Here is a 72,089-nt window from a genome sequence, read left to right as displayed (position 1 = left end):
CTGCCTCTTCCCTCTTCCTGGATTCAGTCAGAGGTTTTTGAAAACTCACACCCTGTGCACACGTACAGACTTCCTGCCCCTGTGCCTCTTCCCTCTTCCTGGATTCAGTCAGACGTTTTTGAAACTCACAGCCTGTGCACAGGGACACACTTACAACCCTCTGCCTCTTCCCTCTTCCTGGATTCACTCAGAGGTTTTTAAAACTCACAGCCTCTGCACAGGGACACACTTCCAGACCCTCTGCCTCTTCCCTCTTCCTGGATTCACTCAGAGGTTTTTGAAAACTGACAGCCTGTGCACACACACACACTTCCAGCCCCTGTGCCTCTTCCCTCTTCCTGGATTCACTCAGAGGTTTTTAAAACTCAAAACCGGTGCACACACAGACACTTCCAGCCCCTCTGCCTCTTCCCTCTTCCTGGATTCACACAGATGTTTTTAAACCTCAAAGCCTGTGTACAGGCACATACTTCCAGCCCCTCTGCCTCTTCCTGGATTCACTCAGAGGTTTTTAAAACTGACAGCCTGTGCACACACAAACACTTCCAGCCCTTGTTCCTCTTCCCTCTTCCTGGATTCACTCAGACGTTTTTAAAACGCACAGCCTGTGCTCAGGCACACACTTCCAGCGCCTGTACCTCTTCCCTCTTCCTGGATTCACTCAGACGTTTTTAAAACTCACAGCCTGTGCACAGGCACACACTTACAACCCTCTGCCTCGTCCCTCTTCCTGGATTCACTCAGATGTTTTAATACACACAGCCTGTGCACACACAGACACTTCCAGACCCTCTGCCTCTTACCGCTTCCTGGATTCACTCAGAGGTTCTTAAAACTCAAAGCGTCTGCACAGGGACACACTTAAAACCCTATGCCTCTTCCTTCTTCCTGGATTCACTCAGAGCTTTTTAAAACTTACAGCCTCTGCACAGGGACTCACTTCCAGACCCTCTGCCTCTTCCCTCTTCCTGGATTTACTCAGATGTTCTTAAAACTCACAGCTTGTGCACACAAACAGACTTCCAGCCCCTGTGCCTCTTTCCTCTTCCTGGATTCACTCAGACGTTTTTAAAACTCACAGCCTATGCACAGGGACACACTTCCAGACCCTGTACCACTTCCCTGTTCCTGTATTAACTCAGATGTTTTAAAACTCACAGCCTGTGCACACAGACACACTACCAGCCCCTATGCCTCTTCCCACTTCTTGGATTCACTCAGACATTTTTAAAACTCACAGCCTGTGCACACAAACACACTTCCAGTCTCTGTGCCTCTTCCCTCTTCCTGGATTCACTCAGACGTTTTTAAAACTCAACGCCTCTGCACAGGGACACACTTACAACCCTCTGCCTCGTCCCTCTTCCTGGATTCACTCAGATGTTCTTTAGACTCACATCTTGTGCACAGGGACACACTTCCAGCCCCTGTACCACTTCCCTCTTCCTGAATTCACTCAGACGTTTTTAAAACTCACAGCCTCTGCACATGGACACACTTACAACCCTCTGCCTCTTCCCTCTTCCTGGATTCACTCAGAGGTTTTTAAAACTCACAGCCTGTGCACACACACATACTTCCAGCCCCTATGCCTCTTCCCTCTTCCTGGATTCACTCAGAGGTTTTTAAAACTCAAAGCCCCTGCACAGGGACTCACTTACAAGCCTCTGCCTCTTCCCTCTTCCTGGATTCACTCAGAGGTTCTTAAAACTAACAGCCTCTGCACAGGGACACACTTACAACCCTATGCCTCTTCCCTCTTCCTGGATTCACTCAGACGTTTTTAAAACTCACAGCCTGTGCACACAAACACACTTCCAGTCTTTGTGCCTCTTCCCTCTTCCTGGATTCACTCAGACGTTTTTAAAACTCACATCCTATGCACACAAACACACTTCCAGCCCCTCTACCACTTCCCTGTTCCTGGATTAACTCAGATGTTTTTAAAACTCACAGCCTGTGCACACACACACACACTTCCAGACCCTCTGCCTCTTCCCTCTTCCTGGATTCACTCAGAGGTTTTTAAAACTCAAACCCTCTGCACAGGGACACACTTACAACCCTCTGCCTCTTCCCTCTTCCTGGATTCACTCAGAGGTTTTTAAAACTAACAGCCTGTGCACGCACACACATACTTCCAGCCCCTGTGCCTCTTCCCTCTTCCTGGATTCACTCAGACATTTTTAAAACTCACAGCCGGTGCACAGGCAGACACTTACAACCCTCTGCCTCTTCCCTCTTCCTGGATTAACTCAGATGTTTTTAAAACTCACAGCCTGTGCACACACACACACTTCCAGCCCCTGTGCCTCTTACCTCTTCCTGGATTCACTCAGAGGTTTTTAAAACTCAAAACCGGTGCACACACAGACACTTCCAGCCCCTCTGCCTCTTCCCTCTTCCTGGATTCACTCAGACGTTTTTAAACCTCAAAGCCTCTGCACAGGAACATACTTCCAGCCCCTCTGCCTCTTCCTGGATTCACTCAGACGTTTTTAAAACTCACAGCCTGTGCTCAGGCACACACTTCCAGCGCCTGTACCTCTTCCCTCTTCCTGGATTCACTCAGACGTTTTTAAAACTCACAGCCTGTGCACAGGGACACACTTACAACCCTCTGCCTCGTCCCTCTTCCTGGATTCACTCAGATGTTTTAATACACACAGCCTGTGCACACACACACACTTCCAGACCCTCTGCCTCTTACCGCTTCCTGGATTCACTCAGAGGTTCTTAAAACTCAAAGCGTCTGCACAGGGACACACTTAAAACCCTATGCCTCCTCCTTCTTCCTGGATTCACTCAGAGGTTTTTAAAACTCACAGCCTCTGCACAGGGACTCACTTCCAGACCCTCTGCCTCTTCCCTCTTCCTGGATTAACTCAGACATTTTTAAAACTCACAGCCTGTGCACACAAACACACTTCCAGTCTCTGTGCCTCTTCCCTCTTCATGGATTCACTCAGACGTTTTTAAAACTCACAGCCTGTGCACACACAAACACTTCCAGCCCCTCTAACACTTCCCTATTCCTGGATTAACTCAGATGTTTTTAAAACTCACAGCCTGTGCACACACACATACTTCCAGCCCCTATGCCTCTTCCCTCTTCCTGGATTCACTCAGAGGTTTTTAAAACTCAAAGCCTCTGCACAGGGACTCACTTACAACCCTCTGCCTCTTCCCTCTTCCTGGATTCACTCAGATGTTCTTAAAACTCACAGCTTGTTCACACAAACAGACTTCCAGCCCCTGTGCCTCTTTCCTCTTTCTGGATTCACTCAGACGTTTTTAAAACTCACAGCCTCTGCACAGGGACACACTTCCAGACCCTGTACCTGGATTAACTCAGATGTTTTTAAAACTCACAGCCTGTGCACAGGCAGACACTTACAACCCTCTGCCTCTTCCCTCTTCCTGGATTAACTCAGATGTTTTTAAAACTCACAGACTGTGCACACACACACACACTTCCAGCCCATGTGCCTCTTCCCTCTTCCTGGATTCACTCAGAGGTTTTTAAAACTCAAAACCGGTGCACACACAAACACTTCCAGCCCCTCTGCCTCTTCCCTCTTCCTGGATTCACTCAGACGTTTTTAAAACTCACAGCCTGTGCACACACACACACTTCCAGCCCCTGTGCCTCTTCCCTCTTCCTGGATTCACTCAGAGGTTTTTAAAACTGACAGCCTGTGCACACACAAACACTTCCAGCCCTTGTTCCTCTTCCCTCTTCCTGGATTCACTCAGACGTTTTTAAAACGCACAGCCTGTGCTCAGGCACACACTTCCAGCGCCTGTACCTCTTCCCTCTTCCTGGATTCACTCAGACGTTTTTAAAACTCACAGCCTGTGCACAGGCACACACTTACAACCCTCTGCCTCGTCCCTCTTCCTGGATTCACTCAGATGTTTTAATACACACAGCCTGTGCACACACAGACACTTCCAGACCCTCTGCCTCTTACCGCTTCCTGGATTCACTCAGAGGTTCTTAAAACTCAAAGCGTCTGCACAGGGACACACTTAAAACCCTATGCCTCTTCCTTCTTCCTGGATTCACTCAGAGCTTTTTAAAACTTACAGCCTCTGCACAGGGACTCACTTCCAGACCCTCTGCCTCTTCCCTCTTCCTGGATTCACTCAGATGTTCTTAAAACTCACAGCCTGTGCACGCACACACATACTTCCAGCCCCTGTGCCTCTTCCCTCTTCCTGGATTCACTCAGACGTTTTTAAAACTCACACCCTGTGCACACGCACACACTTCCAGCCCCTGTGCCTCTTCCCTCTTCCTGGATTAACTCAGACGTTTTTGAAAACTCACACCCTGTGCACACGTACAGACTTCCTGCCCCTGTGCCTCTTCCCTCTTCCTGGATTCAGTCAGACGTTTTTGAAACTCACAGCCTGTGCACAGGGACACACTTACAACCCTCTGCCTCTTCCCTCTTCCTGGATTCACTCAGAGGTTTTTAAAACTCACAGCCTCTGCACAGGGACACACTTCCAGACCCTCTGCCTCTTCCCTCTTCCTGGATTCACTCAGAGGTTTTTGAAAACTGACAGCCTGTGCACACACACACACTTCCAGCCCCTGTGCCTCTTCCCTCTTCCTGGATTCACTCAGAGGTTTTTAAAACTCAAAACCGGTGCACACACAGACACTTCCAGCCCCTCTGCCTCTTCCCTCTTCCTGGATTCAGTCAGAGGTTTTTGAAAACTCACACCCTGTGCACACGTACAGACTTCCTGCCCCTGTGCCTCTTCCCTCTTCCTGGATTCACTCAGAGGTTTTTAAAACTCAAAACCGGTGCACACACAGACACTTCCAGCCCCTCTGCCTCTTCCCTCTTCCTGGATTCACACAGATGTTTTTAAACCTCAAAGCCTGTGTACAGGCACATACTTCCAGCCCCTCTGCCTCTTCCTGGATTCACTCAGAGGTTTTTAAAACTGACAGCCTGTGCACACACAAACACTTCCAGCCCTTGTTCCTCTTCCCTCTTCCTGGATTCACTCAGACGTTTTTAAAACGCACAGCCTGTGCTCAGGCACACACTTCCAGCGCCTGTACCTCTTCCCTCTTCCTGGATTCACTCAGACGTTTTTAAAACTCACAGCCTGTGCACAGGCACACACTTACAACCCTCTGCCTCGTCCCTCTTCCTGGATTCACTCAGATGTTTTAATACACACAGCCTGTGCACACACAGACACTTCCAGACCCTCTGCCTCTTACCGCTTCCTGGATTCACTCAGAGGTTCTTAAAACTCAAAGCGTCTGCACAGGGACACACTTAAAACCCTATGCCTCTTCCTTCTTCCTGGATTCACTCAGAGCTTTTTAAAACTTACAGCCTCTGCACAGGGACTCACTTCCAGACCCTCTGCCTCTTCCCTCTTCCTGGATTTACTCAGATGTTCTTAAAACTCACAGCTTGTGCACACAAACAGACTTCCAGCCCCTGTGCCTCTTTCCTCTTCCTGGATTCACTCAGACGTTTTTAAAACTCACAGCCTATGCACAGGGACACACTTCCAGACCCTGTACCACTTCCCTGTTCCTGTATTAACTCAGATGTTTTAAAACTCACAGCCTGTGCACACAGACACACTACCAGCCCCTATGCCTCTTCCCACTTCTTGGATTCACTCAGACATTTTTAAAACTCACAGCCTGTGCACACAAACACACTTCCAGTCTCTGTGCCTCTTCCCTCTTCCTGGATTCACTCAGACGTTTTTAAAACTCAACGCCTCTGCACAGGGACACACTTACAACCCTCTGCCTCGTCCCTCTTCCTGGATTCACTCAGATGTTCTTTAGACTCACATCTTGTGCACAGGGACACACTTCCAGCCCCTGTACCACTTCCCTCTTCCTGAATTCACTCAGACGTTTTTAAAACTCACAGCCTCTGCACATGGACACACTTACAACCCTCTGCCTCTTCCCTCTTCCTGGATTCACTCAGAGGTTTTTAAAACTCACAGCCTGTGCACACACACATACTTCCAGCCCCTATGCCTCTTCCCTCTTCCTGGATTCACTCAGAGGTTTTTAAAACTCAAAGCCCCTGCACAGGGACTCACTTACAAGCCTCTGCCTCTTCCCTCTTCCTGGATTCACTCAGAGGTTCTTAAAACTAACAGCCTCTGCACAGGGACACACTTACAACCCTATGCCTCTTCCCTCTTCCTGGATTCACTCAGACGTTTTTAAAACTCACAGCCTGTGCACACAAACACACTTCCAGTCTTTGTGCCTCTTCCCTCTTCCTGGATTCACTCAGACGTTTTTAAAACTCACATCCTATGCACACAAACACACTTCCAGCCCCTCTACCACTTCCCTGTTCCTGGATTAACTCAGATGTTTTTAAAACTCACAGCCTGTGCACACACACACACACTTCCAGACCCTCTGCCTCTTCCCTCTTCCTGGATTCACTCAGAGGTTTTTAAAACTCAAACCCTCTGCACAGGGACACACTTACAACCCTCTGCCTCTTCCCTCTTCCTGGATTCACTCAGAGGTTTTTAAAACTAACAGCCTGTGCACGCACACACATACTTCCAGCCCCTGTGCCTCTTCCCTCTTCCTGGATTCACTCAGACATTTTTAAAACTCACAGCCGGTGCACAGGCAGACACTTACAACCCTCTGCCTCTTCCCTCTTCCTGGATTAACTCAGATGTTTTTAAAACTCACAGCCTGTGCACACACACACACTTCCAGCCCCTGTGCCTCTTACCTCTTCCTGGATTCACTCAGAGGTTTTTAAAACTCAAAACCGGTGCACACACAGACACTTCCAGCCCCTCTGCCTCTTCCCTCTTCCTGGATTCACTCAGACGTTTTTAAACCTCAAAGCCTCTGCACAGGAACATACTTCCAGCCCCTCTGCCTCTTCCTGGATTCACTCAGACGTTTTTAAAACTCACAGCCTGTGCTCAGGCACACACTTCCAGCGCCTGTACCTCTTCCCTCTTCCTGGATTCACTCAGACGTTTTTAAAACTCACAGCCTGTGCACAGGGACACACTTACAACCCTCTGCCTCGTCCCTCTTCCTGGATTCACTCAGATGTTTTAATACACACAGCCTGTGCACACACACACACTTCCAGACCCTCTGCCTCTTACCGCTTCCTGGATTCACTCAGAGGTTCTTAAAACTCAAAGCGTCTGCACAGGGACACACTTAAAACCCTATGCCTCCTCCTTCTTCCTGGATTCACTCAGAGGTTTTTAAAACTCACAGCCTCTGCACAGGGACTCACTTCCAGACCCTCTGCCTCTTCCCTCTTCCTGGATTAACTCAGACATTTTTAAAACTCACAGCCTGTGCACACAAACACACTTCCAGTCTCTGTGCCTCTTCCCTCTTCATGGATTCACTCAGACGTTTTTAAAACTCACAGCCTGTGCACACACAAACACTTCCAGCCCCTCTAACACTTCCCTATTCCTGGATTCACTCAGAGGTTTTTAAAACTCAAAGCCTCTGCACAGGGACTCACTTACAACCCTCTGCCTCTTCCCTCTTCCTGGATTCACTCAGATGTTCTTAAAACTCACAGCTTGTTCACACAAACAGACTTCCAGCCCCTGTGCCTCTTTCCTCTTTCTGGATTCACTCAGACGTTTTTAAAACTCACAGCCTCTGCACAGGGACACACTTCCAGACCCTGTACCTGGATTAACTCAGATGTTTTTAAAACTCACAGCCTGTGCACAGGCAGACACTTACAACCCTCTGCCTCTTCCCTCTTCCTGGATTAACTCAGATGTTTTTAAAACTCACAGACTGTGCACACACACACACACTTCCAGCCCATGTGCCTCTTCCCTCTTCCTGGATTCACTCAGAGGTTTTTAAAACTCAAAACCGGTGCACACACAAACACTTCCAGCCCCTCTGCCTCTTCCCTCTTCCTGGATTCACTCAGACGTTTTTAAAACTCACAGCCTGTGCACACACACACACTTCCAGCCCCTGTGCCTCTTCCCTCTTCCTGGATTCACTCAGAGGTTTTTAAAACTGACAGCCTGTGCACACACAAACACTTCCAGCCCTTGTTCCTCTTCCCTCTTCCTGGATTCACTCAGACGTTTTTAAAACGCACAGCCTGTGCTCAGGCACACACTTCCAGCGCCTGTACCTCTTCCCTCTTCCTGGATTCACTCAGACGTTTTTAAAACTCACAGCCTGTGCACAGGCACACACTTACAACCCTCTGCCTCGTCCCTCTTCCTGGATTCACTCAGATGTTTTAATACACACAGCCTGTGCACACACAGACACTTCCAGACCCTCTGCCTCTTACCGCTTCCTGGATTCACTCAGAGGTTCTTAAAACTCAAAGCGTCTGCACAGGGACACACTTAAAACCCTATGCCTCTTCCTTCTTCCTGGATTCACTCAGAGCTTTTTAAAACTTACAGCCTCTGCACAGGGACTCACTTCCAGACCCTCTGCCTCTTCCCTCTTCCTGGATTCACTCAGATGTTCTTAAAACTCACAGCTTGTGCACACAAACAGACTTCCAGCCCCTGTGCCTCTTTCCTCTTCCTGGATTCACTCAGACGTTTTTAAAACTCACAGCCTATGCACAGGGACACACTTCCAGACCCTGTACCACTTCCCTGTTCCTGGATTAACTCAGATGTTTTAAAACTCACAGCCTGTGCACACAGACACACTACCAGCCCTTATGCCTCTTCCCACTTCTTGGATTCACTCAGACATTTTTAAAACTCACAGCCTGTGCACACAAACACACTTCCAGTCTCTGTGCCTCTTCCCTCTTCCTGGATTCACTCAGAGGTTTTTAAAACTCAACGCCTCTGCACAGGGACACACTTACAACCCTCTGCCTCGTCCCTCTTCCTGGATTCAGTCAGATGTTCTTTAGACTCACATCTTGTGCACAGGGACACACTTCCAGCCCCTGTACCACTTCCCTCTTCCTGAATTCACTCAGACGTTTTTAAAACTCACAGCCTCTGCACATGGACACACTTACAACCCTCTGCCTCTTCCCTCTTCCTGGATTCACTCAGAGGTTTTTAAAACTCACAGCCTGTGCACACACACATACTTCCAGCCCCTATGCCTCTTCCCTCTTCCTGGATTCACTCAGAGGTTTTTAAAACTCAAAGCCCCTGCACAGGGACTCACTTACAAGCCTCTGCCTCTTCCCTCTTCCTGGATTCACTCAGAGGTTCTTAAAACTAACAGCCTCTGCACAGGGACACACTTACAACCCTATGCCTCTTCCCTCTTCCTGGATTAACTCAGATGTTTTTAAAACTCACAGACTGTGCACACACACACACACTTCCAGCCCATGTGCCTCTTCCCTCTTCCTGGATTCACTCAGAGGTTTTTAAAACTCAAAACCGGTGCACACACAAACACTTCCAGCCCCTCTGCCTCTTCCCTCTTCCTGGATTCACTCAGATGTTTTTAAAACTCACAGCCTGTGCACACACACACACTTCCAGCCCCTGTGCCTCTTACCTCTTCCTGGATTCACTCAGAGGTTTTTAAAACTCAAAACCGGTGCACACACAGACACTTCCAGCCCCTCTGCCTCTTCCCTCTTCCTGGATTCACTCAGACGTTTTTAAACCTCAAAGCCTCTGCACAGGAACATACTTCCAGCCCCTCTGCCTCTTCCTGGATTCACTCAGACGTTTTTAAAACTCACAGCCTGTGCTCAGGCACACACTTCCAGCGCCTGTACCTCTTCCCTCTTCCTGGATTCACTCAGACGTTTTTAAAACTCACAGCCTGTGCACAGGGACACACTTACAACCCTCTGCCTCGTCCCTCTTCCTGGATTCACTCAGATGTTTTAATACACACAGCCTGTGCACACACACACACTTCCAGACCCTCTGCCTCTTACCGCTTCCTGGATTCACTCAGAGGTTCTTAAAACTCAAAGCGTCTGCACAGGGACACACTTAAAACCCTATGCCTCTTCCTTCTTCCTGGATTCACTCAGAGCTTTTTAAAACTTACAGCCTCTGCACAGGGACTCACTTCCAGACCCTCTGCCTCTTCCCTCTTCCTGGATTCACTCAGATGTTCTTAAAACTCACAGCTTGTGCACACAAACAGACTTCCAGCCCCTGTGCCTCTTTCCTCTTCCTGGATTCACTCAGACGTTTTTAAAACTCACAGCCTATGCACAGGGACACACTTCCAGACCCTGTACCACTTCCCTGTTCCTGGATTAACTCAGATGTTTTAAAACTCACAGCCTGTGCACACAGACACACTACCAGCCCTTATGCCTCTTCCCACTTCTTGGATTCACTCAGACATTTTTAAAACTCACAGCCTGTGCACACAAACACACTTCCAGTCTCTGTGCCTCTTCCCTCTTCCTGGATTCACTCAGAGGTTTTTAAAACTCAACGCCTCTGCACAGGGACACACTTACAACCCTCTGCCTCGTCCCTCTTCCTGGATTCAGTCAGATGTTCTTTAGACTCACATCTTGTGCACAGGGACACACTTCCAGCCCCTGTACCACTTCCCTCTTCCTGAATTCACTCAGACGTTTTTAAAACTCACAGCCTCTGCACATGGACACACTTACAACCCTCTGCCTCTTCCCTCTTCCTGGATTCACTCAGAGGTTTTTAAAACTCACAGCCTGTGCACACACACATACTTCCAGCCCCTATGCCTCTTCCCTCTTCCTGGATTCACTCAGAGGTTTTTAAAACTCAAAGCCCCTGCACAGGGACTCACTTACAAGCCTCTGCCTCTTCCCTCTTCCTGGATTCACTCAGAGGTTCTTAAAACTAACAGCCTCTGCACAGGGACACACTTACAACCCTATGCCTCTTCCCTCTTCCTGGATTAACTCAGATGTTTTTAAAACTCACAGACTGTGCACACACACACACACTTCCAGCCCATGTGCCTCTTCCCTCTTCCTGGATTCACTCAGAGGTTTTTAAAACTCAAAACCGGTGCACACACAAACACTTCCAGCCCCTCTGCCTCTTCCCTCTTCCTGGATTCACTCAGATGTTTTTAAAACTCACAGCCTGTGCACACACACACACTTCCAGCCCCTGTGCCTCTTACCTCTTCCTGGATTCACTCAGAGGTTTTTAAAACTCAAAACCGGTGCACACACAGACACTTCCAGCCCCTCTGCCTCTTCCCTCTTCCTGGATTCACTCAGACGTTTTTAAACCTCAAAGCCTCTGCACAGGAACATACTTCCAGCCCCTCTGCCTCTTCCTGGATTCACTCAGACGTTTTTAAAACTCACAGCCTGTGCTCAGGCACACACTTCCAGCGCCTGTACCTCTTCCCTCTTCCTGGATTCACTCAGACGTTTTTAAAACTCACAGCCTGTGCACAGGGACACACTTACAACCCTCTGCCTCGTCCCTCTTCCTGGATTCACTCAGATGTTTTAATACACACAGCCTGTGCACACACACACACTTCCAGACCCTCTGCCTCTTACCGCTTCCTGGATTCACTCAGAGGTTCTTAAAACTCAAAGCGTCTGCACAGGGACACACTTAAAACCCTATGCCTCCTCCTTCTTCCTGGATTCACTCAGAGGTTTTTAAAACTCACAGCCTCTGCACAGGGACTCACTTCCAGACCCTCTGCCTCTTCCCTCTTCCTGGATTAACTCAGACATTTTTAAAACTCACAGCCTGTGCACACAAACACACTTCCAGTCTCTGTGCCTCTTCCCTCTTCATGGATTCACTCAGACGTTTTTAAAACTCACAGCCTGTGCACACACAAACACTTCCAGCCCCTCTAACACTTCCCTATTCCTGGATTAACTCAGATGTTTTTAAAACTCACAGCCTGTGCACACACACATACTTCCAGCCCCTATGCCTCTTCCCTCTTCCTGGATTCACTCAGAGGTTTTTAAAACTCAAAGCCTCTGCACAGGGACTCACTTACAACCCTCTGCCTCTTCCCTCTTCCTGGATTCACTCAGATGTTCTTAAAACTCACAGCTTGTTCACACAAACAGACTTCCAGCCCCTGTGCCTCTTTCCTCTTTCTGGATTCACTCAGACGTTTTTAAAACTCACAGCCTCTGCACAGGGACACACTTCCAGACCCTGTACCTGGATTAACTCAGATGTTTTTAAAACTCACAGCCTGTGCACAGGCAGACACTTACAACCCTCTGCCTCTTCCCTCTTCCTGGATTAACTCAGATGTTTTTAAAACTCACAGACTGTGCACACACACACACACTTCCAGCCCATGTGCCTCTTCCCTCTTCCTGGATTCACTCAGAGGTTTTTAAAACTCAAAACCGGTGCACACACAAACACTTCCAGCCCCTCTGCCTCTTCCCTCTTCCTGGATTCACTCAGACGTTTTTAAAACTCACAGCCTGTGCACACACACACACTTCCAGCCCCTGTGCCTCTTCCCTCTTCCTGGATTCACTCAGAGGTTTTTAAAACTGACAGCCTGTGCACACACAAACACTTCCAGCCCTTGTTCCTCTTCCCTCTTCCTGGATTCACTCAGACGTTTTTAAAACGCACAGCCTGTGCTCAGGCACACACTTCCAGCGCCTGTACCTCTTCCCTCTTCCTGGATTCACTCAGACGTTTTTAAAACTCACAGCCTGTGCACAGGCACACACTTACAACCCTCTGCCTCGTCCCTCTTCCTGGATTCACTCAGATGTTTTAATACACACAGCCTGTGCACACACAGACACTTCCAGACCCTCTGCCTCTTACCGCTTCCTGGATTCACTCAGAGGTTCTTAAAACTCAAAGCGTCTGCACAGGGACACACTTAAAACCCTATGCCTCTTCCTTCTTCCTGGATTCACTCAGAGCTTTTTAAAACTTACAGCCTCTGCACAGGGACTCACTTCCAGACCCTCTGCCTCTTCCCTCTTCCTGGATTCACTCAGATGTTCTTAAAACTCACAGCCTGTGCACACAGACACACTACCAGCCCTTATGCCTCTTCCCACTTCTTGGATTCACTCAGACATTTTTAAAACTCACAGCCTGTGCACACAAACACACTTCCAGTCTCTGTGCCTCTTCCCTCTTCCTGGATTCACTCAGAGGTTTTTAAAACTCAACGCCTCTGCACAGGGACACACTTACAACCCTCTGCCTCGTCCCTCTTCCTGGATTCAGTCAGATGTTCTTTAGACTCACATCTTGTGCACAGGGACACACTTCCAGCCCCTGTACCACTTCCCTCTTCCTGAATTCACTCAGACGTTTTTAAAACTCACAGCCTCTGCACATGGACACACTTACAACCCTCTGCCTCTTCCCTCTTCCTGGATTCACTCAGAGGTTTTTAAAACTCACAGCCTGTGCACACACACATACTTCCAGCCCCTATGCCTCTTCCCTCTTCCTGGATTCACTCAGAGGTTTTTAAAACTCAAAGCCCCTGCACAGGGACTCACTTACAAGCCTCTGCCTCTTCCCTCTTCCTGGATTCACTCAGAGGTTCTTAAAACTAACAGCCTCTGCACAGGGACACACTTACAACCCTATGCCTCTTCCCTCTTCCTGGATTAACTCAGATGTTTTTAAAACTCACAGACTGTGCACACACACACACACTTCCAGCCCATGTGCCTCTTCCCTCTTCCTGGATTCACTCAGAGGTTTTTAAAACTCAAAACCGGTGCACACACAAACACTTCCAGCCCCTCTGCCTCTTCCCTCTTCCTGGATTCACTCAGACGTTTTTAAAACTCACACCCTGTGCACACACAAACACTTCCAGCCCTTGTTCCTCTTCCCTCTTCCTGGATTCACTCAGACGTTTTTAAAACGCACAGCCTGTGCTCAGGCACACACTTCCAGCGCCTGTACCTCTTCCCTCTTCCTGGATTCACTCAGACGTTTTTAAAACTCACAGCCTGTGCACAGGCACACACTTACAACCCTCTGCCTCGTCCCTCTTCCTGGATTCACTCAGATGTTTTAATACACACAGCCTGTGCACACACAGACACTTCCAGACCCTCTGCCTCTTACCGCTTCCTGGATTCACTCAGAGGTTCTTAAAACTCAAAGCGTCTGCACAGGGACACACTTAAAACCCTATGCCTCTTCCTTCTTCCTGGATTCACTCAGAGCTTTTTAAAACTTACAGCCTCTGCACAGGGACTCACTTCCAGACCCTCTGCCTCTTCCCTCTTCCTGGATTCACTCAGATGTTCTTAAAACTCACAGCTTGTGCACACAAACAGACTTCCAGCCCCTGTGCCTCTTTCCTCTTCCTGGATTCACTCAGACGTTTTTAAAACTCACAGCCTATGCACAGGGACACACTTCCAGACCCTGTACCACTTCCCTGTTCCTGGATTAACTCAGATGTTTTAAAACTCACAGCCTGTGCACACAGACACACTACCAGCCCCTATGCCTCTTCCCTCTTCCTGGATTCACTCAGAGGTTTTTAAAACTGACAGCCTGTGCACACACAAACACTTCAAGCCCTTGTTCCTCTTCCCTCTTCCTGGATTCACTCAGACGTTTTTAAAACGCACAGCCTGTGCTCAGGCACACACTTCCAGCGCCTGTACCTCTTCCCTCTTCCTGGATTCACTCAGACGTTTTTAAAACTCACAGCCTGTGCACAGGCACACACTTACAACCCTCTGCCTCGTCCCTCTTCCTGGATTCACTCAGATGTTTTAATACACACAGCCTGTGCACACACAGACACTTCCAGACCCTCTGCCTCTTACCGCTTCCTGGATTCACTCAGAGGTTCTTAAAACTCAAAGCGTCTGCACAGGGACACACTTAAAACCCTATCCCTCTTCCTTCTTCCTGGATTCACTCAGAGCTTTTTAAAACTTACAGCCTCTGCACAGGGACTCACTTCCAGACACTCTGCCTCTTCCCTCTTCCTGGATTCACTCAGATGTTCTTAAAACTCACAGCTTGTGCACACAAACAGACTTCCAGCCCCTGTGCCTCTTCCCTCTTCCTGGATTCACTCAGAGGTTCTTAAAACTAACAGCCTCTGCACAGGGACACACTTACAACCCTTTGCCTCTTCCCTCTTCCTGGATTCACTCAGACGTTTTTAAAACTCACAGCCTGTGCACACAAACACACTTCCAGTCTTTGTGCCTCTTCCCTCTTCCTGGATTCACTCAGACGTTTTTAAAACTCACATCCTGTGCACACAAACACACTTCCAGCCCCTCTACCACTTCCCTGTTCCTGGATTAACTCAGATGTTTTTAAAACTCACAGCCTGTGCACACACACACACTTCCAGACCCTCTGCCTCTTCCCTCTTCCTGGATTCACTCAGAGGTTTTTAAAACTCAAACCCTCTGCACAGGGACACACTTACAACCCTCTGCCTCTTCCCTCTTCCTGGATTCACTCAGAGGTTTTTAAAACTAACAGCCTGTGCACGCACACACATACTTCCAGCCCCTGTGCCTCTTCCCTCTTCCTGGATTCACTCAGACATTTTTAAAACTCACAGCCGGTGCACAGGCAGACACTTACAACCCTCTGCCTCTTCCCTCTTCCTGGATTAACTCAGATGTTTTTAAAACTCACAGCCTGTGCACACACAGACACTTCCAGCCCCTGTGCCTCTTACCTCTTCCTGGATTCACTCAGAGGTTTTTAAAACTCAAAACCGGTGCACACACAGACACTTCCAGCCCCTCTGCCTCTTCCCTCTTCCTGGATTCACTCAGACGTTTTTAAAACTCACAGCCTGTGCACACACACACACTTCCAGACCCTCTGCCTCTTCCCTCTTCCTGGATTCACTCAGAGGTTTTTAAAACTCAAACCCTCTGCACAGGGACACACTTACAACCCTCTGCCTCTTCCCTCTTCCTGGATTCACTCAGAGGTTTTTAAAACTAACAGCCTGTGCACGCACACACATACTTCCAGCCCCTGTGCCTCTTCCCTCTTCCTGGATTCACTCAGACATTTTTAAAACTCACAGCCGGTGCACAGGCAGACACTTACAACCCTCTGCCTCTTCCCTCTTCCTGGATTAACTCAGATGTTTTTAAAACTCACAGCCTGTGCACACACAGACACTTCCAGCCCCTGTGCCTCTTACCTCTTCCTGGATTCACTCAGAGGTTTTTAAAACTCAAAACCGGTGCACACACAGACACTTCCAGCCCCTCTGCCTCTTCCCTCTTCCTGGATTCACTCAGACGTTTTTAAAACTCACAGCCTGTGCTCAGGCACACACTTCCAGCCCCTGTACCTCTTCCCTCTTCCTGGATTCACTCAGACGTTTTTAAAACTCACAGCCTGTGCACAGGGACACACTTACAACCCTCTGCCTCGTCCCTCTTCCTGGATTCACTCAGATGTTTTAATACACACAGCCTGTGCACACACACACACTTCCAGACCCTCTGCCTCTTACCGCTTCCTGGATTCACTCAGAGGTTCTTAAAACTCAAAGCGTCTGCACAGGGACACACTTAAAACCCTATGCTTCTTCCTTCTTCCTGGATTCACTCAGAGGTTTTTAAAACTCACAGCCTCTGCACAGGGACTCACTTCCAGACCCTCTGCCTCTTCCCTCTTCCTGGATTAACTCAGACGTTTTTAAAACTCACAGCCTGTGCACACAAACACACTTGCAGTCTCTGTGCCTCTTCCCTCTTCCTGGATTCACTCAGACGTTTTTAAAACTCACAGCCTGTGCACACACACACACACTTCCAGCCCCTCTACCACTTCCCTATTCCTGGATTAACTCAGATGTTTTTAAAACTCACAGCCTGTGCACTCACACATACTTCCAGCCCCTATGCCTCTTCCCTCTTCCTGGATTCACTCAGAGGTTTTTAAAACTCAAAGCCTCTGCACAGGGACTCACTTACAACCCTCTGCCTCTTCCCTCTTCCTGGATTCACTCAGAGGTTTTTAAAACTCAAAGCCTCTGCACAGGGTCACACTTACAACCCTCTGCCTCTTCCCTCTTCCTGGATTCACTCAGATGTTCTTAAAACTCACAGCTTGTGCACACACACACACTTCCAGACCCTCTGCCTCTTCCCTCTTCCTGGATTCACTCAGACGTTTTTAAAACTCACAGCCTATGCACAGGGACACACTTCCAGACCCTGTACCACTTCCCTGTTCCTGTATTAACTCAGATGTTTTAAAACGCACAGCCTGTGCACACAGACACACTACCAGCCCCTATGCCTCTTCCCACTTCTTGGATTCACTCAGACATTTTTAAAACTCACAGCCTGTGCACACAAACACACTTCCAGTCTCTGTGCCTCTTCCCTCTTCCTGGATTCACTCAGAGGTTTTTAAAACTCAACGCCTCTGCACAGGGACACACTTACAACCCTCTGCCTCGTCCCTCTTCCTGGATTCACTCAGATGTTCTTTAGACTCACATCTTGTGCACAGGGACACACTTCCAGCCCCTGTACCACTTCCCTCTTCCTGAATTCACTCAGACGTTTTTAAAACTCACAGCCTCTGCACATGGACACACTTACAACCCTCTGCCTCTTCCCTCTTCCTGGATTCACTCAGAGGTTTTTAAAACTCACAGCCTGTGCACACACACATACTTCCAGCCCCTATGCCTCTTCCCTCTTCCTGGATTCACTCAGAGGTTTTTAAAACTCAAAGCCCCTGCACAGGGACTCACTTACAAGCCTCTGCCTCTTCCCTCTTCCTGGATTCACTCAGAGGTTCTTAAAACTAACAGCCTCTGCACAGGGACACACTTACAACCCTATGCCTCTTCCCTCTTCCTGGATTCACTCAGACGTTTTTAAAACTCACAGCCTGTGCACACAAACACACTTCCAGTCTTTGTGCCTCTTCCCTCTTCCTGGATTCACTCAGACGTTTTTAAAACTCACATCCTATGCACACAAACACACTTCCAGCCCCTCTACCACTTCCCTGTTCCTGGATTAACTCAGATGTTTTTAAAACTCACAGCCTGTGCACACACACACACTTCCAGACCCTCCGCCTCTTCCCTCTTCCTGGATTCACTCAGAGGTTTTTAAAACTCAAACCCTCTGCACAGGGACATACTTACAACCCTCTGCCTCTTCCCTCTTCCTGGATTCACTCAGAGGTTTTTAAAACTAACAGCCTGTGCACGCACACACATACTTCCAGCCCCTGTGCCTCTTCCCTCTTCCTGGATTCACTCAGACATTTTTAAAACTCACAGCCGGTGCACAGGCAGAGACTTACAACCCTCTGCCTCTTCCCTCTTCCTGGATTAACTCAGATGTTTTTAAAACTCACAGCCTGTGCACACACACACACTTCCAGCCCCTGTGCCTCTTACCTCTTCCTGGATTCACTCAGAGGTTTTTAAAACTCAAAACCGGTGCACACACAGACACTTCCAGCCCCTCTGCCTCTTCCCTCTTCCTGGATTCACTCAGACGTTTTTAAACCTCAAAGCCTCTGCACAGGAACATACTTCCAGCCCCTCTGCCTCTTCCTGGATTCACTCAGACGTTTTTAAAACTCACAGCCTGTGCTCAGGCACACACTTCCAGCGCCTGTACCTCTTCCCTCTTCCTGGATTCACTCAGACGTTTTTAAAACTCACAGCCTGTGCACAGGGACACACTTACAACCCTCTGCCTCGTCCCTCTTCCTGGATTCACTCAGATGTTTTAATACACACAGCCTGTGCACACACACACACTTCCAGACCCTCTGCCTCTTACCGCTTCCTGGATTCACTCAGAGGTTCTTAAAACTCAAAGCGTCTGCACAGGGACACACTTAAAACCCTATGCCTCTTCCTTCTTCCTGGATTCACTCAGAGGTTTTTAAAACTCACAGCCTCTGCACAGGGACTCACTTCCAGACCCTCTGCCTCTTCCCTCTTCCTGGATTAACTCAGACATTTTTAAAACTCACAGCCTGTGCACACAAACACACTTCCAGTCTCTGTGCCTCTTCCCTCTTCCTGGATTCACTCAGACGTTTTTAAAACTCACAGCCTGTGCACACACAAACACTTCCAGCCCCTCTAACACTTCCCTATTCCTGGATTAACTCAGATGTTTTTAAAACTCACAGCCTGTGCACACACACATACTTCCAGCCCCTATGCCTCTTCCCTCTTCCTGGATTCACTCAGAGGTTTTTAAAACTCAAAGCCTCTGCACAGGGACTCACTTACAACCCTCTGCCTCTTCCCTCTTCCTGGATTCACTCAGATGTTCTTAAAACTCACAGCTTGTTCACACAAACAGACTTCCAGCCCCTGTGCCTCTTTCCTCTTTCTGGATTCACTCAGACGTTTTTAAAACTCACAGCCTCTGCACAGGGACACACTTCCAGACCCTGTACCTGGATTAACTCAGATGTTTTTAAAACTCACAGCCTGTGCACAGGCAGACACTTACAACCCTCTGCCTCTTCCCTCTTCCTGGATTAACTCAGATGTTTTTAAAACTCACAGACTGTGCACACACACACACACTTCCAGCCCATGTGCCTCTTCCCTCTTCCTGGATTCACTCAGAGGTTTTTAAAACTCAAAACCGGTGCACACACAAACACTTCCAGCCCCTCTGCCTCTTCCCTCTTCCTGGATTCACTCAGACGTTTTTAAAACTCACAGCCTGTGCACACACACACACTTCCAGCCCCTGTGCCTCTTCCCTCTTCCTGGATTCACTCAGAGGTTTTTAAAACTGACAGCCTGTGCACACACAAACACTTCCAGCCCTTGTTCCTCTTCCCTCTTCCTGGATTCACTCAGACGTTTTTAAAACGCACAGCCTGTGCTCAGGCACACACTTCCAGCGCCTGTACCTCTTCCCTCTTCCTGGATTCACTCAGACGTTTTTAAAACTCACAGCCTGTGCACAGGCACACACTTACAACCCTCTGCCTCGTCCCTCTTCCTGGATTCACTCAGATGTTTTAATACACACAGCCTGTGCACACACAGACACTTCCAGACCCTCTGCCTCTTACCGCTTCCTGGATTCACTCAGAGGTTCTTAAAACTCAAAGCGTCTGCACAGGGACACACTTAAAACCCTATGCCTCTTCCTTCTTCCTGGATTCACTCAGAGCTTTTTAAAACTTACAGCCTCTGCACAGGGACTCACTTCCAGACCCTCTGCCTCTTCCCTCTTCCTGGATTCACTCAGATGTTCTTAAAACTCACAGCTTGTGCACACAAACAGACTTCCAGCCCCTGTGCCTCTTTCCTCTTCCTGGATTCACTCAGACGTTTTTAAAACTCACAGCCTATGCACAGGGACACACTTCCAGACCCTGTACCACTTCCCTGTTCCTGGATTAACTCAGATGTTTTAAAACTCACAGCCTGTGCACACAGACACACTACCAGCCCCTATGCCTCTTCCCACTTCTTGGATTCACTCAGACATTTTTAAAACTCACAGCCTGTGCACACAAACACACTTCCAGTCTCTGTGCCTCTTCCCTCTTCCTGGATTCACTCAGAGGTTTTTAAAACTCAACGCCTCTGCACAGGAACACACTTACAACCCTCTGCCTCGTCCCTCTTCCTGGATTCACTCAGATGTTCTTTAGACTCACATCTTGTGCACAGGGACACACTTCCAGCCCCTGTACCACTTCCCTCTTCCTGAATTCACTCAGACGTTTTTAAAACTCACAGCCTCTGCACATGGACACACTTACAACCCTCTGCCTCTTCCCTCTTCCTGGATTCACTCAGAGGTTTTTAAAACTCACAGCCTGTGCACACACACATACTTCCAGCCCCTATGCCTCTTCCCTCTTCCTGGATTCACTCAGAGGTTTTTAAAACTCAAAGCCCCTGCACAGGGACTCACTTACAAGCCTCTGCCTCTTCCCTCTTCCTGGATTCACTCAGAGGTTCTTAAAACTAACAGCCTCTGCACAGGGACACACTTACAACCCTATGCCTCTTCCCTCTTCCTGGATTCACTCAGACGTTTTTAAAACTCACAGCCTGTGCACACAAACACACTTCCAGTCTTTGTGCCTCTTCCCTGTTCCTGGATTAACTCAGATGTTTTTAAAACTCACAGCCTGTGCACACACACACACTTCCAGACCCTCTGCCTCTTCCCTGTTCCTGGATTAACTCAGATGTTTTTAAAACTCACAGCCGGTGCACAGGCAGACACTTACAACCCTCTGCCTCTTCCCTCTTCCTGGATTAACTCAGATGTTTTTAAAACTCACAGCCTGTGCACACACAGACACTTCCAGCCCCTGTGCCTCTTACCTCTTCCTGGATTCACTCAGAGGTTTTTAAAACTCAAAACCGGTGCACACACAGACACTTCCAGCCCCTCTGCCTCTTCCCTCTTCCTGGATTCACTCAGACGTTTTTAAAACTCACAGCCTGTGCACACACACACACTTCCAGACCCTCTGCCTCTTCCCTCTTCCTGGATTCACTCAGAGGTTTTTAAAACTCAAACCCTCTGCACAGGGACACACTTACAACCCTCTGCCTCTTCCCTCTTCCTGGATTCACTCAGAGGTTTTTAAAACTAACAGCCTGTGCACGCACACACATACTTCCAGCCCCTGTGCCTCTTCCCTCTTCCTGGATTCACTCAGACATTTTTAAAACTCACAGCCGGTGCACAGGCAGACACTTACAACCCTCTGCCTCTTCCCTCTTCCTGGATTAACTCAGATGTTTTTAAAACTCACAGCCTGTGCACACACAGACACTTCCAGCCCCTGTGCCTCTTACCTCTTCCTGGATTCACTCAGAGGTTTTTAAAACTCAAAACCGGTGCACACACAGACACTTCCAGCCCCTCTGCCTCTTCCCTCTTCCTGGATTCACTCAGACGTTTTTAAAACTCACAGCCTGTGCTCAGGCACACACTTCCAGCCCCTGTACCTCTTCCCTCTTCCTGGATTCACTCAGACGTTTTTAAAACTCACAGCCTGTGCACAGGGACACACTTACAACCCTCTGCCTCGTCCCTCTTCCTGGATTCACTCAGATGTTTTAATACACACAGCCTGTGCACACACACACACTTCCAGACCCTCTGCCTCTTACCGCTTCCTGGATTCACTCAGAGGTTCTTAAAACTCAAAGCGTCTGCACAGGGACACACTTAAAACCCTATGCTTCTTCCTTCTTCCTGGATTCACTCAGAGGTTTTTAAAACTCACAGCCTCTGCACAGGGACTCACTTCCAGACCCTCTGCCTCTTCCCTCTTCCTGGATTAACTCAGACGTTTTTAAAACTCACAGCCTGTGCACACAAACACACTTGCAGTCTCTGTGCCTCTTCCCTCTTCCTGGATTCACTCAGACGTTTTTAAAACTCACAGCCTGTGCACACACACACACACTTCCAGCCCCTCTACCACTTCCCTATTCCTGGATTAACTCAGATGTTTTTAAAACTCACAGCCTGTGCACTCACACATACTTCCAGCCCCTATGCCTCTTCCCTCTTCCTGGATTCACTCAGAGGTTTTTAAAACTCAAAGCCTCTGCACAGGGACTCACTTACAACCCTCTGCCTCTTCCCTCTTCCTGGATTCACTCAGAGGTTTTTAAAACTCAAAGCCTCTGCACAGGGTCACACTTACAACCCTCTGCCTCTTCCCTCTTCCTGGATTCACTCAGATGTTCTTAAAACTCACAGCTTGTGCACACACACACACTTCCAGACCCTCTGCCTCTTCCCTCTTCCTGGATTCACTCAGACGTTTTTAAAACTCACAGCCTATGCACAGGGACACACTTCCAGACCCTGTACCACTTCCCTGTTCCTGTATTAACTCAGATGTTTTAAAACGCACAGCCTGTGCACACAGACACACTACCAGCCCCTATGCCTCTTCCCACTTCTTGGATTCACTCAGACATTTTTAAAACTCACAGCCTGTGCACACAAACACACTTCCAGTCTCTGTGCCTCTTCCCTCTTCCTGGATTCACTCAGAGGTTTTTAAAACTCAACGCCTCTGCACAGGGACACACTTACAACCCTCTGCCTCGTCCCTCTTCCTGGATTCACTCAGATGTTCTTTAGACTCACATCTTGTGCACAGGGACACACTTCCAGCCCCTGTACCACTTCCCTCTTCCTGAATTCACTCAGACGTTTTTAAAACTCACAGCCTCTGCACATGGACACACTTACAACCCTCTGCCTCTTCCCTCTTCCTGGATTCACTCAGAGGTTTTTAAAACTCACAGCCTGTGCACACACACATACTTCCAGCCCCTATGCCTCTTCCCTCTTCCTGGATTCACTCAGAGGTTTTTAAAACTCAAAGCCCCTGCACAGGGACTCACTTACAAGCCTCTGCCTCTTCCCTCTTCCTGGATTCACTCAGAGGTTCTTAAAACTAACAGCCTCTGCACAGGGACACACTTACAACCCTATGCCTCTTCCCTCTTCCTGGATTCACTCAGACGTTTTTAAAACTCACAGCCTGTGCACACAAACACACTTCCAGTCTTTGTGCCTCTTCCCTCTTCCTGGATTCACTCAGACGTTTTTAAAACTCACATCCTATGCACACAAACACACTTCCAGCCCCTCTACCACTTCCCTGTTCCTGGATTAACTCAGATGTTTTTAAAACTCACAGCCTGTGCACACACACACACTTCCAGACCCTCCGCCTCTTCCCTCTTCCTGGATTCACTCAGAGGTTTTTAAAACTCAAACCCTCTGCACAGGGACATACTTACAACCCTCTGCCTCTTCCCTCTTCCTGGATTCACTCAGAGGTTTTTAAAACTAACAGCCTGTGCACGCACACACATACTTCCAGCCCCTGTGCCTCTTCCCTCTTCCTGGATTCACTCAGACATTTTTAAAACTCACAGCCGGTGCACAGGCAGAGACTTACAACCCTCTGCCTCTTCCCTCTTCCTGGATTAACTCAGATGTTTTTAAAACTCACAGCCTGTGCACACACACACACTTCCAGCCCCTGTGCCTCTTACCTCTTCCTGGATTCACTCAGAGGTTTTTAAAACTCAAAACCGGTGCACACACAGACACTTCCAGCCCCTCTGCCTCTTCCCTCTTCCTGGATTCACTCAGACGTTTTTAAACCTCAAAGCCTCTGCACAGGAACATACTTCCAGCCCCTCTGCCTCTTCCTGGATTCACTCAGACGTTTTTAAAACTCACAGCCTGTGCTCAGGCACACACTTCCAGCGCCTGTACCTCTTCCCTCTTCCTGGATTCACTCAGACGTTTTTAAAACTCACAGCCTGTGCACAGGGACACACTTACAACCCTCTGCCTCGTCCCTCTTCCTGGATTCACTCAGATGTTTTAATACACACAGCCTGTGCACACACACACACTTCCAGACCCTCTGCCTCTTACCGCTTCCTGGATTCACTCAGAGGTTCTTAAAACTCAAAGCGTCTGCACAGGGACACACTTAAAACCCTATGCCTCTTCCTTCTTCCTGGATTCACTCAGAGGTTTTTAAAACTCACAGCCTCTGCACAGGGACTCACTTCCAGACCCTCTGCCTCTTCCCTCTTCCTGGATTAACTCAGACATTTTTAAAACTCACAGCCTGTGCACACAAACACACTTCCAGTCTCTGTGCCTCTTCCCTCTTCCTGGATTCACTCAGACGTTTTTAAAACTCACAGCCTGTGCACACACAAACACTTCCAGCCCCTCTAACACTTCCCTATTCCTGGATTAACTCAGATGTTTTTAAAACTCACAGCCTGTGCACACACACATACTTCCAGCCCCTATGCCTCTTCCCTCTTCCTGGATTCACTCAGAGGTTTTTAAAACTCAAAGCCTCTGCACAGGGACTCACTTACAACCCTCTGCCTCTTCCCTCTTCCTGGATTCACTCAGATGTTCTTAAAACTCACAGCTTGTTCACACAAACAGACTTCCAGCCCCTGTGCCTCTTTCCTCTTTCTGGATTCACTCAGACGTTTTTAAAACTCACAGCCTCTGCACAGGGACACACTTCCAGACCCTGTACCTGGATTAACTCAGATGTTTTTAAAACTCACAGCCTGTGCACAGGCAGACACTTACAACCCTCTGCCTCTTCCCTCTTCCTGGATTAACTCAGATGTTTTTAAAACTCACAGACTGTGCACACACACACACACTTCCAGCCCATGTGCCTCTTCCCTCTTCCTGGATTCACTCAGAGGTTTTTAAAACTCAAAACCGGTGCACACACAAACACTTCCAGCCCCTCTGCCTCTTCCCTCTTCCTGGATTCACTCAGACGTTTTTAAAACTCACAGCCTGTGCACACACACACACTTCCAGCCCCTGTGCCTCTTCCCTCTTCCTGGATTCACTCAGAGGTTTTTAAAACTGACAGCCTGTGCACACACAAACACTTCCAGCCCTTGTTCCTCTTCCCTCTTCCTGGATTCACTCAGACGTTTTTAAAACGCACAGCCTGTGCTCAGGCACACACTTCCAGCGCCTGTACCTCTTCCCTCTTCCTGGATTCACTCAGACGTTTTTAAAACTCACAGCCTGTGCACAGGCACACACTTACAACCCTCTGCCTCGTCCCTCTTCCTGGATTCACTCAGATGTTTTAATACACACAGCCTGTGCACACACAGACACTTCCAGACCCTCTGCCTCTTACCGCTTCCTGGATTCACTCAGAGGTTCTTAAAACTCAAAGCGTCTGCACAGGGACACACTTAAAACCCTATGCCTCTTCCTTCTTCCTGGATTCACTCAGAGCTTTTTAAAACTTACAGCCTCTGCACAGGGACTCACTTCCAGACCCTCTGCCTCTTCCCTCTTCCTGGATTCACTCAGATGTTCTTAAAACTCACAGCTTGTGCACACAAACAGACTTCCAGCCCCTGTGCCTCTTTCCTCTTCCTGGATTCACTCAGACGTTTTTAAAACTCACAGCCTATGCACAGGGACACACTTCCAGACCCTGTACCACTTCCCTGTTCCTGGATTAACTCAGATGTTTTAAAACTCACAGCCTGTGCACACAGACACACTACCAGCCCCTATGCCTCTTCCCACTTCTTGGATTCACTCAGACATTTTTAAAACTCACAGCCTGTGCACACAAACACACTTCCAGTCTCTGTGCCTCTTCCCTCTTCCTGGATTCACTCAGAGGTTTTTAAAACTCAACGCCTCTGCACAGGAACACACTTACAACCCTCTGCCTCGTCCCTCTTCCTGGATTCACTCAGATGTTCTTTAGACTCACATCTTGTGCACAGGGACACACTTCCAGCCCCTGTACCACTTCCCTCTTCCTGAATTCACTCAGACGTTTTTAAAACTCACAGCCTCTGCACATGGACACACTTACAACCCTCTGCCTCTTCCCTCTTCCTGGATTCACTCAGAGGTTTTTAAAACTCACAGCCTGTGCACACACACATACTTCCAGCCCCTATGCCTCTTCCCTCTTCCTGGATTCACTCAGAGGTTTTTAAAACTCAAAGCCCCTGCACAGGGACTCACTTACAAGCCTCTGCCTCTTCCCTCTTCCTGGATTCACTCAGAGGTTCTTAAAACTAACAGCCTCTGCACAGGGACACACTTACAACCCTATGCCTCTTCCCTCTTCCTGGATTCACTCAGACGTTTTTAAAACTCACAGCCTGTGCACACAAACACACTTCCAGTCTTTGTGCCTCTTCCCTGTTCCTGGATTAACTCAGATGTTTTTAAAACTCACAGCCTGTGCACACACACACACTTCCAGACCCTCTGCCTCTTCCCTGTTCCTGGATTAACTCAGATGTTTTTAAAACTCACAGCCTGTGCACACACACACACTTCCAGACCCTCTGCCTCTTCCCTCTTCCTGGATTCACTCAGAGGTTTTTAAAACTCAAACCCTCTGCACAGGGACACACTTACAACCCTCTGCCTCTTCCCTCTTCCTGGATTCACTCAGAGGTTTTTAAAACTAACAGCCTGTGCACGCACACACATACTTCCAGCCCCTGTGCCTCTTCCCTCTTCCTGGATTCACTCAGACATTTTTAAAACTCACAGCCGGTGCACAGGCAGACACTTACAACCCTCTGCCTCTTCCCTCTTCCTGGATTAACTCAGATGTTTTTAAAACTCACAGCCTGTGCACACACAGACACTTCCAGCCCCTGTGCCTCTTACCTCTTCCTGGATTCACTCAGAGGTTTTTAAAACTCAAAACCGGTGCACACACAGACACTTCCAGCCCCTCTGCCTCTTCCCTCTTCCTGGATTCACTCAGACGTTTTTAAAACTCACAGCCTGTGCACACACACACACTTCCAGACCCTCTGCCTCTTCCCTCTTCCTGGATTCACTCAGAGGTTTTTAAAACTCAAACCCTCTGCACAGGGACACACTTACAACCCTCTGCCTCTTCCCTCTTCCTGGATTCACTCAGAGGTTTTTAAAACTAACAGCCTGTGCACGCACACACATACTTCCAGCCCCTGTGCCTCTTCCCTCTTCCTGGATTCACTCAGACATTTTTAAAACTCACAGCCGGTGCACAGGCAGACACTTACAACCCTCTGCCTCTTCCCTCTTCCTGGATTAACTCAGATGTTTTTAAAACTCACAGCCTGTGCACACACAGACACTTCCAGCCCCTGTGCCTCTTACCTCTTCCTGGATTCACTCAGAGGTTTTTAAAACTCAAAACCGGTGCACACACAGACACTTCCAGCCCCTCTGCCTCTTCCCTCTTCCTGGATTCACTCAGACGTTTTTAAAACTCACAGCCTGTGCTCAGGCACACACTTCCAGCCCCTGTACCTCTTCCCTCTTCCTGGATTCACTCAGACGTTTTTAAAACTCACAGCCTGTGCACAGGGACACACTTACAACCCTCTGCCTCGTCCCTCTTCCTGGATTCACTCAGATGTTTTAATACACACAGCCTGTGCACACACACACACTTCCAGACCCTCTGCCTCTTACCGCTTCCTGGATTCACTCAGAGGTTCTTAAAACTCAAAGCGTCTGCACAGGGACACACTTAAAACCCTATGCTTCTTCCTTCTTCCTGGATTCACTCAGAGGTTTTTAAAACTCACAGCCTCTGCACAGGGACTCACTTCCAGACCCTCTGCCTCTTCCCTCTTCCTGGATTAACTCAGACGTTTTTAAAACTCACAGCCTGTGCACACAAACACACTTGCAGTCTCTGTGCCTCTTCCCTCTTCCTGGATTCACTCAGACGTTTTTAAAACTCACAGCCTGTGCACACACACACACACTTCCAGCCCCTCTACCACTTCCCTATTCCTGGATTAACTCAGATGTTTTTAAAACTCACAGCCTGTGCACTCACACATACTTCCAGCCCCTATGCCTCTTCCCTCTTCCTGGATTCACTCAGAGGTTTTTAAAACTCAAAGCCTCTGCACAGGGACTCACTTACAACCCTCTGCCTCTTCCCTCTTCCTGGATTCACTCAGAGGTTTTTAAAACTCAAAGCCTCTGCACAGGGTCACACTTACAACCCTCTGCCTCTTCCCTCTTCCTGGATTCACTCAGATGTTCTTAAAACTCACAGCTTGTGCACACACACACACTTCCAGACCCTCTGCCTCTTCCCTCTTCCTGGATTCACTCAGACGTTTTTAAAACTCACAGCCTATGCACAGGGACACACTTCCAGACCCTGTACCACTTCCCTGTTCCTGTATTAACTCAGATGTTTTAAAACGCACAGCCTGTGCACACAGACACACTACCAGCCCCTATGCCTCTTCCCACTTCTTGGATTCACTCAGACATTTTTAAAACTCACAGCCTGTGCACACAAACACACTTCCAGTCTCTGTGCCTCTTCCCTCTTCCTGGATTCACTCAGAGGTTTTTAAAACTCAACGCCTCTGCACAGGGACACACTTACAACCCTCTGCCTCGTCCCTCTTCCTGGATTCACTCAGATGTTCTTTAGACTCACATCTTGTGCACAGGGACACACTTCCAGCCCCTGTACCACTTCCCTCTTCCTGAATTCACTCAGACGTTTTTAAAACTCACAGCCTCTGCACATGGACACACTTACAACCCTCTGCCTCTTCCCTCTTCCTGGATTCACTCAGAGGTTTTTAAAACTCACAGCCTGTGCACACACACATACTTCCAGCCCCTATGCCTCTTCCCTCTTCCTGGATTCACTCAGAGGTTTTTAAAACTCAAAGCCCCTGCACAGGGACTCACTTACAAGCCTCTGCCTCTTCCCTCTTCCTGGATTCACTCAGAGGTTCTTAAAACTAACAGCCTCTGCACAGGGACACACTTACAACCCTATGCCTCTTCCCTCTTCCTGGATTCACTCAGACGTTTTTAAAACTCACAGCCTGTGCACACAAACACACTTCCAGTCTTTGTGCCTCTTCCCTCTTCCTGGATTCACTCAGACGTTTTTAAAACTCACATCCTATGCACACAAACACACTTCCAGCCCCTCTACCACTTCCCTGTTCCTGGATTAACTCAGATGTTTTTAAAACTCACAGCCTGTGCACACACACACACTTCCAGACCCTCCGCCTCTTCCCTCTTCCTGGATTCACTCAGAGGTTTTTAAAACTCAAACCCTCTGCACAGGGACATACTTACAACCCTCTGCCTCTTCCCTCTTCCTGGATTCACTCAGAGGTTTTTAAAACTAACAGCCTGTGCACGCACACACATACTTCCAGCCCCTGTGCCTCTTCCCTCTTCCTGGATTCACTCAGACATTTTTAAAACTCACAGCCGGTGCACAGGCAGAGACTTACAACCCTCTGCCTCTTCCCTCTTCCTGGATTAACTCAGATGTTTTTAAAACTCACAGCCTGTGCACACACACACACTTCCAGCCCCTGTGCCTCTTACCTCTTCCTGGATTCACTCAGAGGTTTTTAAAACTCAAAACCGGTGCACACACAGACACTTCCAGCCCCTCTGCCTCTTCCCTCTTCCTGGATTCACTCAGACGTTTTTAAACCTCAAAGCCTCTGCACAGGAACATACTTCCAGCCCCTCTGCCTCTTCCTGGATTCACTCAGACGTTTTTAAAACTCACAGCCTGTGCTCAGGCACACACTTCCAGCGCCTGTACCTCTTCCCTCTTCCTGGATTCACTCAGACGTTTTTAAAACTCACAGCCTGTGCACAGGGACACACTTACAACCCTCTGCCTCGTCCCTCTTCCTGGATTCACTCAGATGTTTTAATACACACAGCCTGTGCACACACACACACTTCCAGACCCTCTGCCTCTTACCGCTTCCTGGATTCACTCAGAGGTTCTTAAAACTCAAAGCGTCTGCACAGGGACACACTTAAAACCCTATGCCTCTTCCTTCTTCCTGGATTCACTCAGAGGTTTTTAAAACTCACAGCCTCTGCACAGGGACTCACTTCCAGACCCTCTGCCTCTTCCCTCTTCCTGGATTAACTCAGACATTTTTAAAACTCACAGCCTGTGCACACAAACACACTTCCAGTCTCTGTGCCTCTTCCCTCTTCCTGGATTCACTCAGACGTTTTTAAAACTCACAGCCTGTGCACACACAAACACTTCCAGCCCCTCTAACACTTCCCTATTCCTGGATTAACTCAGATGTTTTTAAAACTCACAGCCTGTGCACACACACATACTTCCAGCCCCTATGCCTCTTCCCTCTTCCTGGATTCACTCAGAGGTTTTTAAAACTCAAAGCCTCTGCACAGGGACTCACTTACAACCCTCTGCCTCTTCCCTCTTCCTGGATTCACTCAGATGTTCTTAAAACTCACAGCTTGTTCACACAAACAGACTTCCAGCCCCTGTGCCTCTTTCCTCTTTCTGGATTCACTCAGACGTTTTTAAAACTCACAGCCTCTGCACAGGGACACACTTCCAGACCCTGTACCTGGATTAACTCAGATGTTTTTAAAACTCACAGCCTGTGCACAGGCAGACACTTACAACCCTCTGCCTCTTCCCTCTTCCTGGATTAACTCAGATGTTTTTAAAACTCACAGACTGTGCACACACACACACACTTCCAGCCCATGTGCCTCTTCCCTCTTCCTGGATTCACTCAGAGGTTTTTAAAACTCAAAACCGGTGCACACACAAACACTTCCAGCCCCTCTGCCTCTTCCCTCTTCCTGGATTCACTCAGACGTTTTTAAAACTCACAGCCTGTGCACACAAACACACTTCCAGCCCCTGTGCCTCTTCCCTCTTCCTGGATTCACTCAGAGGTTTTTAAAACTGACAGCCTGTGCACACACAAACACTTCCAGCCCTTGTTCCTCTTCCCTCTTCCTGGATTCACTCAGACGTTTTTAAAACGCACAGCCTGTGCTCAGGCACACACTTCCAGCGCCTGTACCTCTTCCCTCTTCCTGGATTCACTCAGACGTTTTTAAAACTCACAGCCTGTGCACAGGCACACACTTACAACCCTCTGCCTCGTCCCTCTTCCTGGATTCACTCAGATGTTTTAATACACACAGCCTGTGCACACACAGACACTTCCAGACCCTCTGCCTCTTACCGCTTCCTGGATTCACTCAGAGGTTCTTAAAACTCAAAGCGTCTGCACAGGGACACACTTAAAACCCTATGCCTCTTCCTTCTTCCTGGATTCACTCAGAGCTTTTTAAAACTTACAGCCTCTGCACAGGGACTCACTTCCAGACCCTCTGCCTCTTCCCTCTTCCTGGATTCACTCAGATGTTCTTAAAACTCACAGCTTGTGCACACAAACAGACTTCCAGCCCCTGTGCCTCTTTCCTCTTCCTGGATTCACTCAGACGTTTTTAAAACTCACAGCCTATGCACAGGGACACACTTCCAGACCCTGTACCACTTCCCTGTTCCTGGATTAACTCAGATGTTTTAAAACTCACAGCCTGTGCACACAGACACACTACCAGCCCCTATGCCTCTTCCCACTTCTTGGATTCACTCAGACATTTTTAAAACTCACAGCCTGTGCACACAAACACACTTCCAGTCTCTGTGCCTCTTCCCTCTTCCTGGATTCACTCAGAGGTTTTTAAAACTCAACGCCTCTGCACAGGAACACACTTACAACCCTCTGCCTCGTCCCTCTTCCTGGATTCACTCAGATGTTCTTTAGACTCACATCTTGTGCACAGGGACACACTTCCAGCCCCTGTACCACTTCCCTCTTCCTGAATTCACTCAGACGTTTTTAAAACTCACAGCCTCTGCACATGGACACACTTACAACCCTCTGCCTCTTCCCTCTTCCTGGATTCACTCAGAGGTTTTTAAAACTCACAGCCTGTGCACACACACATACTTCCAGCCCCTATGCCTCTTCCCTCTTCCTGGATTCACTCAGAGGTTTTTAAAACTCAAAGCCCCTGCACAGGGACTCACTTACAAGCCTCTGCCTCTTCCCTCTTCCTGGATTCACTCAGAGGTTCTTAAAACTAACAGCCTCTGCACAGGGACACACTTACAACCCTATGCCTCTTCCCTCTTCCTGGATTCACTCAGACGTTTTTAAAACTCACAGCCTGTGCACACAAACACACTTCCAGTCTTTGTGCCTCTTCCCTGTTCCTGGATTAACTCAGATGTTTTTAAAACTCACAGCCTGTGCACACACACACACTTCCAGACCCTCTGCCTCTTCCCTCTTCCTGGATTCACTCAGAGGTTTTTAAAACTCAAACCCTCTGCACAGGGACACACTTACAACCCTCTGCCTCTTCCCTCTTCCTGGATTCACTCAGAGGTTTTTAAAACTCAAACCCTCTGCACAGGGACACACTTACAACCCTCTGCCTCTTCCCTCTTCCTGGATTCACTCAGAGGTTTTTAAAACTAACAGCCTGTGCACGCACAGACATACTTCCAGCCCCTGTGCCTCTTCCCTCTTCCTGGATTCACTCAGACATTTTTAAAACTCACAGCCGGTGCACAGGCAGACACTTACAACCCTCTGCCTCTTCCCTCTTCCTGGATTAACTCAGATGTTTTTAAAACTCACAGCCTGTGCACAAACACACACTTCCAGCCCCTGTGCCTCTTACCTCTTCCTGGATTCACTCAGAGGTTTTTAAAACTCAAAACCGGTGCACACACAGACACTTCCAGCCCCTCTGCCTCTTCCCTCTTCCTGGATTCACTCAGACGTTTTTAAACCTCAAAGCCTCTGCACAGGAACATACTTCCAGCCCCTCTGCCTCTTCCTGGATTCACTCAGACGTTTTTAAAACTCACAGCCTGTGCTCAGGCACACACTTCCAGCGCCTGTACCTCTTCCCTCTTCCTGGATTCACTCAGACGTTTTTAAAACTCACAGCCTGTGCACACACACACACTTCCAGCCCCTCTAACACTTCCCTATTCCTGGATTAACTCAGATGTTTTTAAAACTCACAGCCTGTGCACACACACATACTTCCAGCCCCTATGCCTCTTCCCTCTTCCTGGATTCACTCAGACGTTTTTAAAACTCACAGCCTGTGCACAGGGACACACTTACAACCCTCTGCCTCGTCCCTCTTCCTGGATTCACTCAGATGTTTTAATACACACAGCCTGTGCACACACACACACTTCCAGACCCTCTGCCTCTAACCGCTTCCTGGATTCATTCAGTGGTTCTTAATACTCAAAGCGTCTGCACAGGGACACACTTAAAACCCTATGCCTCTTCCTTCTTCCTGGATTCACTCAGAGGTTTTTAAAACTCACAGCCTCTGCACAGGGACTCACTTCCAGACCCTCTGCCTCTTCCCTCTTCCTGGATTAACTCAGACATTTTTAAAACTCACAGCCTGTGCACACAAACACACTTCCAGTCTCTGTGCCTCTTCCCTCTTCCTGGATTCACTCAGACGTTTTTAAAACTCACAGCCTGTGCACACACACACACTTCCAGCCCCTCTAACACTTCCCTATTCCTGGATTAACTCAGATGTTTTTAAAACTCACAGCCTGTGCACACACACATACTTCCAGCCCCTATGCCTCTTCCCTCTTCCTGGATTCACTCAGAGGTTTTTAAAACTCAAAGCCTCTGCACAGGGGCTCACTTACAACCCTCTGCCTCTTCCCTCTTCCTGGATTCACTCAGATGTTCTTAAAACTCACAGCTTGTTCACACAAACAGACTTCCAGCCCCTGTGCCTCTTTCCTCTTCCTGGATTCACTCAGACGTTTTTAAAACTCACAGCCTCTGCACAGGGACACACTTCCAGACCCTGTACCTGGATTAACTCAGATGTTTTTAAAACTCACAGCCTGTGCACAGGCAGACACTTACAACCCTCTGCCTCTTCCCTCTTCCTGGATTAACTCAGATGTTTTTAAAACTCACAGACTGTGCACACACACACACACTTCCAGCCCATGTGCCTCTTCCCTCTTCCTGGATTCACTCAGAGGTTTTTAAAACTCAAAACCGGTGCACACACAAACACTTCCAGCCCCTCTGCCTCTTCCCTCTTCCTGGATTCACTCAGACGTTTTTAAAACTCACAGCCTGTGCACACACAAACACTTCCAGCCCTTGTTCCTCTTCCCTCTTCCTGGATTCACTCAGACGTTTTTAAAACGCACAGCCTGTGCTCAGGCACACACTTCCAGCGCCTGTACCTCTTCCCTCTTCCTGGATTCACTCAGACGTTTTTAAAACTCACAGCCTGTGCACAGGCACACACTTACAACCCTCTGCCTCGTCCCTCTTCCTGGATTCACTCAGATGTTTTAATACACACAGCCTGTGCACACACAGACACTTCCAGACCCTCTGCCTCTTACCGCTTCCTGGATTCACTCAGAGGTTCTTAAAACTCAAAGCGTCTGCACAGGGACACACTTAAAACCCTATGCCTCTTCCTTCTTCCTGGATTCACTCAGAGCTTTTTAAAACTTACAGCCTGTGCACAGGGACTCACTTCCAGACCCTCTGCCTCTTCCCTCTTCCTGGATTCACTCAGATGTTCTTAAAACTCACAGCTTGTGCACACAAACAGACTTCCAGCCCCTGTGCCTCTTTCCTCTTCCTGGATTCACTCAGACGTTTTTAAAACTCACAGCCTATGCACAGGGACACACTTCCAGACCCTGTACCACTTCCCTGTTCCTGGATTAACTCAGATGTTTTAAAACTCACAGCCTGTGCACACAGACACACTACCAGCCCTTATGCCTCTTCCCACTTCTTGGATTCACTCAGACATTTTTAAAACTCACAGCCTGTGCACACAAACACACTTCCAGTCTCTATGCCTCTTCCCTCTTCCTGGATTCACTCAGAGGTTTTTAAAACTCAACGCCTCTGCACAGGGACACACTTACAACCCTCTGCCTCGTCCCTCTTCCTGGATTCAGTCAGATGTTCTTTAGACTCACATCTTGTGCACAGGGACACACTTCCAGCCCCTGTACCACTTCCCTCTTCCTGAATTCACTCAGACGTTTTTAAAACTCACAGCCTCTGCACATGGACACACTTACAACCCTCTGCCTCTTCCCTCTTCCTGGATTCACTCAGAGGTTTTTAAAACTCACAGCCTGTGCACACACACATACTTCCAGCCCCTATGCCTCTTCCCTCTTCCTGGATTCACTCAGAGGTTTTTAAAACTCAAAGCCCCTGCACAGGGACTCACTTACAAGCCTCTGCCTCTTCCTTCTTCCTGGATTCACTCAGAGGTTCTTAAAACTAACAGCCTCTGCACAGGGACACACTTACAACCCTATGCCTCTTCCCTCTTCCTGGATTAACTCAGATGTTTTTAAAACTCACAGACTGTGCACACACACACACACTTCCAGCCCATGTGCCTCTTCCCTCTTCCTGGATTCACTCAGAGGTTTTTAAAACTCAAAACCGGTGCACACACAAACACTTCCAGCCCCTCTGCCTCTTCCCTCTTCCTGGATTCACTCAGACGTTTTTAAAACTCACACCCTGTGCACACACAAACACTTCCAGCCCTTGTTCCTCTTCCCTCTTCCTGGATTCACTCAGACGTTTTTAAAACGCACAGCCTGTGCTCAGGCACACACTTCCAGCGCCTGTACCTCTTCCCTCTTCCTGGATTCACTCAGACGTTTTTAAAACTCACAGCCTGTGCACAGGCACACACTTACAACCCTCTGCCTCGTCCCTCTTCCTGGATTCACTCAGATGTTTTAATACACACAGCCTGTGCACACACAGACACTTCCAGACCCTCTGCCTCTTACCGCTTCCTGGATTCACTCAGAGGTTCTTAAAACTCAAAGCGTCTGCACAGGGACACACTTAAAACCCTATGCCTCTTCCTTCTTCCTGGATTCACTCAGAGCTTTTTAAAACTTACAGCCTCTGCACAGGGACTCACTTCCAGACCCTCTGCCTCTTCCCTCTTCCTGGATTCACTCAGATGTTCTTAAAACTCACAGCTTGTGCACACAAACAGACTTCCAGCCCCTGTGCCTCTTTCCTCTTCCTGGATTCACTCAGACGTTTTTAAAACTCACAGCCTATGCACAGGGACACACTTCCAGACCCTGTACCACTTCCCTGTTCCTGGATTAACTCAGATGTTTTAAAACTCACAGCCTGTGCACACAGACACACTACCAGCCCCTATGCCTCTTCCCTCTTCCTGGATTCACTCAGAGGTTTTTAAAACTGACAGCCTGTGCACACACAAACACTTCCAGCCCTTGTTCCTCTTCCCTCTTCCTGGATTCACTCAGACGTTTTTAAAACGCACAGCCTGTGCTCAGGCACACACTTCCAGCGCCTGTACCTCCTCCCTCTTCCTGGATTCACTCAAACGTTTTTAAAACTCACAGCCTGTGCACAGGCACACACTTACAACCCTCTGCCTCGTCCCTCTTCCTGGATTCACTCAGATGTTTTAATACACACAGCCTGTGCACACACAGACACTTCCAGACCCTCTGCCTCTTACCGCTTCCTGGATTCACTCAGAGGTTCTTAAAACTCAAAGCGTCTGCACAGGGACACACTTAAAACCCTATGCCTCTTCCTTCTTCCTGGATTCACTCAGAGCTTTTTAAAACTTACACCCTCTGCACAGGGACTCACTTCCAGACCCTCTGCCTCTTCCCTCTTCCTGGATTCACTCAGATGTTCTTAAAACTCACAGCTTCTGCACACAAACAGACTTCCAGCCCCTGTGCCTCTTCCCTCTTCCTGGATTCACTCAGAGGTTTTTAAAACTCAAAACCGGTGCACACACAGACACTTCCAGCCCCTCTGCCTCTTCCCTCTTCCTGGATTCACACAGACGTTTTTAAACCTCAAAGCCTGTGCACAGGCACATACTTCCAGCCCCTCTGCCTCTTCCTGGATTCACTCAGAGGTTTTTAAAACTGACAGCCTGTGCACACACAAACACTTCAAGCCCTTGTTCCTCTTCCCTCTTCCTGGATTCACTCAGACGTTTTTAAAACGCACAGCCTGTGCTCAGGCACACACTTCCAGCGCCTGTACCTCTTCCCTCTTCCTGGATTCACTCAGACGTTTTTAAAACTCACAGCCTGTGCACAGGCACACACTTACAACCCTCTGCCTCGTCCCTCTTCCTGGATTCACTCAGATGTTTTAATACACATAGCCTGTGCACACACAGACACTTCCAGACCCTCTGCCTCTTACCGCTTCCTGGATTCACTCAGAGGTTCTTAAAACTCAAAGCGTCTGCACAGGGACACACTTAAAACCCTATCCCTCTTCCTTCTTCCTGGATTCACTCAGAGCTTTTTAAAACTTACAGCCTCTGCACAGGGACTCACTTCCAGACACTCTGCCTCTTCCCTCTTCCTGGATTCACTCAGATGTTCTTAAAACTCACAGCTTGTGCACACAAACAGACTTCCAGCCCCTGTGCCTCTTCCCTCTTCCTGGATTCACTCAGAGGTTCTTAAAACTAACAGCCTCTGCACAGGGACACACTTACAACCCTTTGCCTCTTCCCTCTTCCTGGATTCACTCAGACGTTTTTAAAACTCACAGCCTGTGCACACAAACACACTTCCAGTCTTTGTGCCTCTTCCCTCTTCCTGGATTCACTCAGACGTTTTTAAAACTCACATCCTGTGCACACAAACACACTTCCAGCCCCTCTACCACTTCCCTGTTCCTGGATTAACTCAGATGTTTTTAAAACTCACAGCCTGTGCACACACACACACTTCCAGACCCTCTGCCTCTTCCCTCTTCCTGGATTCACTCAGAGGTTTTTAAAACTCAAACCCTCTGCACAGGGACACACTTACAACCCTCTGCCTCTTCCCTCTTCCTGGATTCACTCAGAGGTTTTTAAAACTAACAGCCTGTGCACGCACACACATACTTCCAGCCCCTGTGCCTCTTCCCTCTTCCTGGATTCACTCAGACATTTTTAAAACTCACAGCCGGTGCACAGGCAGACACTTACAACCCTCTGCCTCTTCCCTCTTCCTGGATTAACTCAGATGTTTTTAAAACTCACAGCCTGTGCACACACAGACACTTCCAGCCCCTGTGCCTCTTACCTCTTCCTGGATTCACTCAGAGGTTTTTAAAACTCAAAACCGGTGCACACACAGACACTTCCAGCCCCTCTGCCTCTTCCCTCTTCCTGGATTCACTCAGACGTTTTTAAAACTCACAGCCTGTGCACACACACACACTTCCAGACCCTCTGCCTCTTCCCTCTTCCTGGATTCACTCAGAGGTTTTTAAAACTCAAACCCTCTGCACAGGGACACACTTACAACCCTCTGCCTCTTCCCTCTTCCTGGATTCACTCAGAGGTTTTTAAAACTAACAGCCTGTGCACGCACACACATACTTCCAGCCCCTGTGCCTCTTCCCTCTTCCTGGATTCACTCAGACATTTTTAAAACTCACAGCCGGTGCACAGGCAGACACTTACAACCCTCTGCCTCTTCCCTCTTCCTGGATTAACTCAGATGTTTTTAAAACTCACAGCCTGTGCACACACAGACACTTCCAGCCCCTGTGCCTCTTACCTCTTCCTGGATTCACACAGAGGTTTTTAAAACTCAAAATCGGTGCACACACAGACACTTCCAGCCCCTCTGCCTCTTCCCTCTTCCTGGATTCACTCAGACGTTTTTAAAACTCACAGCCTGTGCTCAGGCACACACTTCCAGCGCCTGTACCTCTTCCCTCTTCCTGGATTCACTCAGACGTTTTTAAAACTCACAGCCTGTGCACAGGGACACACTTACAACCCTCTGCCTCGTCCCTCTTCCTGGATTCACTCAGATGTTTTAATACACACAGCCTGTGCACACACACACACTTCCAGACCCTCTGCCTCTTACCGCTTCCTGGATTCACTCAGAGGTTCTTAAAACTCAAAGCGTCTGCACAGGGACACACTTAAAACCCTATGCTTCTTCCTTCTTCCTGGATTCACTCAGAGGTTTTTAAAACTCACAGCCTCTGCACAGGGACTCACTTCCAGACCCTCTGCCTCTTCCCTCTTCCTGGATTAACTCAGACGTTTTTAAAACTCACAGCCTGTGCACACAAACACACTTGCAGTCTCTGTGCCTCTTCCCTCTTCCTGGATTCACTCAGACGTTTTTAAAACTCACAGCCTGTGCACACACACACACACTTCCAGCCCCTCTACCACTTCCCTATTCCTGGATTAACTCAGATGTTTTTAAAACTCACAGCCTGTGCACTCACACATACTTCCAGCCCCTATGCCTCTTCCCTCTTCCTGGATTCACTCAGAGGTTTTTAAAACTCAAAGCCTCTGCACAGGGACTCACTTACAACCCTCTGCCTCTTCCCTCTTCCTGGATTCACTCAGAGGTTTTTAAAACTCAAAGCCTCTGCACAGGGTCACACTTACAACCCTCTGCCTCTTCCCTCTTCCTGGATTCACTCAGATGTTCTTAAAACTCACAGCTTGTGCACACACACACACTTCCAGACCCTCTGCCTCTTCCCTCTTCCTGGATTCACTCAGACGTTTTTAAAACTCACAGCCTATGCACAGGGACACACTTCCAGACCCTGTACCACTTCCCTGTTCCTGTATTAACTCAGATGTTTTAAAACGCACAGCCTGTGCACACAGACACACTACCAGCCCCTATGCCTCTTCCCACTTCTTGGATTCACTCAGACATTTTTAAAACTCACAGCCTGTGCACACAAACACACTTCCAGTCTCTGTGCCTCTTCCCTCTTCCTGGATTCACTCAGAGGTTTTTAAAACTCAACGCCTCTGCACAGGGACACACTTACAACCCTCTGCCTCGTCCCTCTTCCTGGATTCACTCAGATGTTCTTTAGACTCACATCTTGTGCACAGGGACACACTTCCAGCCCCTGTACCACTTCCCTCTTCCTGAATTCACTCAGACGTTTTTAAAACTCACAGCCTCTGCACATGGACACACTTACAACCCTCTGCCTCTTCCCTCTTCCTGGATTCACTCAGAGGTTTTTAAAACTCACAGCCTGTGCACACACACATACTTCCAGCCCCTATGCCTCTTCCCTCTTCCTGGATTCACTCAGAGGTTTTTAAAACTCAAAGCCCCTGCACAGGGACTCACTTACAAGCCTCTGCCTCTTCCCTCTTCCTGGATTCACTCAGAGGTTCTTAAAACTAACAGCCTCTGCACAGGGACACACTTACAACCCTATGCCTCTTCCCTCTTCCTGGATTCACTCAGACGTTTTTAAAACTCACAGCCTGTGCACACAAACACACTTCCAGTCTTTGTGCCTCTTCCCTCTTCCTGGATTCACTCAGACGTTTTTAAAACTCACATCCTATGCACACAAACACACTTCCAGCCCCTCTACCACTTCCCTGTTCCTGGATTAACTCAGATGTTTTTAAAACTCACAGCCTGTGCACACACACACACTTCCAGACCCTCCGCCTCTTCCCTCTTCCTGGATTCACTCAGAGGTTTTTAAAACTCAAACCCTCTGCACAGGGACATACTTACAACCCTCTGCCTCTTCCCTCTTCCTGGATTCACTCAGAGGTTTTTAAAACTAACAGCCTGTGCACGCACACACATACTTCCAGCCCCTGTGCCTCTTCCCTCTTCCTGGATTCACTCAGACATTTTTAAAACTCACAGCCGGTGCACAGGCAGAGACTTACAACCCTCTGCCTCTTCCCTCTTCCTGGATTAACTCAGATGTTTTTAAAACTCACAGCCTGTGCACACACACACACTTCCAGCCCCTGTGCCTCTTACCTCTTCCTGGATTCACTCAGAGGTTTTTAAAACTCAAAACCGGTGCACACACAGACACTTCCAGCCCCTCTGCCTCTTCCCTCTTCCTGGATTCACTCAGACGTTTTTAAACCTCAAAGCCTCTGCACAGGAACATACTTCCAGCCCCTCTGCCTCTTCCTGGATTCACTCAGACGTTTTTAAAACTCACAGCCTGTGCTCAGGCACACACTTCCAGCGCCTGTACCTCTTCCCTCTTCCTGGATTCACTCAGACGTTTTTAAAACTCACAGCCTGTGCACAGGGACACACTTACAACCCTCTGCCTCGTCCCTCTTCCTGGATTCACTCAGATGTTTTAATACACACAGCCTGTGCACACACACACACTTCCAGACCCTCTGCCTCTTACCGCTTCCTGGATTCACTCAGAGGTTCTTAAAACTCAAAGCGTCTGCACAGGGACACACTTAAAACCCTATGCCTCTTCCTTCTTCCTGGATTCACTCAGAGGTTTTTAAAACTCACAGCCTCTGCACAGGGACTCACTTCCAGACCCTCTGCCTCTTCCCTCTTCCTGGATTAACTCAGACATTTTTAAAACTCACAGCCTGTGCACACAAACACACTTCCAGTCTCTGTGCCTCTTCCCTCTTCCTGGATTCACTCAGACGTTTTTAAAACTCACAGCCTGTGCACACACAAACACTTCCAGCCCCTCTAACACTTCCCTATTCCTGGATTAACTCAGATGTTTTTAAAACTCACAGCCTGTGCACACACACATACTTCCAGCCCCTATGCCTCTTCCCTCTTCCTGGATTCACTCAGAGGTTTTTAAAACTCAAAGCCTCTGCACAGGGACTCACTTACAACCCTCTGCCTCTTCCCTCTTCCTGGATTCACTCAGATGTTCTTAAAACTCACAGCTTGTTCACACAAACAGACTTCCAGCCCCTGTGCCTCTTTCCTCTTTCTGGATTCACTCAGACGTTTTTAAAACTCACAGCCTCTGCACAGGGACACACTTCCAGACCCTGTACCTGGATTAACTCAGATGTTTTTAAAACTCACAGCCTGTGCACAGGCAGACACTTACAACCCTCTGCCTCTTCCCTCTTCCTGGATTAACTCAGATGTTTTTAAAACTCACAGACTGTGCACACACACACACACTTCCAGCCCATGTGCCTCTTCCCTCTTCCTGGATTCACTCAGAGGTTTTTAAAACTCAAAACCGGTGCACACACAAACACTTCCAGCCCCTCTGCCTCTTCCCTCTTCCTGGATTCACTCAGATGTTTTTAAAACTCACAGCCTGTGCACACACACACACTTCCAGCCCCTGTGCCTCTTCCCTCTTCCTGGATTCACTCAGAGGTTTTTAAAACTGACAGCCTGTGCACACACAAACACTTCCAGCCCTTGTTCCTCTTCCCTCTTCCTGGATTCACTCAGACGTTTTTAAAACGCACAGCCTGTGCTCAGGCACACACTTCCAGCGCCTGTACCTCTTCCCTCTTCCTGGATTCACTCAGACGTTTTTAAAACTCACAGCCTGTGCACAGGCACACACTTACAACCCTCTGCCTCGTCCCTCTTCCTGGATTCACTCAGATGTTTTAATACACACAGCCTGTGCACACACAGACACTTCCAGACCCTCTGCCTCTTACCGCTTCCTGGATTCACTCAGAGGTTCTTAAAACTCAAAGCGTCTGCACAGGGACACACTTAAAACCCTATGCCTCTTCCTTCTTCCTGCATTCACTCAGAGCTTTTTAAAACTTACAGCCTCTGCACAGGGACTCACTTCCAGACCCTCTGCCTCTTCCCTCTTCCTGGATTCACTCAGATGTTCTTAAAACTCACAGCTTGTGCACACAAACAGACTTCCAGCCCCTGTGCCTCTTTCCTCTTCCTGGATTCACTCAGACGTTTTTAAAACTCACAGCCTATGCACAGGGACACACTTCCAGACCCTGTACCACTTCCCTGTTCCTGGATTAACTCAGATGTTTTAAAACTCACAGCCTGTGCACACAGACACACTACCAGCCCCTATGCCTCTTCCCACTTCTTGGATTCACTCAGACATTTTTAAAACTCACAGCCTGTGCACACAAACACACTTCCAGTCTCTGTGCCTCTTCCCTCTTCCTGGATTCACTCAGAGGTTTTTAAAACTCAACGCCTCTGCACAGGAACACACTTACAACCCTCTGCCTCGTCCCTCTTCCTGGATTCACTCAGATGTTCTTTAGACTCACATCTTGTGCACAGGGACACACTTCCAGCCCCTGTACCACTTCCCTCTTCCTGAATTCACTCAGACGTTTTTAAAACTCACAGCCTCTGCACATGGACACACTTACAACCCTCTGCCTCTTCCCTCTTCCTGGATTCACTCAGAGGTTTTTAAAACTCAAAGCCCCTGCACAGGGACTCACTTACAAGCCTCTGCCTCTTCCCTCTTCCTGGATTCACTCAGAGGTTCTTAAAACTAACAGCCTCTGCACAGGGACACACTTACAACCCTATGCCTCTTCCCTCTTCCTGGATTCACTCAGACGTTTTTAAAACTCACAGCCTGTGCACACAAACACACTTCCAGTCTTTGTGCCTCTTCCCTGTTCCTGGATTAACTCAGATGTTTTTAAAACTCACAGCCTGTGCACACACACACACTTCCAGCCCCTCTAACACTTCCCTATTCCTGGATTAACTCAGATGTTTTTAAAACTCACAGCCTGTGCACACACACATACTTCCAGCCCCTATGCCTCTTCCCTCTTCCTGGATTCACTCAGAGGTTTTTAAAACTCAAAGCCTCTGCACAGGGGCTCACTTACAACCCTCTGCCTCTTCCCTCTTCCTGGATTCACTCAGAGGTTTTTAAAACTCAAACCCTCTGCACAGGGACACACTTACAACCCTCTGCCTCTTCCCTCTTCCTGGATTCACTCAGAGGTTTTTAAAACTCACAGCCTGTGCACACACACACACTTCCAGACCCTCCGCCTCTTCCCTCTTCCTGGATTCACTCAGAGGTTTTTAAAACTCAAACCCTCTGCACAGGGACATACTTACAACCCTCTGCCTCTTCCCTCTTCCTGGATTCACTCAGAGGTTTTTAAAACTAACAGCCTGTGCACGCACACACATACTTCCAGCCCCTGTGCCTCTTCCGTCTTCCTGGATTCACTCAGACATTTTTAAAACTCACAGCCGGTGCACAGGCAGAGACTTACAACCCTCTGCCTCTTCCCTCTTCCTGGATTAACTCAGATGTTTTAATACACACAGCCTGTGCACACACACACACTTCCAGCCCCTGTGCCTCTTACCTCTTCCTGGATTCACTCAGAGGTTTTTAAAACTCAAAACCGGTGCACACACAGACACTTCCAGCCCCTCTGCCTCTTCCCTCTTCCTGGATTCACTCAGACGTTTTTAAACCTCAAAGCCTCTGCACAGGAACATACTTCCAGCCCCTCTGCCTCTTCCTGGATTCACTCAGACGTTTTTAAAACTCACAGCCTGTGCTCAGGCACACACTTCCAGCGCCTGTACCTCTTCCCTCTTCCTGGATTCACTCAGACGTTTTTAAAACTCACAGCCTGTGCACAGGGACACACTTACAACCCTCTGCCTCGTCCCTCTTCCTGGATTCACTCAGATGTTTTAATACACACAGCCTGTGCACACACACACACTTCCAGACCCTCTGCCTCTAACCGCTTCCTGGATTCATTCAGTGGTTCTTAATACTCAAAGCGTCTGCACAGGGACACACTTAAAACCCTATGCCTCTTCCTTCTTCCTGGATTCACTCAGAGGTTTTTAAAACTCACAGCCTCTGCACAGGGACTCACTTCCAGACCCTCTGCCTCTTCCCTCTTCCTGGATTAACTCAGACATTTTTAAAACTCACAGCCTGTGCACACAAACACACTTCCAGTCTCTGTGCCTCTTCCCTCTTCCTGGATTCACTCAGACGTTTTTAAAACTCACAGCCTGTGCACACACACATACTTCCAGCCCCTATGCCTCTTCCCTCTTCCTGGATTCACTCAGAGGTTTTTAAAACTCAAAGCCTCTGCACAGGGGCTCACTTACAACCCTCTGCCTCTTCCCTCTTCCTGGATTCACTCAGATGTTCTTAAAACTCACAGCTTGTTCACACAAACAGACTTCCAGCCCCTGTGCCTCTTTCCTCTTCCTGGATTCACTCAGACGTTTTTAAAACTCACAGCCTCTGCACAGGGACACACTTCCAGACCCTGTACCTGGATTAACTCAGATGTTTTTAAAACTCACAGCCTGTGCACAGGCAGACACTTACAACCCTCTGCCTCTTCCCTCTTCCTGGATTAACTCAGATGTTTTTAAAACTCACAGACTGTGCACACACACACACACTTCCAGCCCATGTGCCTCTTCCCTCTTCCTGGATTCACTCAGAGGTTTTTAAAACTCAAAACCGGTGCACACACAAACACTTCCAGCCCCTCTGCCTCTTCCCTCTTCCTGGATTCACTCAGACGTTTTTAAAACTCACAGCCTGTGCACACACAAACACTTCCAGCCCTTGTTCCTCTTCCCTCTTCCTGGATTCACTCAGACGTTTTTAAAACGCACAGCCTGTGCTCAGGCACACACTTCCAGCGCCTGTACCTCTTCCCTCTTCCTGGATTCACTCAGACGTTTTTAAAACTCACAGCCTGTGCACAGGCACACACTTACAACCCTCTGCCTCGTCCCTCTTCCTGGATTCACTCAGATGTTTTAATACACACAGCCTGTGCACACACAGACACTTCCAGACCCTCTGCCTCTTACCGCTTCCTGGATTCACTCAGAGGTTCTTAAAACTCAAAGCGTCTGCACAGGGACACACTTAAAACCCGATGCCTCTTCCTTCTTCCTGGATTCACTCAGAGCTTTTTAAAACTTACAGCCTCTGCACAGGGACTCACTTCCAGACCCTCTGCCTCTTCCCTCTTCCTGGATTCACTCAGATGTTCTTAAAACTCACAGCTTGTGCACACAAACAGACTTCCAGCCCCTGTGCCTCTTTCCTCTTCCTGGATTCACTCAGACGTTTTTAAAACTCACAGCCTATGCACAGGGACACACTTCCAGACCCTGTACCACTTCCCTGTTCCTGGATTAACTCAGATGTTTTAAAACTCACAGCCTGTGCACACAGACACACTACCAGCCCCTATGCCTCTTCCCTCTTCCTGGATTCACTCAGAGGTTTTTAAAACTGACAGCCTGTGCACACACAAACACTTCCAGCCCTTGTTCCTCTTCCCTCTTCCTGGATTCACTCAGACGTTTTTAAAACGCACAGCCTGTGCTCAGGCACACACTTCCAGCGCCTGTACCTCTTCCCTCTTCCTGGATTCACTCAAACGTTTTTAAAACTCACAGCCTGTGCACAGGCACACACTTACAACCCTCTGCCTCGTCCCTCTTCCTGGATTCACTCAGATGTTTTAATACACACAGCCTGTGCACACACAGACACTTCCAGACCCTCTGCCTCTTACCGCTTCCTGGATTCACTCAGAGGTTCTTAAAACTCAAAGCGTCTGCACAGGGACACACTTAAAACCCTATGCCTCTTCCTTCTTCCTGGATTCACTCAGAGCTTTTTAAAACTTACACCCTCTGCACAGGGACTCACTTCCAGACCCTCTGCCTCTTCCCTCTTCCTGGATTCACTCAGATGTTCTTAAAACTCACAGCTTCTGCACACAAACAGACTTCCAGCCCCTGTGCCTCTTCCCTCTTCCTGGATTCACTCAGACGTTTTTAAAACTCACAGCCTATGCACAGGGACACACTTCCAGACCCTGTACCACTTCCCTGTTCCTGGATTAACTCAGATGTTTTAAAACTCACAGCCTGTGCACACAGACACACTACCAGCCCCTATGCCTCTTCCCTCTTCCTGGATTCACTCAGAGGTTTTTAAAACTGACAGCCTGTGCACACACAAACACTTCCAGCCCTTGTTCCTCTTCCCTCTTCCTGGATTCACTCAGACGTTTTTAAAACGCACAGCCTGTGCTCAGGCACACACTTCCAGCGCCTGTACCTCTTCCCTCTTCCTGGATTCACTCAAACGTTTTTAAAACTCACAGCCTGTGCACAGGCACACACTTACAACCCTCTGCCTCGTCCCTCTTCCTGGATTCACTCAGATGTTTTAATACACACAGCCTGTGCACACACAGACACTTCCAGACCCTCTGCCTCTTACCGCTTCCTGGATTCACTCAGAGGTTCTTAAAACTCAAAGCGTCTGCACAGGGACACACTTAAAACCCTATGCCTCTTCCTTCTTCCTGGATTCACTCAGAGCTTTTTAAAACTTACACCCTCTGCACAGGGACTCACTTCCAGACCCTCTGCCTCTTCCCTCTTCCTGGATTCACTCAGATGTTCTTAAAACTCACAGCTTCTGCACACAAACAGACTTCCAGCCCCTGTGCCTCTTCCCTCTTCCTGGATTCACTCAGAGGTTTTTAAAACTCAAAACCGGTGCACACACAGACACTTCAAGCCCTTGTTCCTCTTCCCTCTTCCTGGATTCACTCAGACGTTTTTAAAACGCACAGCCTGTGCTCAGGCACACACTTCCAGCACCTGTACCTCTTCCCTCTTCCTGGATTCACTCAGACGTTTTTAAAACTCACAGCCTGTGCACAGGCACACACTTACAACCCTCTGCCTCGTCCCTCTTCCTGGATTCACTCAGATGTTTTAATACACACAGCCTGTGCACACACAGACACTTCCAGACCCTCTGCCTCTTACCGCTTCCTGGATTCACTCAGAGGTTCTTAAAACTCAAAGCGTCTGCACAGGGACACACTTAAAACCCTATCCCTCTTCCTTCTTCCTGGATTCACTCAGAGCTTTTTAAAACTTACAGCCTCTGCACAGGGACTCACTTCCAGACACTCTGCCTCTTCCCTCTTCCTGGATTCACTCAGATGTTCTTAAAACTCACAGCTTGTGCACACAAACAGACTTCCAGCCCCTGTGCCTCTTCCCTCTTCCTGGATTCACTCAGAGGTTCTTAAAACTAACAGCCTCTGCACAGGGACACACTTACAACCCTTTGCCTCTTCCCTCTTCCTGGATTCACTCAGACGTTTTTAAAACTCACAGCCTGTGCACACAAACACACTTCCAGTCTTTGTGCCTCTTCCCTCTTCCTGGATTCACTCAGACGTTTTTAAAACTCACATCCTGTGCACACAAACACACTTCCAGCCCCTCTACCACTTCCCTGTTCCTGGATTAACTCAGATGTTTTTAAAACTCACAGCCTGTGCACACACACACACTTCCAGACCCTCTGCCTCTTCCCTCTTCCTGGATTCACTCAGAGGTTTTTAAAACTCAAACCCTCTGCACAGGGACACACTTACAACCCTCTGCCTCTTCCCTCTTCCTGGATTCACTCAGAGGTTTTTAAAACTAACAGCCTGTGCACGCACACACATACTTCCAGCCCCTGTGCCTCTTCCCTCTTCCTGGATTCACTCAGACATTTTTAAAACTCACAGCCGGTGCACAGGCAGACACTTACAACCCTCTGCCTCTTCCCTCTTCCTGGATTAACTCAGATGTTTTTAAAACTCACAGCCTGTGCACACACAGACACTTCCAGCCCCTGTGCCTCTTACCTCTTCCTGGATTCACTCAGAGGTTTTTAAAACTCAAAACCGGTGCACACACAGACACTTCCAGCCCCCCTGCCTCTTCCCTCTTCCTGGATTCACTCAGACGTTTTTAAAACTCACAGCCTGTGCTCAGGCACACACTTCCAGCGCCTGTACCTCTTCCCTCTTCCTGGATTCACTCAGACGTTTTTAAAACTCACAGCCTGTGCACAGGGACACACTTACAACCCTCTGCCTCGTCCCTCTTCCTGGATTCACTCAGATGTTTTAATACACACAGCCTGTGCACACACACACACTTCCAGACCCTCTGCCTCTTACCGCTTCCTGGATTCACTCAGAGGTTCTTAAAACTCAAAGCGTCTGCACAGGGACACACTTAAAACCCTATGCTTCTTCCTTCTTCCTGGATTCACTCAGAGGTTTTTAAAACTCACAGCCTCTGCACAGGGACTCACTTCCAGACCCTCTGCCTCTTCCCTCTTCCTGGATTAACTCAGACGTTTTTAAAACTCACAGCCTGTGCACACAAACACACTTGCAGTCTCTGTGCCTCTTCCCTCTTCCTGGATTCACTCAGACGTTTTTAAAACTCACAGCCTGTGCACACACACACACACTTCCAGCCCCTCTACCACTTCCCTATTCCTGGATTAACTCAGATGTTTTTAAAACTCACAGCCTGTGCACTCACACATACTTCCAGCCCCTATGCCTCTTCCCTCTTCCTGGATTCACTCAGAGGTTTTTAAAACTCAAAGCCTCTGCACAGGGACTCACTTACAACCCTCTGCCTCCTCCCTCTTCCTGGATTCACTCAGAGGTTTTTAAAACTCAAAGCCTCTGCACAGGGTCACACTTACAACCCTCTGCCTCTTCCCTCTTCCTGGATTCACTCAGATGTTCTTAAAACTCACAGCTTGTGCACACAAACAGACTTCCAGCCCCTGTGCCTCTTTCCTCTTCCTGGATTCACTCAGACGTTTTTAAAACTCACAGCCTCTGCACAGGGACACACTTCCAGACCCTGTACCTGGATTAACTCAGATGTTTTTAAAACTCACAGCCTGTGCACACACAAACACTTCCAGCCCCTATGCCTCTTCCCTCTTCCTGGATTCACTCAGACATTTTTAAAACTCACAGCCAGTGCACAGGCAGACACTTACAACCCTCTGCCTCTTCCCTCTTCCTGGATTAACTCAGATGTTTTTAAAACTCACAGCCTGTGCACACACACACACACTTCCAGCCCATGTGCCTCTTCCCTCTTCCTGGATTCACTCAGAGGTTTTTAAAACTCAAAACCGGTGCACACACAAACACTTCCAGCCCCTCTGCCTCTTCCCTCTTCCTGGATTCACTCAGACGTTTTTAAACCTCAAAGCCTGTGCACACAAACACACTTCCAGCCCCTCTACCACTTCCCTGTTCCTGGATTAACTCAGATGTTTTTAAAACTCACAGCCTGTGCACACACACACACTTCCAGACCCTCTGCCTCTTCCCTCTTCCTGGATTCACTCAGAGGTTCTTAAAACTAACAGCCTCTGCACAGGGACACACTTACAACCCTTTGCCTCTTCCCTCTTCCTGGATTCACTCAGACGTTTTTAAAACTCACAGCCTGTGCACACAAACACACTTCCAGTCTTTGTGCCTCTTCCCTCTTCCTGGATTCACTCAGACGTTTTTAAAACTCACATCCTGTGCACACAAACACACTTCCAGCCCCTCTACCACTTCCCTGTTCCTGGATTAACTCAGATGTTTTTAAAACTCACAGCCTGTGCACACACACAGACTTCTAGACCCTCTGCCTCTTCCCTCTTCCTGGATTCACTCAGAGGTTTTTAAAACTCAAACCCTCTGCACAGGGACACACTTACAACCCTCTGCCTCTTCCCTCTTCCTGGATTCACTCAGAGGTTTTTAAAACTAACAGCCTGTGCACGCACACACATACTTCCAGCCCCTGTGCCTCTTCCCTCTTCCTGGATTCACTCAGACATTTTTAAAACTCACAGCCGGTGCACAGGCAGACACTTACAACCCTCTGCCTCTTCCCTCTTCCTGGATTAACTCAGATGTTTTTAAAACTCACAGCCTGTGCACACAAACAGACTTCCAGCCCCTGTGCCTCTTTCCTCTTCCTGGATTCACTCAGACGTTTTTAAAACTCACAGCCTATGCACAGGGACACACTTCCAGACCCTGTACCACTTCCCTGTTCCTGGATTAACTCAGATGTTTTAAAACTCACAGCCTGTGCACACAGACACACTACCAGCCCCTATGCCTCTTCCCACTTCTTGGATTCACTCAGACATTTTTAAAACTCACAGCCTGTGCACACAAACACACTTCCAGTCTCTCTGCCTCTTCCCTCTTCCTGGATTCACTCAGAGGTTTTTAAAACTGACAGCCTGTGCACACACAAACACTTCCAGCCCTTGTTCGTCTTCCCTCTTCCTGGATTCACTCAGACGTTTTTAAAATGCACAGCCTGTGCTCAGGCACACACTTCCAGCGCCTGTACCTCTTCCCTCTTCCTGGATTCACTCAGACGTTTTTAAAACTCACAGCCTGTGCACAGGCACACACTTACAACCCTCTGCCTCGTCCCTCTTCCTGGATTCACTCAGATGTTTTAATACACACAGCCTGTGCACACACAGACACTTCCAGACCCTCTGCCTCTTACCGCTTCCTGGATTCACTCAGAGGTTCTTAAAACTCAAAGCGTCTGCACAGGGACACACTTAAAACCCTATGCCTCTTCCTTCTTCCTGGATTCACTCAGAGCTTTTTAAAACTTACACCCTCTGCACAGGGACTCACTTCCAGACCCTCTGCCTCTTCCCTCTTCCTGGATTCACTCAGATGTTCTTAAAACTCACAGCTTCTGCACACAAACAGACTTCCAGCCCCTGTGCCTCTTCCCTCTTCCTGGATTCACTCAGAGGTTTTTAAAACTCAAAACCGGTGCACACACAGACACTTCCAGCCCCTCTGCCTCTTCCCTCTTCCTGGATTCACACAGACGTTTTTAAACCTCAAAGCCTGTGCACAGGCACATACTTCCAGCCCCTCTGCCTCTTCCTGGATTCACTCAGAGGTTTTTAAAACTGACAGCCTGTGCACACACAAACACTTCAAGCCCTTGTTCCTCTTCCCTCTTCCTGGATTCACTCAGGCGTTTTTAAAACGCACAGCCTGTGCTCAGGCACACACTTCCAGCGCCTGTACCTCTTCCCTCTTCCTGGATTCACTCAGACGTTTTTAAAACTCACAGCCTGTGCACAGGCACACACTTACAACCCTCTGCCTCGTCCCTCTTCCTGGATTCACTCAGATGTTTTAATACACACAGCCTGTGCACACACACACACTTCCAGACCCTCTGCCTCTTCCCTCTTCCTGGATTCACTCAGACGTTTTTAAAACTCACATCCTGTGCACACAAACACACTTCCAGCCCCTCTACCACTTCCTTGTTCCTGGATTAACTCAGATGTTTTTAAAACTCACAGCCTGTGCACACACACACACTTCCAGACCCTCTGCCTCTTCCCTCTTCCTGGATTCACTCAGAGGTTTTTAAAACTCAAACCCTCTGCACAGGGACACACTTACAACCCTCTGCCTCTTCCCTCTTCCTGGATTCACTCAGAGGTTTTTAAAACTAACAGCCTGTGCACGCACACACATACTTCCAGCCCCTGTGCCTCTTCCCTCTTCCTGGATTCACTCAGACATTTTTAAAACTCACAGCCGGTGCACAGGCAGACACTTACAACCCTCTGCCTCTTCCCTCTTCCTGGATTAACTCAGATGTTTTTAAAACTCACAGCCTGTGCACACACAGACACTTCCAGCCCCTGTGCCTCTTACCTCTTCCTGGATTCACTCAGAGGTTTTTAAAACTCAAAACCGGTGCACACACAGACACTTCCAGCCCCTCTGCCTCTTCCCTCTTCCTGGATTCACTCAGACGTTTTTAAACTTCAAAGCCTCTGCACAGGAACATACTTCCAGCCCCTCTGCCTCTTCCTGGATTCACTCAGACGTTTTTAAAACTCACAGCCTGTGCTCAGGCTCACACTTCCAGCGCCTGTACCTCTTCCCTCTTCCTGGATTCACTCAGACGTTTTTAAAACTCACAGCCTGTGCACAGGGACACACTTACAACCCTCTGCCTCGTCCCTCTTCCTGGATTCACTCAGATGTTTTAATACACACAGCCTGTGCACACACACACACTTCCAGACCCTCTGCCTCTTACCGCTTCCTGTATTCACTCAGAGGTTCTTAAAACTCAAAGCGTCTGCACAGGGACACACTTAAAACCCTATGCCTCTTCCTTCTTCCTGGATTCACTCAGAGGTTTTTAAAACTCACAGCCTCTGCACAGGGACTCACTTCCAGATCCTCTGTCTCTTCCCTCTTCCTGGATTCACTCAGACGTTTTTAAAACTCACAGCCTGTGCACACACACACATACACTTCCAGCCCCTCTACCACTTCCCTATTCCTGGATTAACTCAGATGTTTTTAAAACTCACAGCCTGTGCACTCACACACACACTTCCAGCCCCTCTACCACTTCCCTATTCCTGGATTCACTCAGACGTTTTTAAAACTCACAGCCTGTGCTCAGGCTCACACTTCCAGCGCCTGTACCTCTTCCCTCTTCCTGGATTCACTCAGACGTTTTTAAAACTCACAGCCTGTGCACAGGGACACACTTACAACCCTCTGCCTCGTCCCTCTTCCTGGATTCACTCAGATGTTTTAATACACACAGCCTGTGCACACACACACACTTCCAGACCCTCTGCCTCTTACCGCTTCCTGGATTCACTCAGAGGTTCTTAAAACTCAAAGCGTCTGCACAGGGACACACTTAAAACCCTATGCCTCTTCCTTCTTCCTGGATTCACTCAGAGGTTTTTAAAACTCACAGCCTCTGCACAGGGACTCACTTCCAGATCCTCTGTCTCTTCCCTCTTCCTGGATTCACTCAGACGTTTTTAAAACTCACAGCCTGTGCACACACACACACACTTCCAGCCCCTCTACCACTTCCCTATTCCTGGATTAACTCAGATGTTTTTAAAACTCACAGCCTGTGCACTCACACATACTTCCAGCCCCTATGCCTCTTCCCTCTTCCTGGATTCACTCAGAGGTTTTTAAAACTCAAAGCCTCTGCACAGGGACTCACTTACAACCCTCTGCCTCTTCCCTCTTCCTGGATTCACTCAGAGGTTTTTAAAACTCAAAGCCTCTGCACAGGGTCACACTTACAACCCTCTGCCTCTTCCCTCTTCCTGGATTCACTCAGATGTTCTTAAAACTCACAGCTTGTGCACACAAACAGACTTCCAGCCCCTGTGCCTCTTTCCTCTTCCTGGATTCACTCAGACGTTTTTAAAACTCACAGCCTCTGCACAGGGACACACTTCCAGACCCTGTACCTGGATTAACTCAGATGTTTTTAAAACTCACAGCCTGTGCACACACAAACACTTCCAGCCCCTATGCCTCTTCCCTCTTCCTGGATTCACTCAGACATTTTTAAAACTCACAGCCAGTGCACAGGCAGACACTTACAACCCTCTGCCTCTTCCCTCTTCCTGGATTAACTCAGATGTTTTTAAAACTCACAGCCTGTGCACACACACACACACTTCCAGCCCATGTGCCTCTTCCCTCTTCCTGGATTCACTCAGAGGTTTTTAAAACTCAAAACCGGTGCACACACAAACACTTCCAGCCCCTCTGCCTCTTCCCTCTTCCTGGATTCACTCAGACGTTTTTAAACCTCAAAGCCTGTGCACACAAACACACTTCCAGCCCCTCTACCACTTCCCTGTTCCTGGATTAACTCAGATGTTTTTAAAACTCACAGCCTGTGCACACACACACACTTCCAGACCCTCTGCCTCTTCCCTCTTCCTGGATTCACTCAGAGGTTTTTAAAACTCAAACCCTCTGCACAGGGACACACTTACAACCCTCTGCCTCTTCCCTCTTCCTGGATTAACTCAGATGTTTTTAAAACTCACAGCCTGTGCACACAAACAGACTTCCAGCCCCTGTGCCTCTTTCCTCTTCCTGGATTCACTCAGACGTTTTTAAAACTCACAGCCTATGCACAGGGACACACTTCCAGACCCTGTACCACTTCCCTGTTCCTGGATTAACTCAGATGTTTTAAAACTCACAGCCTGTGCACACAGACACACTACCAGCCCCTATGCCTCTTCCCACTTCTTGGATTCACTCAGACATTTTTAAAACTCACAGCCTGTGCACACAAACACACTTCCAGTCTCTGTGCCTCTTCCCTCTTCCTGGATTCACTCAGAGGTTTTTAAAACTGACAGCCTGTGCACACACAAACACTTCCAGCCCTTGTTCCTCTTCCCTCTTCCTGGATTCACTCAGACGTTTTTAAAACGCACAGCCTGTGCTCAGGCACACACTTCCAGCGCCTGTACCTCTTCCCTCTTCCTGGATTCACTCAGACGTTTTTAAAACTCACAGCCTGTGCACAGGCACACACTTACAACCCTCTGCCTCGTCCCTCTTCCTGGATTCACTCAGATGTTTTAATACACACAGCCTGTGCACACACAGACACTTCCAGACCCTCTGCCTCTTACCGCTTCCTGGATTCACTCAGAGGTTCTTAAAACTCAAAGCGTCTGCACAGGGACACACTTAAAACCCTATGCCTCTTCCTTCTTCCTGGATTCACTCAGAGCTTTTTAAAACTTACAGCCTCTGCACAGGGACTCACTTCCAGACCCTCTGCCTCTTCCCTCTTCCTGGATTCACTCAGATGTTCTTAAAACTCACAGCTTCTGCACACAAACAGACTTCCAGCCCCTGTGCCTCTTCCCTCTTCCTGGATTCACTCAGAGGTTTTTAAAACTCAAAACCGGTGCACACACAGACACTTCCAGCCCCTCTGCCTCTTCCCTCTTCCTGGATTCACACAGACATTTTTAAACCTCAAAGCCTGTGCACAGGCACATACTTCCAGCCCCTCTGCCTCTTCCTGGATTCACTCAGAGGTTCTTAAAACTCACAGCTTGTGCACATAAACAGACTTCCAGCCCCTGTGCCTCTTTCCTCTTCCTGGATTCACTCAGACGTTTTTAAAACTCACAGCCTCTGCACAGGGACACACTTCCAGACCCTGTACCACTTCCCTGTTCCTGGATTAACTCAGATGTTTTAAAACTCACAGCCTGTGCACACAGACACACTACCAGCCCCTATGCCTCTTCCCACTTCTTGGATTCACTCAGACATTTTTAAAACTCACAGCCTGTGCACACAAACACACTTCCAGTCTCTGTGCCTCTTCCCTCTTCCTGGATTCACTCAGAGGTTTTTAAAACTCAACGCCTCTGCACAGGGACACACTTACAACCCTCTGCCTCGTCCCTCTTCCTGGATTCACTCAGATGTACTTTAGACTCACATCTTGATCACAGGGACACACTTCCAGCCCCTGTACCACTTCCCTCTTCCTGAATTCACTCAGACGTTTTTAAAACTCACAGCCTCTGCACATGGACACACTTACAACCCTCTGCCTCTTCCCTCTTCCTGGATTCACTCAGAGGTTTTTAAAACTCACAGCCTGTGCACACACACATACTTCCAGCCCCTATGCCTCTTCCCTCTTCCTGGATTCACTCAGAGGTTTTTAAAACTCAAAGCCCCTGCACAGGGACTCACTTACAAGCCTCTGCCTCTTCCCTCTTCCTGGATTCACTCAGAGGTTCTTAAAACTAACAGCCTCTGCACAGGGACACACTTACAACCCTATGCCTCTTCCCTCTTCCTGGATTCACTCAGACGTTTTTAAAACTCACAGCCTGTGCACACAAACACACTTCCAGTCTTTGTGCCTCTTCCCTCTTCCTGGATTCACTCAGACGTTTTTAAAACTCACATCCTGTGCACACAAACACACTTCCAGCCCCTCTACCACTTCCCTGTTCCTGGATTAACTCAGATGTTTTTAAAACTCACAGCCTGTGCACACACACACACTTCCAGACCCTCTGCCTCTTCCCTCTTCCTGGATTCACTCAGAGGTTTTTAAAACTCAAACCCTCTGCACAGGGACACACTTACAACCCTCTGCCTCTTCCCTCTTCCTGGATTCACTCAGAGGTTTTTAAAACTGACAGCCTGTGCACACACAAACACTTCCAGCCCTTGTTCCTCTTCCCTCTTCCTGGATTCACTCAGACGTTTTTAAAACGCACAGCCTGTGCTCAGGCACACACTTCCAGCGCCTGTACCTCTTCCCTCTTCCTGGATTCACTCAGACGTTTTTAAAACTCACAGCCTGTGCACAGGCACACACTTACAACCCTCTGCCTCGTCCCTCTTCCTGGATTCACTCAGATGTTTTAATACACACAGCCTGTGCACACACAGACACTTCCAGACCCTCTGCCTCTTACCGCTTCCTGGATTCACTCAGAGGTTCTTAAAACTCAAAGCGTCTGCACAGGGACACACTTAAAACCCTATGCCTCTTCCTTCTTCCTGGATTCACTCAGAGCTTTTTAAAACTTACAGCCTCTGCACAGGGACTCACTTCCAGACCCTCTGCCTCTTCCCTCTTCCTGGATTCACTCAGATGTTCTTAAAACTCACAGCTTCTGCACACAAACAGACTTCCAGCCCCTGTGCCTCTTCCCTCTTCCTGGATTCACTCAGAGGTTTTTAAAACTCAAAACCGGTGCACACACAGACACTTCCAGCCCCTCTGCCTCTTCCCTCTTCCTGGATTCACACAGACATTTTTAAACCTCAAAGCCTGTGCACAGGCACATACTTCCAGCCCCTCTGCCTCTTCCTGGATTCACTCAGAGGTTCTTAAAACTCACAGCTTGTGCACATAAACAGACTTCCAGCCCCTGTGCCTCTTTCCTCTTCCTGGATTCACTCAGACGTTTTTAAAACTCACAGCCTCTGCACAGGGACACACTTCCAGACCCTGTACCACTTCCCTGTTCCTGGATTAACTCAGATGTTTTAAAACTCACAGCCTGTGCACACAGACACACTACCAGCCCCTATGCCTCTTCCCACTTCTTGGATTCACTCAGACATTTTTAAAACTCACAGCCTGTGCACACAAACACACTTCCAGTCTCTGTGCCTCTTCCCTCTTCCTGGATTCACTCAGAGGTTTTTAAAACTCAACGCCTCTGCACAGGGACACACTTACAACCCTCTGCCTCGTCCCTCTTCCTGGATTCACTCAGATGTTCTTTAGACTCACATCTTGATCACAGGGACACACTTCCAGCCCCTGTACCACTTCCCTCTTCCTGAATTCACTCAGACGTTTTTAAAACTCACAGCCTCTGCACATGGACACACTTACAACCCTCTGCCTCTTCCCTCTTCCTGGATTCACTCAGAGGTTTTTAAAACTCACAGCCTGTGCACACACACATACTTCCAGCCCCTATGCCTCTTCCCTCTTCCTGGATTCACTCAGAGGTTTTTAAAACTCAAAGCCCCTGCACAGGGACTCACTTACAAGCCTCTGCCTCTTCCCTCTTCCTGGATTCACTCAGAGGTTCTTAAAACTAACAGCCTCTGCACAGGGACACACTTACAACCCTATGCCTCTTCCCTCTTCCTGGATTCACTCAGACGTTTTTAAAACTCACAGCCTGTGCACACAAACACACTTCCAGTCTTTGTGCCTCTTCCCTCTTCCTGGATTCACTCAGACGTTTTTAAAACTCACATCCTGTGCACACAAACACACTTCCAGCCCCTCTACCACTTCCCTGTTCCTGGATTAACTCAGATGTTTTTAAAACTCACAGCCTGTGCACACACACACACTTCCAGACCCTCTGCCTCTTCCCTCTTCCTGGATTCACTCAGAGGTTTTTAAAACTCAAACCCTCTGCACAGGGACACACTTACAACCCTCTGCCTCTTCCCTCTTCCTGGATTCACTCAGAGGTTTTTAAAACTAACAGCCTGTGCACGCACACACATTCTTCCAGCCCCTGTTCCACTTCCCTCTTCCGGGATTCACTCAGACTTTTTTAAAACTCACAGCCGGTGCACAGGCAGACACTTACAACCCTCTGCCTCTTCCCTCTTCCTGGATTAACTCAGATGTTTTTAAAACTCACAGCCTGTGCACACACACACACTTCCAGCCCCTGTGCCTCTTACCTCTTCCTGGATTCACTCAGAGGTTTTTAAAACTCAAAACCGGTGCACACACAGACACTTCCAGCCCCTCTGCCTCTTCCCTCTTCCTGGATTCACTCAGACGTTTTTAAACCTCAAAGCCTCTGCACAGGAACATACTTCCAGCCCCTCTGCCTCTTCCTGGATTCACTCAGACGTTTTTAAAACGCACAGCCTGTGCTCAGGCACACACTTCCAGCGCCTGTACCTCTTCCCTCTTCCTGGATTCACTCAGACGTTTTTAAAACTCACAGCCTGTGCACAGGCACACACTTACAACCCTCTGCCTCGTCCCTCTTCCTGGATTCACTCAGATGTTTTAATACACACAGCCTGTGCACACACAGACACTTCCAGACCCTCTGCCTCTTACCGCTTCCTGGATTCACTCAGAGGTTCTTCAAACTCAAAGCGTCTGCAGAGGGACACACTTAAAACCCTATGCCTCTTCCTTCTTCCTGGATTCACTCAGAGCTTTTTAAAACTTACAGCCTCTGCACAGGGACTCACTTCCAGACCCTCTGCCTCTTCCCTCTTCCTGGATTCACTCAGATGTTCTTAAAACTCACAGCTTCTGCACACAAACAGACTTCCAGCCCCTGTGCCTCTTCCCTCTTCCTGGATTCACTCAGAGGTTTTTAAAACTCAAAACCGGTGCACAAACAGACACTTCCAGCCCCTCTGCCTCTTCCCTCTTCCTGGATTCACACAGACGTTTTTAAACCTCAAAGCCTGTGCACAGGCACATACTTCCAGCCCCTCTGCCTCTTCCTGGATTCACTCAGAGGTTCTTAAAACTCACAGCTTGTGCACACAAACAGACTTCCAGCCCCTGTGCCTCTTTCCTCTTCCTGGATTCACTCAGACGTTTTTAAAACTCACAGCCTCTGCACAGGGACACACTTCCAGACCCTGTACCACTTCCCTGTTCCTGGATTAACTCAGATGTTTTAAAACTCACAGCCTGTGCACACAGACACACTACCAGCCCCTATGCCTCTTCCCACTTCTTGGATTCACTCAGACATTTTTAAAACTCACAGCCTGTGCACACAAACACACTTCCAGTCTCTGTGCCTCTTCCCTCTTCCTGGATTCACTCAGAGGTTTTTAAAACTCAACGCCTCTGCACAGGGACACACTTACAACCCTCTGCCTTGTCCCTCTTCCTGGATTCACTCAGATGTTCTTTAGACTCACATCTTGATCACAGGGACACACTTCCAGCCCCTGTACCACTTCCCTCTTCCTGAATTCACTCAGACGTTTTTAAAACTCACAGCCTCTGCACATGGACACACTTACAACCCTCTGCCTCTTCCCTCTTCCTGGATTCACTCAGAGGTTTTTAAAACTCACAGCCTGTGCACACACACATACTTCCAGCCCCTATGCCTCTTCCCTCTTCCTGGATTCACTCAGAGGTTTTTAAAACTCAAAGCCCCTGCACAGGGACTCACTTACAAGCCTCTGCCTCTTCCCTCTTCCTGGATTCACTCAGAGGTTCTTAAAACTAACAGCCTCTGCACAGGGACACACTTACAACCCTATGCCTCTTCCCTCTTCCTGGATTCACTCAGACGTTTTTAAAACTCACAGCCTGTGCACACAAACACACTTCCAGTCTTTGTGCCTCTTCCCTCTTCCTGGATTCACTCAGACGTTTTTAAAACTCACATCCTGTGCACACAAACACACTTCCAGCCCCTCTACCACTTCCCTGTTCCTGGATTAACTCAGATGTTTTTAAAACTCACAGCCTGTGCACACACACACACTTCCAGACCCTCTGCCTCTTCCCTCTTCCTGGATTCACTCAGAGGTTTTTAAAACTCAAACCCTCTGCACAGGGACACACTTACAACCCTCTGCCTCTTCCCTCTTCCTGGATTCACTCAGAGGTTTTTAAAACTAACAGCCTGTGCACGCACACACATTCTTCCAGCCCCTGTTCCACTTCCCTCTTCCTGGATTCACTCAGACTTTTTTAAAACTCACAGCCGGTGCACAGGCAGACACTTACAACCCTCTGCCTCTTCCCTCTTCCTGGATTAACTCAGATGTTTTTAAAACTCACAGCCTGTGCACACACACACACTTCCAGCCCCTGTGCCTCTTACCTCTTCCTGGATTCACTCAGAGGTTTTTAAAACTCAAAACCGGTGCACACACAGACACTTCCAGCCCCTCTGCCTCTTCCCTCTTCCTGGATTCACTCAGACGTTTTTAAACCTCAAAGCCTCTGCACAGGAACATACTTCCAGCCCCTCTGCCTCTTCCTGGATTCACTCAGACGTTTTTAAAACTCACAGCCTGTGCACAGGCACACACTTACAACCCTCTGCCTCGTCCCTCTTCCTGGATTCACTCAGATGTTTTAATACACACAGCCTGTGCACACACAGACACTTCCAGACCCTCTGCCTCTTACCGCTTCCTGGATTCACTCAGAGGTTCTTCAAACTCAAAGCGTCTGCACAGGGACACACTTAAAACCCTATGCCTCTTCCTTCTTCCTGGATTCACTCAGAGCTTTTTAAAACTTACAGCCTCTGCACAGGGACTCACTTCCAGACCCTCTGCCTCTTCCCTCTTCCTGGATTCACTCAGATGTTCTTAAAACTCACAGCTTCTGCACACAAACAGACTTCCAGCCCCTGTGCCTCTTCCCTCTTCCTGGATTCACTCAGAGGTTTTTAAAACTCAAAACCGGTGCACAAACAGACACTTCCAGCCCCTCTGCCTCTTCCCTCTTCCTGGATTCACACAGACGTTTTTAAACCTCAAAGCCTGTGCACAGGCACATACTTCCAGCCCCTCTGCCTCTTCCTGGATTCACTCAGAGGTTCTTAAAACTCACAGCTTGTGCAGACAAACAGACTTCCAGCCCCTGTGCCTCTTTCCTCTTCCTGGATTCACTCAGACGTTTTTAAAACTCACAGCCTCTGCACAGGGACACACTTCCAGACCCTCTACCACTTCCCTGTTCCTGGATTAACTCAGATGTTTTAAAACTCACAGCCTGTGCACACAGACACACTACCAGCCCCTATGCCTCTTCCCACTTCTTGGATTCACTCAGACATTTTTAAAACTCACAGCCTGTGCACACAAACACACTTCCAGTCTCTGTGCCTCTTCCCTCTTCCTGGATTCACTCAGAGGTTTTTAAAACTCAACGCCTCTGCACAGGGACACACTTACAACCCTCTGCCTTGTCCCTCTTCCTGGATTCACTCAGATGTTCTTTAGACTCACATCTTGATCACAGGGACACACTTCCAGCCCCTGTACCACTTCCCTCTTCCTGAATTCACTCAGACGTTTTTAAAACTCACAGCCTCTGCACATGGACACACTTACAACCCTCTGCCTCTTCCCTCTTCCTGGATTCACTCAGAGGTTTTTAAAACTCACAGCCTGTGCACACACACATACTTCCAGCCCCTATGCCTCTTCCCTCTTCCTGGATTCACTCAGAGGTTTTTAAAACTCAAAGCCCCTGCACAGGGACTCACTTACAAGCCTCTGCCTCTTCCCTCTTCCTGGATTCACTCAGAGGTTCTTAAAACTAACAGCCTCTGCACAGGGACACACTTACAACCCTATGCCTCTTCCCTCTTCCTGGATTCACTCAGACGTTTTTAAAACTCACAGCCTGTGCACACAAACACACTTCCAGTCTTTGTGCCTCTTCCCTCTTCCTGGATTCACTCAGACGTTTTTAAAACTCACATCCTGTGCACACAAACACACTTCCAGCCCCTCTACCACTTCCCTGTTCCTGGATTAACTCAGATGTTTTTAAAACTCACAGCCTGTGCACACACACACACTTCCAGACCCTCTGCCTCTTCCCTCTTCCTGGATTCACTCAGAGGTTTTTAAAACTCAAACCCTCTGCACAGGGACACACTTACAACCCTCTGCCTCTTCCCTCTTCCTGGATTCACTCAGAGGTTTTTAAAACTAACAGCCTGTGCACGCACACACATTCTTCCAGCCCCTGTTCCTCTTCCCTCTTCCTGGATTCACTCAGACTTTTTTAAAACTCACAGCCGGTGCACAGGCAGACACTTACAACCCTCTGCCTCTTCCCTCTTCCTGGATTAACTCAGATGTTTTTAAAACTCACAGCCTGTGCACACACACACACTTCCAGCCCCTGTGCCTCTTACCTCTTCCTGGATTCACTCAGAGGTTTTTAAAACTCAAAACCGGTGCACACACAGACACTTCCAGCCCCTCTGCCTCTTCCCTCTTCCTGGATTCACTCAGACGTTTTTAAACCTCAAAGCCTCTGCACAGGAACATACTTCCAGCCCCTCTGCCTCTTCCTGGATTCACTCAGACGTTTTTAAAACGCACAGCCTGTGCTCAGGCACACACTTCCAGCGCCTGTACCTCTTCCCTCTTCCTGGATTCACTCAGACGTTTTTAAAACTCACAGCCTGTGCACAGGCACACACTTACAACCCTCTGCCTCGTCCCTCTTCCTGGATTCACTCAGATGTTTTAATACACACAGCCTGTGCACACACAGACACTTCCAGACCCTCTGCCTCTTACCGCTTCCTGGATTCACTCAGAGGTTCTTCAAACTCAAAGCGTCTGCACAGGGACACACTTAAAACCCTATGCCTCTTCCTTCTTCCTGGATTCACTCAGAGCTTTTTAAAACTTACAGCCTCTGCACAGGGACTCACTTCCAGACCCTCTGCCTCTTCCCTCTTCCTGGATTCACTCAGATGTTCTTAAAACTCACAGCTTCTGCACACAAACAGACTTCCAGCCCCTGTGCCTCTTCCCTCTTCCTGGATTCACTCAGAGGTTTTTAAAACTCAAAACCGGTGCACAAACAGACACTTCCAGCCCCTCTGCCTCTTCCCTCTTCCTGGATTCACACAGACGTTTTTAAACCTCAAAGCCTGTGCACAGGCCCATACTTCCAGCCCCTCTGCCTCTTCCTGGATTCACTCAGAGGTTCTTAAAACTCACAGCTTGTGCACACAAACAGACTTCCAGCCCCTGTGCCTCTTTCCTCTTCCTGGATTCACTCAGACGTTTTTAAAACTCACAGCCTCTGCACAGGGACACACTTCCAGACCCTGTACCACTTCCCTGTTCCTGGATTAACTCAGATGTTTTAAAACTCACAGCCTGTGCACACAGACACACTACCAGCCCCTATGCCTCTTCCCACTTCTTGGATTCACTCAGACATTTTTAAAACTCACAGCCTGTGCACACAAACACACTTCCAGTCTCTGTGCCTCTTCCCTCTTCCTGGATTCACTCAGAGGTTTTTAAAACTCAACGCCTCTGCACAGGGACACACTTACAACCCTCTGCCTCGTCCCTCTTCCTGGATTCACTCAGATGTTCTTTAGACTCACATCTTGATCACAGGGACACACTTCCAGCCCCTGTACCACTTCCCTCTTCCTGAATTCACTCAGACGTTTTTAAAACTCACAGCCTCTGCACATGGACACACTTACAACCCTCTGCCTCTTCCCTCTTCCTGGATTCACTCAGAGGTTTTTAAAACTCACAGCCTGTGCACACACACATACTTCCAGCCCCTATGCCTCTTCCCTCTTCCTGGATTCACTCAGAGGTTTTTAAAACTCAAAGCCCCTGCACAGGGACTCACTTACAAGCCTCTGCCTCTTCCCTCTTCCTGGATTCACTCAGAGGTTCTTAAAACTAACAGCCTCTGCACAGGGACACACTTACAACCCTATGCCTCTTCCCTCTTCCTGGATTCACTCAGACGTTTTTAAAACTCACAGCCTGTGCACACAAACACACTTCCAGTCTTTGTGCCTCTTCCCTCTTCCTGGATTCACTCAGACGTTTTTAAAACTCACATCCTGTGCACACAAACACACTTCCAGCCCCTCTACCACTTCCCTGTTCCTGGATTAACTCAGATGTTTTTAAAACTCACAGCCTGTGCACACACACACACTTCCAGACCCTCTGCCTCTTCCCTCTTCCTGGATTCACTCAGAGGTTTTTAAAACTCAAACCCTCTGCACAGGGACACACTTACAACCCTCTGCCTCTTCCCTCTTCCTGGATTCACTCAGAGGTTTTTAAAACTAACAGCCTGTGCACACACACACATTCTTCCAGCCCCTGTTCCTCTTCCCTCTTCCTGGATTCACTCAGACTTTTTTAAAACTCACAGCCGGTGCACAGGCAGACACTTACAACCCTCTGCCTCTTCCCTCTTCCTGGATTAACTCAGATGTTTTTAAAACTCACAGCCTGTGCACACACACACACTTCCAGCCCCTATGCCTCTTCCCTCTTCCTGGATTCACTCAGAGGTTTTTAAAACTCAAAGCCTCTGCACAGGGACTCACTTACAACCCTCTGCCTCTTCCCTCTTCCTGGATTCACTCAGATGTTTTTAAAACTCAAAGCCTCTGCACAGGGTCACACTTACAACCCTCTGCCTCTTCCCTCTTCCTGGATTCACTCAGATGTTCTTAAACTCACAGCTTGTGCACACAAACAGACTTCCAGCCCCTGTGCCTCTTTCCTCTTCCTGGATTCACTCAGACGTTTTTAAAACTCACAGCCTCTGCACAGGGACACACTTCCAGACCCTGTACCTGGATTAACTCAGATGTTTTTAAAACTCACAGCCTGTGCACACACAAACACTTCCAGCCATTATGCCTCTTCCCTCTTCCTGGATTCACTCAGAGGTTTTTAAAACTAACAGCCTGTGCACGCACACACATACTTCCAGCCCCTGTGCCTCTTCCCTCTTCCTGGATTCACTCAGACATTTTTAAAACTCACAGCCGGTGCACAGGCAGACACTTACAACCCTCTGCCTCTTCCCTCTTCCTGGATTAACTCAGATGTTTTTAAAACTCACAGCCTGTGCACACACACACACTTCCAGCCCCTGTGCCTCTTACCTCTTCCTGGATTCACTCAGAGGTTTTTAAAACTCAAAATCGGTGCACACACAGACACTTCCAGCCCCTCTGCCTCTTCCCTCTTCCTGGATTCACTCAGACGTTTTTAAACCTCAAAGCCTCTGCACAGGAACATACTTCCAGCCCCTCTGCCTCTTCCTGGATTCACTCAGACGTTTTTAAAACTCACAGCCTGTGCTCAGGCACACACTTCCAGCGCCTGTACCTCTTCCCTCTTCCTGGATTCACTCAGACGTTTTTAAAACTCACAGCCTGTGCACAGGGACACACTTACAACCCTCTGCCTCGTCCCTCTTCCTGGATTCACTCAGATGTTTTAATACACACAGGCTGTGCACACACACACACTTCCAGACCCTCTGCCTCTTACCGCTTCCTGGATTCACTCAGAGGTTCTTAAAACTCAAAGCGTCTGCACAGGGACACACTTAAAACCCTATGCCTCTTCCTTCTTCCTGGATTCACTCAGAGGTTTTTAAAACTCACAGCCTCTGCACAGGGACTCACTTCCAGACCCTCTGCCTCTTCCCTCTTCCTGGATTCACTCAGATGTTCTTAAAACTCACAGCTTGTGCACACAAACAGACTTCCAGCCCCTGTGCCTCTTTCCTCTTCCTGGATTCACTCAGACGTTTTTAAAACTCACAGCCTCTGCACACACACACACTTCCAGCCCCTCTACCACTTCCCTATTCCTGGATTAACTCAGATGTTCTTAAAACTCAAAGCTTGTGCACACAAACAGACTTCCAGCCCCTGTGCCTCTTTCCTCTTCCTGGATTCACTCAGACGTTTTTAAAACTCACAGCCTCTGCACAGGGACACACTTCCAGACCCTGTACCTCTTCCCTCTTCCTGGATTCACTCAGAGGTTTTTAAAACTCAAAACCGGTGCACACACAAACACTTCCAGCCCCTCTGCCTCTTCCCTCTTCCTAGATTCACTCAGACGTTTTTAAACCTCAAAGCCTGTGCACAGGCACATACTTCCAGCCCATCTGCCTCTTCCTGGATTCACTCAGAGGTTTTTAAAACTGACAGCCTGTGCACACACAAACACTTCCAGCCCTTGTTCCTCTTCCCTCTTCCTGGATTCACTCAGACGTTTTTAAAACTCACAGCCTGTGCACAGGCACACACTTCCAGCGCCTGTACCTCTTCCCTCTTCCTGGATTCACTCAGACGTTTTTAAAACTCACAGCCTGTGCACAGGCACACACTTACAACCCTCTGCCTCGTCCCTCTTCCTGGATTCGCTCAGATGTTTTAATACACACAGCCTGTGCACACACACACACTTCCAGACCCTCTGCCTCTTACCGCTTCCTGGATTCACTCAGAGGTTCTTAAAACTCAAAGCTTCTGCACAGGGACACACTTAAAACCCTATGCCTCTTCCTTCTTCCTGGATTCACTCAGAGGTTTTTAAAACTCAAAGCCTCTGCACAGGGTCACACTTACAACCCTCTGCCTCTTCCCTCTTCCTGGATTCACTCAGATGTTCTTAAAACTCACAGCTTGTGCACACAAACAGACTTCCAGCCCCTGTGCCTCTTTCCTCTTCCTGGATTCACTCAGACGTTTTTAAAACTCACAGCCTCTGCACAGGGACACACTTCCAGACCCTGTACCTGGATTAACTCAGATGTTTTTAAAACTCACAGCCTGTGCACACACAAACACTTCCAGCCCCTATGCCTCTTCCCTCTTCCTGGATTCACTCAGAGGTTTTTAAAACTAACAGCCTGTGCACGCACACACATACTTCCAGCCCCTGTGCCTCTTCCCTCTTCCTGGATTCACTCAGATGTTTTAATACACACAGCCTCTGCACAGGGACTCACTTCCAGACCCTCTGCCTCTTCCCTCTTCCTGGATTCACTCAGACGTTTTTAAAACTCACAGCCTGTGCACACAAACACACTTCCAGTCTCTGTGCCTCTTCCCTCTTCCTGGATTCACTCAGACGTTTTTAAAACTCACAGCCTGTGCACAGGGACACACTTCCAGCCCCTCTACCACTTCCCTGTTCCTGGATTAACTCAGATGTTTTTAAAACTCACAACCTGTGCACACAAACAGACTTCCAGTCTCTGTGCCTCTTCCCTCTTCCTGGATTCACTCAGACGTTTTTAAAACTCACAGCCTGTGCACACACACACACTTCCAGCCCCTCTACCACGTCCCTGTTCCTGGATTAACTCAGATGTTTTTAAAACTCACAGCCTGTGCACACACACATACTTCCAGCCCCTGTGCCTCTTCCCTCTTCCTGGATTCACTCAGACGTTTTTAAAACTCACAGCCGGTGCACAGGGACACTCTTACAAGCCTCTGCCTCTTCCCTCTTCCTGGATTCACTCAGAGGTTTTTAAAACTCACAGCCTGTGCACACACACACACTTCCAGCCCCTGTGCCTCTTACCTCTTCCTGGATTCACTCAGAGGTTTTTAAAACTCAAAACCGGTGCACACACAGACACTTCCAGCCCCTCTGCCTCTTCCCTCTTCCTGGATTCACTCAGACGTTTTTAAACCTCAAAGCCTGTGCACAGGAACATACTTCCAGCCCCTCTGCCTCTTCCTGGATTCACTCAGACGTTTTTAAAACTCACAGCCTGTGCTCAGGCACACACTTCCAGCGCCTGTACCTCTTCCCTCTTCCTGGATTCACTCAGACGTTTTTAAAACTCACAGCCTGTGCACAGGGACACACTTACAAACCTCTGCCTCGTCCCTCTTCCTGGATTCACTCAGATGTTTTAATACACACAGCCTGTGCACACACACACACTTCCAGACCCTCTGCCTCTTACAGCTTCCTGGATTCACTCAGAGGTTCTTAAAACTCAAAGCGTCTGCATAGGGACACACTTAAAACCCTATGCATCTTCCTTCTTCCTGGATTCACTCAGAGGTTTTTAAAACTCACAGCCTCTGCACAGGGACTCACTTCCAGACCCTCTGCCTCTTCCCTCTTCCTGGATTCACTCAGACGTTTTTAAAACTCACAGCCTGTGCACATAAACACACTTCAAGTCTCTGTGCCTCTTCCCTCTTCCTGGATTCACTCAGACGTTTTTAAAACTCACAGCCTGTGCACACACACACACTTCCAGCCCCTCTACCACTTCCCTATTCCTGGATTAACTCAGATGTTTTTAAAACTCACAGCCTGTGCACACACACATACTTCCAGCCCCTCTACCACTTCCCTCTTCCTGGATTCACTCAGAGGTTTTTAAAACTCAAAGCCTCTGCACAGGGACTCACTTACAACCCTCTGCCTCTTCCCTCTTCCTGGATTCACTCAGAGGTTTTTAAAACTCAAAGCCTCTGCACAGGGTCACACTTACAACCCTCTGCCTCTTCCCTCTTCCTGGATTCACTCAGATGTTCTTAAAACTCACAGCTTGTGCACACAAACAGACTTCCAGCCCCTGTGCCTCTTTCCTCTTCCTGGATTCACTCAGACGTTTTTAAAACTCACAGCCTCTGCACAGGGACACACTTCCAGACCCTGTACCTGGATTAACTCAGATGTTTTTAAAACTCACAGCCTGTGCACACACAAACACTTCCAGCCCCTATGCCTCTTCCCTCTTCCTGGATTCACTCAGACGTTTTTAAAACTCACAGCCTGTGCACACAAACACACTTCCAGTCTCTGTGCCTCTTCCCTCTTCCTGGATTCACTCAGACGTTTTTAAAACTCACATCCTGTGCACACAAACACACTTCAAGCCCCTCTACCACTTCCCTGTTCCTGGATTAACTCAGATGTTTTTAAAACTCACAGCCTATGCACACACACATACTTCCAGCCCCTATGCCTCTTCCCTCTTCCTGGATTCACTCAGAGGTTTTTAAACCTCAAAGCCTCTGCACAGGGACACACTTACAACCCTCTGCCTCTTCCCTCTTCCTGGATTCACTCAGAGGTTTTTAAAACTGACAGCCTGTGCACACACAAACACTTCCAGCCCTTGTTCCTCTTCCCTCTTCCTGGATTCACTCAGACGTTTTTAAAACTCACAGCCTGTGCACAGGCACACACTTCCAGTGCCTGTACCTCTTCCCTCTTCCTGGATTCACTCAGACGTTTTTAAAACTCACAGCCTGTGCACAGGCACACACTTACAACCCTCTGCCTCGTCCCTCTTCCTGGATTCGCTCAGATGTTTTAATACACACAGCCTGTGCACACACACACACACTTCCAGACCCTCTGCCTCTTACCACTTCCTGGATTCACTCAGAGGTTCTTAAAACTCAAAGCGTCTGCACAGGGACACACTTAAAACCCTATGCCTCTTCCTTCTTCCTGGATTCACTCAGAGGTTTTTAAAACTCAAAACCGGTGCACACACAGACACTTCCAGGGCTTGTTCCTCTTCCCTCTTCCTGGATTCACTCAGACGTTTTTAAAACTCACAGCCTGTGCACAGGGACACACTTCCAGCCCCTCTACCACTTCCCTGTTCCTGGATTAACTCAGATGTTTTTAAAACTCACAGCCTGTGCACACACACATACTTCCAGCCCCTGTGCCTCTTCCCTCTTCCTGGATTCACTCAGACGTTTTTAAAACTCACAGCCGGTGCACAGGGACACTCTTACAAGCCTCTGCCTCTTCCCTCTTCCTGGATTCACTCAGAGGTTTTTAAAACTCAAAACCGGTGCACACACAGACACTTCCAGCCCCTCTGCCTCTTCCCTCTTCCTGGATTCACTCAGACGTTTTTAAACCTCAAAGCCTGTGCACAGGAACATACTTCCAGCCCCTCTGCCTCTTTCTGGATTCACTCAGACGTTTTTAAAACTCACAGCCTGTGCTCAGGCACACACTTCCAGCGCCTGTACCTCTTCCCTCTTCCTGGATTCACTCAGACATTTTTAAAACTCACAGCCTGTGCACAGGGACACACTTACAACCCTCTGCCTCGTCCCTCTTCCTGGATTCACTCAGATGTTTTAATACACACAGCCTGTGCACACACACACACACTTCCAGACCCTCTGCCTCTTACCGCTTCCTGGATTCACTCAGAGGTTCTTAAAACTCAAAGCGTCTGCACAGGGAAACACTTAAAACCCTATGCCTCTTCCTTCTTCCTGGATTCACTCAGAGGTTTTTAAAACTCACAGCCTCTGCACAGGGACTCACTTCCAGACCCTCTGCCTCTTCCCTCTTCCTGGATTCACTCAGACGTTTTTAAAACTCACAGCCTGTGCACACAAACACACTTCCAGTCTCTGTGCCTCTTCCCTCTTCCTGGATTCACTCAGACGTTTTTAAAACTCACAGCCTGTGCACACACACACACTTCCAGCCCCTCTACCACTTCCCTATTCCTGGATTAACTCAGATGTTTTTAAAACTCACAGCCTGTGCACACACACATACTTCCAGCCCCTATGCCTCTTCCCTCTTCCTGGATTCACTCAGAGGTTTTTAAAACTCAAAGCCTCTGCACAGGGACTCACTTACAACCCTCTGCTTCTTGACTCTTCCTGGATTCACTCAGAGGTTTTTAAAACTCAAAGCCTCTGCACAGGGTCACACTTACAACCCTCTGCCTCTTCCCTCTTCCTGGATTCACTCAGATGTTCTTAAAACTCACAGCTTGTGCACACAAACAGACTTCCAGCCCCTGTGCCTCTTTCCTCTTCCTGGATTCACTCAGACGTTTTTAAAACTCATAGCCTCTGCACAGGGACACACTTCCAGACCCTGTACCTGGATTAACTCAGATGTTTTTAAAACTCACAGCCTGTGCACACACAAACACTTCCAGCCCCTATGCCTCTTCCCTCTTCCTGGATTCACTCAGACGTTTTTAAAACTCACAGCCTGAGCAAACAAACACACTTCCAGTCTCTGTGCCTCTTCCCTCTTCCTGGATTCACTCAGACGTTTTTAAAACTCACATCCTGTGCACACAAACAC

This window comes from Natrix helvetica (assembly GCF_964273705.1).
Source record: "Natrix helvetica genome assembly, chromosome: W".
Taxonomy (NCBI): domain Eukaryota; kingdom Metazoa; phylum Chordata; class Lepidosauria; order Squamata; family Natricidae; genus Natrix; species Natrix helvetica.
Note: the sequence above shows the minus strand (reverse complement) of the source record.